This window comes from Netta rufina (assembly GCF_964035555.1).
Source record: "Netta rufina genome assembly, chromosome: 4".
Lineage (NCBI taxonomy): Eukaryota > Metazoa > Chordata > Aves > Anseriformes > Anatidae > Netta > Netta rufina.
Genome location: NC_140127.1, coordinates 21,234,998 through 21,307,086, shown reverse-complemented (window position 1 = coordinate 21,307,086; position 72,089 = coordinate 21,234,998). Strand labels below are relative to the sequence as shown.

General features: G+C 40.7%; 1 protein-coding gene across 1 annotated transcript; it reads right to left on the bottom strand.

Moving 5' to 3' along the window:
* Nucleotides 1–28,858: 28,858 nt before the first annotated feature.
* On the bottom strand, nt 28,859–47,829 carry DCTD (dCMP deaminase; the record flags this gene model as incomplete). The annotated part of the gene is made up of 6 exons (XM_084286053.1): nt 28,859–28,937; nt 31,380–31,476; nt 33,015–33,131; nt 42,509–42,644; nt 44,045–44,156; nt 47,756–47,829. The coding sequence occupies 6 exons, from the start codon at nt 47,827–47,829 to the stop codon at nt 28,859–28,861; spliced, it is 615 nt and encodes a 204-aa protein (XP_084142179.1).
* Between the last annotated feature and the right edge of the window lie 24,260 nt (nt 47,830–72,089).

Genomic DNA, 72,089 nt, shown 5'->3' with positions numbered 1-72,089 from the left:
GTTCCTCTCTAAATACAATAAAAGGGCACCAGCTTGGCTACTGGCACGTGCATTTAGTAAAATACTTTTTTTTTAACTGCACAAAAGATACTTACTGGCTTTCATCCACCGCCAGTGAAATGCAACAACACAGAGATCAACTACTTCAAACGCAGAGCAGTGCTCCCGCTGCCTCTCGTGGTGTTGCTGGAAGGGGCTGCTATGGACGGAGCCAGACCCATGGTGGCTGGCCCCCAGGCTGTCCCTGGCCATGGGCACCGCAGTGGCTAGCACCAACAGGCTAATAGCCCAGCCAGCTGCTGCAGAGCACCAGCAGCTCGGCAGGGAGGGAGGAAAGGAAGGGTTGAGTCTGATGTTGTGCAGCAAAGTGTGTGCCTGGCTGGTTAATTTGTGATTTCACTCCCCCATAAATCAAATCAGATGTCCCTATAAATCCTGCTCCTCAGGAAGAAAGCAGAAGGGCAGGAGCTGCATGGAGCAGGGAACAGGACCATTTTTCTTTTCAGTGGCAGCAGCACATCAGTGACACTCAGTGCTGTGCTGGGTCAGGCCTTCACCCTCTGCTAAGTTAATACCAACAACTCCTTCATCTAGAGGGCAGATAGTAACAGTGGAGGCCCCCCCTCCTTTGCACTTTTCTTCCTTTCTTTCCTCCGGTTACAATAGCAATAGCCTCTGAAGGAGCTGTGCTAATTAGTTGCTATTACACTTCTTGGGTGGCTGGAAGAACACACTGCCTCTGACCTCATGCTTTGCAAGGTACCTTAACAGCTTATTACTGCTATTGCACGGCAGCAATGGTTCATTTTATAGTTACTTTGAAAGAGCCATTCCTCCAGTGCTGAGATATAATCTAAGACTAATGCAGAGTCTCTCCAGAAGACTGCTGTTAAACTGTCTATAACCGAGTGTCCAAACACTGCACAAAGCTGTTTCATTTGCTTAACATCGACTCACTAGCAATTAATATGCCTGACATAACAGTGCACTACAAGGCCCATAAAATCTGTAGCAGTAGGGGAGTGAAATGATTATAACATTTTTTTTTCTTTTTTCAATAATACCAGACTACAGTTTGGGCACTGTAATCTTTTCAAAGCAAGAAGCTGAGCTGCATCTGAACAGCTGTTGTTTACTGAAGCAATAATTAGCAATGAACCAGTCAAAATACCTGCTACCTTCTGCAGCAGCTCAGCAGTTACCTGCACCCTGTGCCTGGAAGCAGAGGCTCACAGCTTCGCATGTAGACCATCCTTAACAACAACAAGAAGTCTCAACTAACTTTAAAAAAGGAAATATTTTAAGTGGCAGTGCTAACCAGCCTTATGCAATAGAAGCAATCCCACTGAACTCATTGTGAGCTGGGAGACACAGATTTCAGATTGTAGCAGATTTCCTTAGCACAACAGTTTTCAGCTGGCGGGGGACAGGACATGATGCAGATTAGGTGCTAGGCACAATCCTGCTGAATAGGCTCTGCTGCCCCTGGGCAAGGTCAGCTGCACCCCCCTGGGACTGAAACCTCTAGGGAACCACGTGTATAAAGCCATTTACTATGTCTGTGAGTCTCCTGGTCTTGCAGGGCTTTCTAGCTTAGTTTGAAAGAGCAGCAGAGAGAGAAGGGAGAGAGCTGCAGAAGACAAGGGAGAAAAGAGGCAGGCATGGGACATTTTGAGGATGGACCTTTTGATTCCACACCTGGATGAAACCTAGAGATCTCTCTGATCTTCCACTGGGGGAAATTACAAGCAGAGAGTGAGGCATCCCAAAGTAGCCATTTGTTTATTGATCAGGGCATGTAGCTGGGATGAATGGGTTTACAGCCATGAATCTGAGCCTCAGGGTTGTATGTTTCATTCTCCACAGACCTGAGCTCTCTGATATGCCTGCAGGTGGTGTGAGATGAGCATGGCTTTGGACTCAAGTGAGAAGACAGGAACATGCAGCCAGGTTTGGTGTGAAGGGGAAACGGGCAGGACCTCACTCACCAGAATCAGTTTAAATGGCTGTCCCATAACAATTCCAGTCACCTGCATCCTCTCTGGCCCAATAAATATTTAATCTCTTAGCTGAACATGAAATAGCTGTAAGTAGAGATTGAGAAAGCCTCATAACAGCAGTAGCAGCCTGGAGCCCTGCCCATCTGAGCTACTAGACATGGAAGTTCAGGTCTCCGGGTCGGCAGAGCACTGGAAGAAGTCTCCAAGGACCCAGGGAGGGCTGCCAGCCATGCCAGGGTGAGCGGGATGCTCCGCGGACAGGCAGCTGCGCCTCTCCAGAGATTCCTTCTCCTGCGTGAGAAGGCTTGCCTGCCAAAACTGATAGGTACATTTCCACTAACAGCTGTCAAATCAGTGATTCCTGATGAGAGAAAAAAAAAACATTTTGACAGAAAATTCCTGACCAGCACTGCACAATAAGCTAGAAACTGACTTATCTCATTACACCTGTAGTGCCTCAAAGCTCCCTTTTCTGACTAGTTAAGTTGTCCTTTTGAGATGAAGCTCTGATGTTAGAGACATAGGCATCCAACACAGTCAGTTATGAGCCTGAGGAGTTTCACTTAAATAAAAGAAAATATACTTCAAAATTTAATTTTTTGTTGGCATTACATATATTTTTTTTCATATTATCCAGAGCTCTGTTAGCTGTCATTCTGCCATTGGAAAGCCAACTAGAGTTACTGGGCTAGTCAAGAAAAAAACAGGAAATACAACAGACCAGTACAATTCCACTGGATGAACTCGGCACAGCGAGAAATGGCAAACAGTGTGATTTTAAGTGAAGTCTTCCAGATTGAGACGATAGGAACCTAACTGTCCTTTCAGTGACCTTTACCACCCCAGAGCTGCAACTGCAGAAGTTCAGTCATTTTAAAATAAACACGGTAATATTTACATAAATGTAAATAAAATCAAGTCACAGCATGCCATACCTTTCAGGTCTATTAAGACATACCCCATGTGGTGTCGTGAGGCACAAGGCCAAATGAATTCAACAACCCAAGAAACAGAATAGTGCCCTCAGAGTGGCTGGCCTGGGGTGTTATTAAACAGAAACCTGAAATATCTGTAAGCAGAAGGGATTTGCTTTTCCTCATTCCTGTTGACGTGTGCATAAATCACTGCAGCTCGGTAAAGCAGCACCATTTGTTTTCCAGAGTTCTATTTATTTCTCAGTCAGAGCAAACAAGAAACATTCAGCCAAAATGCTATGGATGTGACACTAGCTGACAAACACAGGGAGATGTGGAGCTGACAACCCATAGTTAAGGAATGCTGGTGAGCCCGGATCTTGCAGCCCACACATTACATCAGATCACACCATGCCTTAGCCCACCACAGCGTGCAGCCATGGGAGCTCAAATAAAAGTATAGCTACACATACAAGGTGGAAGTTTTAACTGTACCGTAGGAATTCAGGTGATACAAGGCCTAACAGAGGGTTCACACAGGTTCAGTTGCTGTCACTAATGGGATTTGTACAACCTTTGATCAGAACAGTTCCATTGCCAACATATTAATGCTGTACCAAAATTTGTAAGACCAATTAGAATACGACAAACCCTCCACTCAAATTTCTGGATTGTGTTTCAGGGTTAGGAGTTAAAATAAATAATAAATAAATCGTGCATCTTATAGTAAAATCCTTTGACTGCTTACCAGTTAACCTGAACAACCCAGTGGTTAATGTCTGAGTATGTCCCCCCACCACTAAGGTGTTTGAGCAATATGTAGTGAAAGCATTTTTTTATTATTATTATTATTTTAATAGGGATGAAAGCAGTGTAACGTAGGCTTTGTGCTGTCTTCCAAACCAGAAGCCTCTTGCACATAAGGGGGCCTGGAGGCTGCAGGGATGCAGGAAGCCATCCAGCTTTACTCCTTGCTCAGAGTGGCTGTTAACATCGCTTCCTGGGGAAGCAGTTTCTGTGCACCACACTGCAGGCTCAGGACCTCAAAAAACCATATGCTGCAAGATTTCCTTGGGGATTTGTCTGGGAAGAGCAAAAATCATTACGGAAGGTTATGCTGTAGCATCCAAAGCCTATGTCATGGCACAGGTGAGGTGCAAAAGCAGCCAGGATCACAGCAACAGTGACACAGGCAGCCTCAGCAGGTGGGGCAGGGTCCAGCCCTGAATAGCAGGGGGGAAGCCAGGTGGAAAGCAAATGAAAATAAAATACCAGCTAAAGAGAACATGGATTACATAAAATAAACCTGCCTTCAGTGCTAGCAAGGAAAAGGGTCAGGAAGAAAGCCTCGGCACCTCAGTGTAGCACAGAGGAGGCCGTGTCACAAGGTCGGAGCAGGGCAGAAGGCCCTGCCCATGCCAGCAGATGTCAGAAGACACGTCAGAAGAACAGGCATAGGCTGAACACCAGGGATCTCTGACGTAAGGGGCTGTCCCACCTTACAACTTCTGCTTGTCATTTCTAATCCACGCCAAGCCTCAGTGGTAGGCAGGCAGGATAGGGTGCTTTTTGCCATCCCCAAGCCACCAAGCTTTTCCCTCAAGTGCTTTGCAAATGGCTAAGAAGACTTGTACACCAGACGCTCACGAGACCAGCAAACAAATCTTGCTAATGGTTCCTTGATAATCTGTGTGCCCAGATGGAGCACTTACCACCTGTTTGGACTGAGAATTACCTGAGAGCTTTCTTCCCATTTATTTAAGGACAGATTCTCTCACTGTTCTGCTGGGGAAAGCCGAGATGAAACTGCTCACTCTGCCCCTTCCTAAACTTCTGATTCAGGCTGTAATAACTCCAGAACACTATTCGTCTGGGGTATTACCCTAGACAAAAGTGGAAAGTTTCCTAGGGTGAAATTATACAATTACTGGCCCGCTGCTCACAGCTCCTGCCAGGCAGGCTCGCCTCAGAGTCAGCAGCTATAGGCTCATGAGAGAGTCTACGCACTTTCCAAGGCCACGGGTCTTGCAATATTTCACACTGCAGGAGAGAGAAGGAGGTGAGAACAACCGAGGTTCTTAATAAAACTTGGTTCTTTTGAAACATCTGTCTTTGAAGCGCTCATAACATTTTACAAAAGAAGCCGAGCTTTATCCTCATTTTACAGAGAGATGATAAGAGTTGCAAGCAACAGCAGGCCAGAAGCAGAGTCGTGAAACCAGACCCCAGGCCTCCCAGTTTCTGTGGGTCTAATGGTGGGAACAGGCTGCCATCATGGGAATCTTCTCTTAATGATAGTTTCTCCACAAAGGCACTGACATTTTAGCACTAATTTTAAAAACGTTTCCACTAACAGCAGTGGAAGTTGTAAGTGCTGATGTAACTCTCGTGGAAATAAGATTTGAAACAGGATACAGAGTTCCCTGTAAGAGCCTCACATTTTAGCTTGTATTACAGGTGCCTTTCCATGAGTATTCAAGGCAGTTTCCAAACACTGGTTTAGACGCTTCCCGTACTCAGGCATATCTTAAGCCATTTGGCAGCTGCTCTTAGGAAGCTTTGCACTTGTGTGAGATCCTCTGGAGAAAAAAGAGATCTTCAAAGAGATAACTATCTACTTCTGATTAAAAGCGTAGCTTGGTATGCTGCTTGAACACCACTGGGTGCATCCTGCATAGCACGTCCTGATTAGCAGCGTGTTGAACATTCAGAAGAAATTTTTCTTGTCCTGTTAGTTTATATGAAAGCTGATGAAAGTTCAGGATTTTAAAATGGTGCTTGACTGAAACACAAGGACCCTGCAGCCAGCAGAGACAGCCCAGGACCGGCTCTTTTCAGAAACAATCACTCCTGCTCTATGCATCTTGTCCCAAGGGTACAAGAAGCCACAATAAATGTCCTCTAGTTTTCCACTAGTGCTGGTCATTGGAGTGACCTCGGCAATGGTTAGCTGTCAGGAGCTCTCAGACCTTAAAACAAGTACCTGGGGACGCCCATGTCAAATTTTATTGTCAGTGTTGAATGCACCGCCGCGTTTACAGCTCTTCCATCCTGAGCTCACCCAACGTTGTACTACTACAGCAGGAGCCCGGTCTCCTAACATTTATGAACTGTGTGTTGAAAGCTGGTTCAAGTATATTGTAAAAGAAGTGACTTATGCTTCAATATTTTAAGCATCAGATATGGTTTCCTTATGAGCTTGCTGCCAAAGTCTTCCTGTCCTCTAAGTAACATCCAGACTAGTCCTCTCTTCTGTGAAATATCTGTGCTGCAGTGTCCCTTGCAGAAGATGCCTGTCTCATGACTCCATCTGCCCCAAGGTTATCAGGAGTCCAGCTAGATCCCCACATCTCCTGGAAGTGCTGTTTTCCTGAGTGGTTTGGATGCCTATTAGTGGCCTGCCTGTGTGTTCATCTGGTCTGTTAGGAGAGCAAGCCTGTGGCAAACATAGATGTTTGCTTTGTTAGCACAGGCTTTCCTACCACTCTTCCGTGGAAAGAGGAAGGAGGTTTCTTCCCTGCAAGGGTAACTGTTCAGATCAAGTAGTAAGAGAACATAAAACTGCAGCCACTGCTTAAAAAAGAGTAACAATGCTGTGAACGTGAGAAGCCAGGAGAGACATTTTGTATGCTGTGAAACTCATATAAGCAACAGAGCCTGACACCTAATGGAGGAAGGGCCAATGAAGGTCAGAAAAATTACACTGGAAATCTCTGCATTACTTCTAAACTAGAAGTGTTGTCTGTTGCCAGTGGCCTTTGGTGTAGTTTTCACTATGTTCATATGGTAGCTATTCATTGTTGGGTAATTATCTTGTTTTATTTTTCTATTTATTTATCGAGTAAATCAAACTAATAAAAATCCAGCCCACGATTGCCATGGGAACACTCCAACAAGGACAGATGCAGCGTATAGCTGCGAGGAAAGAAAGCAGGCTTCAACTTTATTAAATTATACACGAAGCAATCAATACAACTTAACACAAACAGCCCTTGCAGGCTCTGCACTAACCATCCAGCAGGCTCAGCCAGTATCTGTAGAGCCTCGTACAACACCAAACAGTAACAACCCCTGTGCCAAGTTTCTGTAAGGATCCGTGCTGCAGGGTGTAGTCTTTCTTGTCCTTCCCTTGTATCCTTCTAAAGGGGATCCCAGAAACAGTGCAGTCTACTTTCCATCCCATAGACATTGCAAGTATTTTTTCCCCCTTCCCTAAATCTATTGAATTTTTGCTCTGGCTATCTCAGAAATTGCATTGAAAACCTAGTGCTACTTAAAATAATACATTTAGACTATTTCAGTTTCTGAAAGCAGAAATCAAATCCATGGCTAACAAATCCAAATTGTTGTTTAGCTTAACTTGGTCACTGTCTCTGCAAAGATGGATGACAAGAGACAGAAAAATAGAAAGCAGAGAGTAGAAGAGATTAAAGCGATAAAGGGCCTACAAAGCTCATAGCAATTTTTCTCCTTAATTTCCTCATATTCAAGGTAATGCCACTGAGAGAGAGCCAACAAAAAGAATTACACACGCTGCCCAGACTGTATTTGTAAAAGGCAGTCTCATCACTCCCGATCCTTTGTATTGCTGGCAGTGAGGGTCGTCTTTCTGGACACGGCAGGGAGAGAAGGTGCCAGGCATTTGATTAGGCCAGATCACAGTCTCCTTAAGTCCCCCAGCTGGGAGCCATCTGGCAGTAACTCACCCTGTGCGGGTCATCCGCCTAGTGCAATGCCTTCCCCCTGCCAGGGCTCTGCGATTGCCCTCCCTGCACACTTCCACCTGTCCCAGCAGCGCTGACAAGGCCCCCTCCACCCCTCACTGCTGAGCTGGGAATAGGCCCCGTCTCCTCTGGACCAGGCATCCGGAACCAATGCTAAGATCCCTTTTCTTTATTTCTAGCCCTCTTCTAGTGACAGTTTATCAGGAATCAGCTCTGCAATTAAACAATATTTATGCCAAGCACTTTTCAGAATGAGAAATAACGTTACATTGCTTTGCTCCCCCTAGCCATACTCTGGCTCCTTTGGGGATTATTCACTACCTCCTTTCCAGCATCATCTCCAGTCCCTAACCAGAAAGACACAGCAGCTCTGCCTGGCAGGAATGCAGCACTGAACACACATCTTCAGAACAGCCAGGCACTCCTCTTCCCTGTTCAAGTTATTTAAGCCACCAGCAGATGACACCTCTTGTTACACTGTTCGTTCAGGACAGCCATCCCGGTTTGTTGCAGCAGCTCCTGTACAGAGGGTGGCTGTGTCCCTAATGCCTTTGCCCTACCTACTCTCCTTACAAGAAGTCCCACACGGCTCCATTCCTCCCTTCTGCCGTCCCTCTACAGGTAGAGATATGCATAGGTCCATTTATATAAGCTTTCCTCAACTTCAACAATGCCTTCTTTTCTTAAATGCAAATTACTGCCATCTGTAGTGCATTGTTCCTATTGTATTTCTCAGCACTTTGTGCTAAAAACTCTTCTCAGCCATCACATTGCACACCAGAGTCAGGGTCTGGCAAATTACACAATTGCTGCAGTGCAAGAAAAGCTTGTGATTGTGATGCATTGAGATAATCTTTCATCTGATTAAAAACAAAACCATTAATAATAATAATAATAATAAAGTAATAAAATGCATCTCTGACCTGGGAAGGGTTTGTGTTCACTTCCAGGACTTCTGCTTTGAGCTTTCTGAATGGAAGTGTATGCAGAGTGAGGCATTCAGACTTACAACTGTTGCTTCCTAGTCCAACCTATTTAGGATGTTATTTGTCTCTCATTTCCTCCTCTGTGAAGTATTTAAGCAAAGACTTAAGAGTAATATCATTATTGCTAACAAGATTGTGTTCATTCTCCATTGCAATGCACAAGCACACAGTTACAGATAAATTGAGCTCTGGATGATTTACCTTCACCATACTATTAAGTTATTGCAACATCTTTGTTCTCATCTCTTCTGCTCTAATAGTTTTAATTAATTTAAAGTAACAAGTAAATTGTTTCCTTTCTGCTTAACCCTCTAAAGTATGTTTCATCCTTGAGGCTGAATTACCGATGAGTGACATTTGTTAGTGAAACAGAATTTTTCCCTTCCCTAAATCCAATAGATTCGTGTTGAATGCTACCAAAACTACCAAAACAGAGTTTTACAGAGTTTTGGTTCATTTTTCTTTTTGTTTAACCTATTTAGTAGAGCTGGCTGGCCATCCTGGAGACACTACAGTTCTGTAAATGAAAGATGTTGGTTATTTAAGCATTGGGCTGTGATAAACAGTTCCACATAAAGTTGTTGTTTTCTAAATATTGTACCAAGGTTGGTATCATTTAGGTTGCTAAAATATCTCATTAAAATAAAACATGAATATGCATTTTGACACAAAATCAAACTAATAAAATGCTTTCTAGCAGCAACCTCATGCATATGTAGTAAGGTATATGTTTTTAATATTGATTGAGCAAAATTCAGTCACTGGTATTGACCCATGAGGAAGACAGTGTGCATGGGGTACCTGATGAAGGCCCTTGTTCTCTTAATTGGAGCACTTGGTTCCAGTAAACACTGAGGACTGTCCTGGAGATCAGGATGCTCGCAATGCTGCACTTCCTAGCAGAGCCAGAAAAAAAAAAAAAAAAAAGTGTTAAGACAGGCTTGAATCTGAGGAAGTGCTGATCTGGAACCTAACTTTGTCATTACTCCCAGCCTCAGCCTGGAACCCAAACCCAGGCTCTGAGAGGGCTTGAATTCTGCAAGTTCACATCTGGGTCCAATCAGACAGCTCAAGCCCATTTCCAAGCAGAGGCAAGCTGAAAGGCATGTGGTGTGCTGGGGAGACAAACCGCAGATGTTTATTGTGCTCTTGCGCCCTTAGCAATTGTTTTAATGGGCTGGAGCTCCTGGGAGACCATTTGACTTTTGCTCATGTCTATACTGTTCCCTCATACTGCTGACTATGCAGAAGCCCGAAGCTGTCAACAATCTGCTTCCAGTGTTATTTCAAGGAAAGAAAAGTGAAGTGGCATCTGATCTGTTGAGAGAGAATGGGGAGGGAGGTTATTTTAAAAATATAAAGCAACAACAAAAATCTGTATGGAATCGATATTACAATCGATAGCTTTTGCCCCTTTGGAAAGCACAGCTTAGTCTGAAACACAGGTTTCCCCTTCTCTGTTGCAACAACCATCCATTAAAAAGACTAGTGCTTACTTTGCCAAGACCGCATTGTCAGTAAGTGTTTTGAAGCTGTGCAATAATGATTATTGTGCAGTATTGCATTTTAATAATTCAAATAAACCATGGAACATTATGATCTCTACGGCTAAGTAAATACTTTGTTGCAGCTCCAGCCTTGGAAAGCATCATCCATTTCGGAAGAAATGTCTCTTTGCAGAAAGAGCAGTTTAAAACCACAGCCTGCCCGAAAATATTTTTGTGAAGACCACCATAACGTGAGAAACGTAGTAAGCGATTAAATCTCTTGCTGTCTATTGCACCATAAAACTTGTGCAAGCAAGAAGATGCTTCCATATGTGTCAGGCGTTCAGTGCCTTTATTCTTTAGCCATTGAGGTTCCCTACTTCCTCCTTCGCCCAAGAGCCGAGCTGTGGCAGAGGGGGCACGCCTGTCCTTCCCCTTTAGGAAGAAGCCCAGGCGGCGAGTGAGCGGGGCCTTGTAAGGGCACTGGACAAGGATGAGTGGAGTGGGATGTACAACTGAAGGACAATGGAGGTGAAGAAATGCTACGATTTCATGGGAACGAGTAGAGCCCTCCAGAGAAGAAAAGAACCAGGCAAAATTAAAAGAGAAAATAGAGGGCAGGATCGCTAAAAGAAGTGTGATTACTCAAGGGCATTGCTTTCAGGGGGAGAAGAGTTAGAAAACGCAGAACAGGATGCATTGCTTAGACTAGAAATTTCACAAGGGAAGGCTGTCAAACCTAGTTGTCAACTATTTAAAAATGTACTGTTAGTATTGCTAAGCTGGACTAACATATGGCACACAAATTCCTGGATCTCCCCAGTCACTGGGAATGTTGCAACCTACTTAAAAGTCACAAAGATTTCACTCACTGCCTTGCCCTGAGAACAAAAGAGTCCTAAGTCTTCTCGTGGCCACTGAGATGTAGGCAGTAACTGAAGTGCAAATTCTCAAAAAATAAATGAAAAGATTTTCTCTCGCTGAGGAAACAAAGCACTTTATTTTTCTAATTCTTATCTGAATATAGCAACACAGCGTCTCATTTCCCCATTCCCTGCCTTAAAAGTTTGAGGTTACACATTTACGTTGCACAATTCTGCTGAGGCCGTCTGCTCTGCCTTGAGTGGAACCGTACAGACAAAGGACATTTTCTAATCTGCTAAATCACATAGCCCAAGGATCTTCTCCATTTTAATGTGCATGGTTTTCTACAGCCCTCGAAAGATGAGATTAGATTAGATGGAATATTATCAGGACTAAAATCACTAATGTATCACTAGAAAATGAAAGAAGAAGTTGCTGTCTATTAAAGTGCAACAAAACTACTAAACAGGAAATGGATGAATGGCTGCAATAAATCAAAGCTTAATAAGGCTTTCAATCCATGTGGTTTTTTATTTATAGCAGAGAACTGAATAGGCTAATATTTCTCATGCAAATTTACATAAATGTGTTCTTTACTGTCTGCTAGGTCAAACACAGCCCTGGTAGGTGCAGACACAATTCCCCTGGCTTCCGAGAAGACAGAGTAACCACACTTTTGAGGAATGTGTTGCTCTGACAAACAGCAGAGTCAAAAGTACTCTGTGACAGGTAGAAAATTTGCATTTCCATTAGTGAGGCCTTTGTCAAATGAAATCCCTGAAGGCAATGAAGAATGTGTGTGGAAGGAAAATGCAATGTATTAATTTACACCCCTTCACACACACCCCCCCCCAAAAAAAAAAAAAAAAAAAAAATCACTGTATAGTTCAATGAAATGTAAGTTAAGATAAAAGGCAGAGGGAAAAGATTTACATTCCAGAGGGCTATACAATAAAGGGATAGTGATTTGTGGATGCTTTTGCCACATGATAGCCTTAAAAAGAAATGCTTTTAGATAGTTTGGCTGTCTGTTAATTCATCAAGGACTCAACTCTTATATCCTGTTCAAAATTACCAGCTGCTCAAGTAGTGCCATTAAGGTGTACAGAGTCAGGGCACAAGGATCAAACTGAGTCTGTGTACGAGCCACTTTGCTCCTCTGAAAAATCTGTAATACATGCTCTACTACTTGAAAAAATAACCCTACTTTTTACCCCTTTTTTTAAAGTTTATGAAAATGTGGATACAATTTAAAGGATTGTGCTTAATCTTTTTGTCTATTGTCTTTTAGAAATCAATGATAAAATACTGTCAGGATTTTTAATGAGATTCCTATTATTCTATGCTCTGCAACACCTGCTTCTCATGGATGCAACTCTAACGAGAAATTAACAGGTCATAAGTGGAATTATGGCTAAAACAAGATACTATTTCATGTAAATAAAAATGTCAGAAATTGATCCAAGGTTTAATTTGACCAAGCTTTAAAACACATTCATATTATCACAACTAGCCCTGACCATTTTAGGATGTCTATATCCCGCATTAGTTCTTCATTTGTATTCCAGATATTTATCAAGAGTCACTTTATCTTGAGCCTGATGAATTTAAATTTGTAGTTTCCCCAGATATATTTGAGCATTTCAGGGGAATACACATCTTAAAGGATAACTTAAGACCGTACAGAATTAATGTTTTCAAACCAGTAAATTTAGCGGCGTGTCCTTCCCCACCACAGCCCATCCCAGAATCCCAGTGGGAGCTGGCACTTTCTATACTATCACCTTTCCATCTTGCACCCCTTCCTTTACTCTGGTGCATGTAGATGGACAGCTGGATAACGTGAACTTGTGGCAGGACGTACCAAAACTTACTTAAGCTTATCTACCCTGTTGTTTCCATGCAATGCCAACAGTTTGCCTGGACCTCTACATTCAGATGTGGAAACAAGATCCCAGCTCTGAGGAGCACAGGGAGAATACTTTTGCACTTGTGCACACTGATGGTGGCTTTAGGAGTGCGTGCATGCTCTTTACCAAGTCAGCTAATGAAAGTAAATTTGCCTCATCAAGAAGTCTTTTCAGGAACAGCTCAAATATTTACCTACTCATTTTCATACAAACCTCTCACAGGTTAACTATTGATCACGCCTCAGACTAGTCAGCTGTCAAGTAAAGTTAGAATAATTCTTGCATAGGCATTCTTCTAGTTTATTCCTCCTCCAGTATACAGTCTTGTTGTACTAGCCCCTATGGGATGCATGGTGCTTGTAAATTGCTCCATCAAAAGAAAATGCAAAAGCTTGACCCCAACCAAAATAGTCATATTGGATGAGTTATGAGGTACGGTTATGAGTTTACCAGGTCCAGAAGCCTAAGTCCTAATAACATCTTCCCCTTCAATTGGATTTCTGCTCTGACACCATCTATGACATTCAGAAGGTCTTTCCAGGAGTAAATTAATAGTTTTTTTGTGACATCCCCTGAAAATCAGAACGCTACTAGAGTGAAAGGGGATGTTCTGAGCTGCAAACATCATGTCCACAATGAAGCCTTTTTTTTTTTTTTTCAAACATTAAGAAATATCTCACTAGATAAATTAAAGAACAGACAGACAACGCACACTGGCTAGTATCCAATTTTCTATCTTCAGGAAATGGTGTAAATTGCTTTCATTATGCTTTTATAAAATGGTAAGTTCTATACAGGATCTAAGTATTGCTTTCTGGTTTGGGCTCTTTCTGCCTCTGTTCTTACTTATTGCTGCCTCACTAACTTTATTGCTAGCAAAGTTTTTCAGCATTTCTTTCTTTTTTTCTTTCCCCTTTTCATACAGCAATAAATATTATTCGATTCAACAAATGCATACAAATGGTTTCCATTAGAATTTTAATCTACTCTCAAAATGAAAGAAAAGCTTTGTATAAATCTTTTTAAATTACCAGAACATAAATTCAGACAGGGACATCTCCACCTAGGCTGAGCTAGGGAGTTCACAGCCTGCTGTCCTTGCTCATAAATTAATTGAGGTCTCTAGCTGCTGTAAATGAACAGTGCATCCTGCAAAAGATCATATCTGTCAAGATTGCAGATTGGTTTCTATCAGAGTTTGCAAAAGTCAGAGCTCACAATGCTTTCATTATGTCTATGAGTATGGCTTCCCAACTGGAAAGAAATGTGTGTTTTGTTCTGTTGGGCCAAGATTTACAGAAAGCAATTTTCCTCCATGCTCCAGCTATGACAAACCTACTGAAAAATGTCATTTCATGACTTCTTTCATTCAATCACCTTTTTACTGACAAATATATATATTCTTTCTGCTCGATGTATACGCACCAACTGTGACATTTAATGGGCAAGGAAAGTTAATCACAGGTGAGTACATATCCCTCTTGGATATTGCAAGCTATACTGCTTTCACTGCCACTACTCCATTATAAAGTAAGCATGGCTTCAGCTGGCTCCCACAACTACCTGCTTTATATCAGAAATTTATACATTTTTAAGGGGCTCCCTAAGATTCTAGGCACCAGCTAGCATATCCATGAAAACCTCTTAGACATCCTACATTATGGTAGGGTTATGACAGAGTGCGAATAGAGTCCGAGGCAAGGTGGATATTACTGAGTCCTCAGTATCATTTTGTTTCTTCCCCTTTGGCTCTCCACCGTGAATCTGCAGGCACATGAGGGATGGAGTAAGGAAAAGACAGAGATCATCAGATCACAGAGTTTGGGCTGTTTGGTTTGTTTGCTTGTTTGTTTCATCAGTGCCATATTGGATGATGGTGGCAGGGACCACAGACACATTAACACTTGTTTGCAAGAGTTCAGAAATCAAAAGGAGAGTAGGACTGATCAGAACAGCTCTTTGCACTAGTGAGTAGAATTAATGCTACTTCAGTTGTCGGGGATTAAAACCCAGACACTGTACATCCACGCATTTCCTTCCTTGCCTATGCCAGCTGTGCTGAGCCTTCCCTCTTCATGGCAGAAACTTCACAGGAGGCATCCCAAAATCACTTCAATGTCCACCTGTCACCCCTACCTCTCTAGTTTACAAAAAGAAAATTCTCTCTTGTTATCTGGAAGCAGCAGAAAGCCATCATACCAATTCTTAAAAACGATGAGGAGATTTGCCACAGCTACAAACACCAGTGACAGAATGGTCTTGATGATCTCACTACACAAAATGCTAGCAAGACAGGGCTAGAAGGGCATACCATGGCATTTTGTTCTGTAAATACACACACAACCTTTTAAAGAATGCAGATTATTTACATCCTAAAAGTTAATGTGCCTGTTAATCTCTATTTAAAAGCTTCTGCTTTAGCCTTTTAGTGTCAACCAGTTATGGTCCATGAAACAAAGGTGGCTGCCAGCCACAAGAGCCAAATATGTGCTGGAAATTAATTATTTACTTGGCAGGCTCAGCAGTCACTTTGCTATCAAAGCAATTGGGGCAATTTAGCTCCTTTATTAAATACTCAATAGTTCTGACCTGTATCACACAGGTGATATTCGGCATTCCCGTGTCATGATGCTGCCTCTTCCCACCACGGGTCACAAGCACCATGCTGTCAAACTCTTCTCCAGGAAAAATACTTGCAGGTGCAAACATCAGCAGTTGTCCTGGTAGTCTAGTTTAGAAAGCATTTAAAATAAGTATTTTAAATGTACAACTGCTCTGTGCTGGGCTCACACAACAGGAGGGAAATTTCAGGCTGGAAGTTTTCACTGTAGCAGATTACTGACTGCTGAAGATGTGGATTGCAGTGGCAACCCTGATAATATGCTCACCATAGCAGGGACAAGGCAATATGGTGCAAAACAAAATCCCTCATAAGCAAATATTCATAATATTTTGTGTTATTTCAACCAATGCCTGACACATACTAGCATACAGGTATGTACATCACTCCACTGAGCAGCAGAAGGAAAAGGTAAAGTAAAAGAAGAAAAGAGAGAGAGAGAGAGAGAGAGAGAAAGCCCTGCAGTATTTTTCACTTTGGAACACAAATCAAACTGCAGAGATTATTGATGAACAGCAGGTTGATCCCCAAAACTGTGTTGTTGCCATCACAGGTTGAAGTGACGCTAACAATTCCAGCAAATATTTAAGTTTCCTCCTTCATTTACTTCAACATACTGGTCACAGTCACAGCCTTTTGAACTGAGTAGTCCCTCCCTATAACTTCAAATATTTGAAAACACCTCAGAGTCATTTTATGAATAATTTAAAGAGGCCTTTTCAGGTTTTTCCCTAATAAGATCCCCAGGTTGTCACACTCTCTCTGTATCCCATTACAAACTGCAAACAACTGTATCTATCCCATTACAAACTCACTGTGTTGTACTACTGACTAACTCTCACTGCTTATTAATTTTTTCCAAAATTTCTCTCTCTTGGGGGCTTTCTGTGTTTCAGATTATTTTTCCCCAGATGCAGTAATTTTCTTTTCTCTCTTGTGTTCTCAGAGAAGACTGAGAGGAGTGGTTAAGGGATCTTGCAGTGGACCCAGACTTGAGAGCAATTACCCGTGCAAGCCAGGAGCAAGACTCAATTGGCCCGACCAACATCGTTCATGCTGGGCAGTCTGGCACTGTTGAAGGTGATACCTTGCTCGTAAACAACTGATAAGAGAAATGCTCAGACTTCAGCCACATTAGTTTGATGTACCATCTTGGTTAGGAAGTGTTTGACCTTGAGTTGTCCACAACTTAAGATAGGAAGGCAAAAAGTCAATGAGACTTAATGACCTTCCTTCCCTCCCCACAACTTTCTCCTACTAAGGATCAGCTGTGAATTTCTTTACTGTGTTACATACCTTCAAGGGATTGAGATACATCCTAAACAGACTACACCAAGCAGTAACCTAGAGACAACCATCCATGATTCAGGATAAAAACCCATCAGTAACTCCTTCACTTTACAGGAAAAGAACCCTCACAATATGCAGTTATGTACCTGTTCATCAAATCTGACTTTTTTTAGCATGGATTTGAAGTATACAATGTTGATCCCTGTTAGACTACCCTGCTAAATGGACCATATGTGTATTTGATTAGACTGTAGACAGTTCCAATGTTCCAGACAGCTCTCCTAATGAAGGTCCTGCCTACCAAATGGATCAAAATCCCATCAGCTCTAATGACTGGCATCAATCCCCCTGTGTTGATGCAGTACCTTTGCTTCTAGCAACATGTCACGGTGTTTTCTGTGTTAGAAACTGAGGATTTAATGATGACAATATAGAGGTAATTATAGATTTATGTATGCAGCAACAATTTTGTTCTATCCATTATTTTGATTTTTTTTTTTAATTTGGACACGGTGTATGTGACTATCACAACACTTTCATAAAGTTCTTGCTTAGCAGAGCGATGTGAGAGGAGAGGTGGTGCACAAGTGGTGCAAGTGGTACTGTCTTATAAGCACTATTAGAAAGTGGGACAGGGTCGGATTTGAGGATCTTGATTACCAAACCTGAAAAAAAAAATGAAGGAAGAATGCTCTATGTATGTGTCAAAAGAGTATTAGAGTGATTATTTGTCAGGAAACTGCATTTATTTATGGCAAGTTTCCCATTATTGCTGTATGATGTGTTATGATAACCTCTACTTCACTGCAACTTACATCAGTAGTTTTCAAGAGAAAGAAGAGTCAGGAAGCCCATTTTAGGTGATTAATCTACATCTCTGCCCATGAAGAAATACAGACTGAAGCACCATTCCACTTCAGAAGCTTGCATTAAAATGTGCTGGCAGCAGGACAGAAGGCAAGTGTTCATATCTGTGCAGGTAAATTCTAAAATCAGAAATACAAATACGACAGAAAAAGCAATCTGTTGAATACTACATTGCTCTCATTTAAGAGCAAAGAGAAAAGATTTTTGTGCATTACTGAGGTGCCACGGACAGACAGCTTGCAAACACACGTGAAAAGGTAGTCTACACCAATCACCAATGTCCAGCCCCTAGCAAGCAATTTATCTCTCTTTCAGTCTAGCTTTTAAATGAAAGGTGCCTGCTCTTTCTGAAGTTATTGGATTGTGTTCTGACAATAAAGTTAAATTACACAAGGAGTATCTAGAATATTTCATCACAAAATCAATGTGCCTTATTTTAAACTTTGCTTTCTTCATCATAACTTACATACACGCACACTGATCTATGAAAGTTTTCGTTCAGTAAGAACACAATTTCAAAAAAGCTACTGCTGCCTCAAGGAAAATACTGAAATATATTCTAAGACAGAAATAATTCTATTTATCAACCATTTTTCTTCCTCACCTCTTTGCTATTTAGAATATTTGCATGAAAATGGGATCTTTATTTCCCAAGAGTTCATCAGCTGCTACTGCTATGATATAATTTCCATGGATACCAATTGTATGTGATGTTGCAAGCATATGACAAAAGGATGAGGAATAAGGAAGAGAGAAATCAACTAGCTGCTCTATTCTTTGGCTATGCTTTTGGGTAACTCCATAAACAAAGCCTAAAGCCTTATCTAATCAATTCATCACTCCCACACAAATAATCTGCTTGGTCCTTCTCCCTTACAAGTCCTTTTGGCAAAAATGTCCCAACTTATTTAAATGTGTTCAGTCCTTCAAATATTATCTCTGACTCAATGAGAACAGGACTCAGGACTTCAGGGAGTGACAGAGACAAAAGCCATTATTTTTTAACCTAACTTTAAATCTTGCTAATTCAGAATTTTAAGTGGTAGATTTCTCAACTGAATATATGTGTGTGTGTGTGTGTGTGTGTATATATATATATATATATACACACCTTGGTAAGGTATCTGTTTCAGTAAAATTAACATCAAAGAATTATACATATAATGAAATTTATATGCTAAGGAGGGAAGAACTAATGAAGAAAACACCAAGTTTCAAAATATATCTGTTACATCAGTAGGTACAGCAATTTAATGCTATGTGCCTGCAGAACTGTGCAAGGCTGAGTTAGTTCACAGCCTGATGTGGATTTTGATATCTACATCTTGTTAAAAATCATTTGAAGAATATGTTACCTTCAGTTTAAAGCCCTTTCTAACAAGTGGTTTGGGATGAACACATTTTCTCACTTTGTAATTATATAAAAATATATTTTTGAATGTGTTTGACCAGAACATGACTCAAGGATTTTGCTTCTACTCAGGAGAGAAAAGTCCAGAAGCAAGCAGCAGCGTGAGCAGAAAGATCTGGAGCCTCACTTCATCCAGGGAACCCTGATGATGCTTGCAGGCAAGTCCTTGCCATGTTTTGATCATCACACGGTAATGTGTGACCTACAGAGACAGAGAAAGAAAGTCACAACTATAAAGCCCTCACTGGTATCTCTGATCCCTCACCCCAACACCTCAAAGGCAAATTCCTAATTCACAGGGAAAGAAACAGACAGCTGCAAACCAGTTAAGAAGCGTGGCAAGAGTAAAAGGTATGGCTAGGAGCAGAGCTACAGAGAGAGGTCCCATGGGAGAGCACTAACCACCGAGACACAGCCCTGGTCCAAGGGTGGTCAGAGCACAGCAGCCAGGAGCACCGAGAACATCTCATTCATCTCGTTCACTCCTCCAAGCCCTAACAGTGCATCTTACAAATCACCCCTTCATTACACTTTGCAACCATAGTTAAGCTTCTCTGCCAGGAGCTAGGAGTCACTGAGCCCCTCAGAGTCCTCCCTGCTTTTGCTTTTGTTTCCCGTTGCAGGCTCGAGCAGCACGCTGAGGGGCAACCGCAAAAAGCCTCTCTGTGGCTTGCAGGCTGCTGCCTCGTGAGCCCATTCACTAGCTGAGGAGAAATGGATGCTAACTCTCAGCACAGCCAGAGGAAGAGCAATAAAAGCTTTCTCATCCCTTCTCCTGGAACAGAAAGTTCAGTGCAAATATGAGACCCAGGCGATACAGCAGGCTGCTCCTCTCCCCCAGGGCAGGCCACGAGTGTCCTGCAATTTTGTAGTCTCCTCCCAGAAACTGAAATCCAAGGCGTGCATACCTTGCAACACATGGGGCCAAGGCTCCAACTATGCATTTTTCTGTTCCTTTCCTACCTCTCAGTAGCCTTAACATTATCTCTGGGGTAGATATGAACTTTTTTTTTTTTTTTTAAACTTTGCTCATCTGTCAAGTCTCATTCCCTGACATCAAGGAGATCAATCTGCCTTCCTTAAACACAACTCCTGGCTCTTTTGAGAGGCTTCCCTTTTTAGATATTGGTCTCCTAAGCTCCTCTCCACAGCCTGTCTCCCCTGCTGCATCCTTCAACAGATTTTTTCAAATGAGAACAGACAACCCATATAGGCTGACATGCTTTTTGCAGTGCTCGCTGCTCACATCTGAACGCTGCTAACCAATCTGCCTGCACTGCCAGGCAGTACAGTGGTGGGAGTGGGGACGAGAGGTGTCTGCGACATGTGTACAGGCATGCAGTTGGAAGGGACTGCCTTCCTGTAGTCAGTGAAAATAATGTGGGTGAGGAAGCTCATAAACGTTACTAGCATAGTTGTAAGCAGAGACAAAAAGGGTTTTATGGAAGAAAAAAATAAAAAGAAACTATTAAAAAAAAAAAAAGCACACACACACATACAAAAAAAAAAAAAAAAGAAAACAAACAAACAAACTATCAGAATCTACCCTCCTTGTTGGAGTTTTTTCCTCAGAAAGAAAGCATGTTCAGGCATTCAGGTATTCTCTCTTGAATGCAAAATTCTCAGAAACATCATTCATAGGTAGTCTTTCTTCACCTGAGGTAAAGTTGGTCAGTTTTGTTTGCTCAATGCTTGTAGTTATGCCTTAACCTTAGAAAGCAGCTGAAATAAAACAAAGATGGTGAAGTTCCAATGCTACACAGCTATTTTGACTTTCACAGGGAGTTACCCATAGGGAGAAACCCACAGGGAGTTTCAGATGACAAGATGGTGACCTGAAACAGCTCTTCTTTGCTCTCCTTCAGTCCATTTCCCTCCCACATGGGATATGTAAAAGAATATCTTAGTTACATCAGCCTGAGCTAAAAGTGCATTTAAAATCAATCCAGGTACTGCATAGCCCCCACTTGAGGGCAGAATTCAAAATCAGAATATTTATTACCAAGCTGTAAAGCTGTGTTTTTGCAGACTTTGTCAGGAAGGCGTTGTTCGAATGCCAATAGGGACATCAGGCTCCTCATAATAGACCTCAGGTCAGGAAAGGATGTGAACACATCGTCAGCTTTAGCCCCACTGACTTAAAAGATAGTTAAGCACATATTTTACATCCTGTCATGAACAGGAAATATGTAGTACCGTACAGCCACCTTAGCTGCGAGGGGAATATGCATGCTTATACAGGAATCTAGCTCACTGCAAAGCTTGGATGGTTACAGCTTTTCTTGCACTCTAAGCTGCAATCAATAGAAAGTGGCCAGTAGTGAACAATGAGATCTAATCCAAAACAGCCTATTAAGGTGCTTCTTGTTTGTTTTTTTTTGTTTGTTTGTTTTCCTCCCAAACCAAATGTGTGAAGGTACCATCATACCTTGTAGCAAGAACCATCCCAGACACCAGCGACCCTACTGCAGGCTTAAGTCAGTACTAGTGGGTGTGGGACTCCAAAGACCCATGCTCAGAGACACATCCTGCTGGGTGCCACATAGCCCTCTTGCTTGTATCTCAGAACCCCTGGAGAAAAAGAGACCTTGGAGGAGATGGGGGGAAGAACGGGTGCAGGAAGAGACGATGAGGATCCAAGAGTAGGGAGAGGCGGAGCAGGAAGCAGCCAAAGCACACACCTGGAAATCTCCTGGAGCCACTGCTCTGAATTCAGCTGCTATGATTTATTTCTGGATGAGAGATGCTGAATGTCAGGGAGAAGCAGTCAGCCCCCCTCACATACCTCCAGGCTACCCTCCTGCCTGTACAATGTCCTAGAGCAGAGGGTGTAGTCCAGCTGCACAGAGGACAAGAGGAAATGGCCTCAAGTTGTGTCAGGGGAAGTTCAGGTTGGAAATTAGGAGATGTTTCTTCTCAGAAAGAGTAGTTAGGCATTGGAATAGTTTGCCCAGGGAGGCGGTGGAGTCACTGTCCCTGGGGGTGTTTAAGGAAAGGTAGGACGTGGAGCTTAGGGACATGGTTTAGGGGGTGATAGTGGTGGTAGTAGGATGGTTGGACCAGATGATTTTGGAAGTCTTTTACAACCTTAATGATTCTGTGATTCTAAGCCTACACAGTGCTTTCACTGTGCTTCCATCTACCTTCCAACTAACCATGACGGTACTCCGCAATGATTGCTTAGTGGCCTGGCACACTGGAAGCACGAACATAGCCTATGACTTTCAAAAGACAATAACTCTATTTGATGAAAATCTGTGTTTCTTTCATGCTAACTAAAGAATATATATTCCCTAATCACTTTGAAAAAGTTCCTTCAGTTTAGGACAGGTTTGTTTGAGGTGCTCAGCTTCTCCACCCTTCCTCTTACTCAACTTATTTTTTTCCCTCCAAATTATGGGGAGGTTCCTTCTCTTGTTTCTAGACAGCTTCATTTGGCCTTGAAGAGTCCAATAGATAACACAGCTCTTATACAAACACACATCCTTTTCTCTCATCATTTAATCTTCAGACTTCAACACCCTACCACAGAAAGTCCCTGTTCTGGTCTCCTCTGTCCCCTCCCTCAGGCCAAGCCTCCAAGCACCAGCCAATACTCACCTCAGGTGTTTCCACACCTAACTAGTTTTTGTTTTTGTTTTTTGTTTTGTGTGTGTGTGTGTGTGTTAGTTTTCTTGTAGTTGTTACTGTTGTTTGTTTTATTGCTTTGTGTTTTTTTTTTTGTTGTTGTTGTTTTTCCCTCTGGAAGACAGATAAGCAATGTTAACAGCAAAGTCCCATTTCTTACAAAGCCATTTCCCCAGTTGTCACAGAAATATACCTTCCCCATAAGATTTAAAACCAGAAAGAATAAATATGATACACGTATCCAATATAATTAAGTACAGTCATTCCTGAAAAAGGAAATCTGCAATTCAAAATCCTGGCATCTGAATTTGAAGCTCTCTAGCAAAACTTGTCAGCTCCTCAAGAAATAAATATGAAAACCACACCACAAAACACTAGATGCATTATTATTAGTATCTTAATAACAGTACAAATATTAAAGTGCCATATTGTTTACAACACAGAATTAAAATTTTAATTTTAATCAGTCCTGTTTACCCAGCAACATTCTGATTAGCAGAGTTGATTGAACAGTGAAGAAAAAAAAAAAAAAAAAAAAAAAAACACAACAAGATACGCCACATAAAAGACTTGAGCACAAGTCAACAAGCAGGAAGAGCGGAGTTACACAGCCAACTGAAGAATGCACCCAAGTCTCTGGCAAAACAAGACACAACTTATGCCACTGAAGTGGTGATTTGAATACATTTCATTTCCTCTCCTTTGGTGCAGGGAGCCCGTCTGCATATTTGCACGACAGAATTGAAATACACATTAGCTTAAAACAATGAAGGAATAGGGAGGCAGAGAACATGGAGTAGGAAATCCCATGAAACCATAGGCAATTGCTTCTTTATTATGCATATTTTGCTGCTGAAGCACATTATTCTCGTTCTCCTTAGGGCACCGTTTGTTAAGAGCACAGTAAATAATGTCAACAACAGCAAACCCAGCACACCGAGCCTGATTTTTTTGTCTCAGATGTGGGTGAGAGAGAGCACTGACAGAAGCCGTATTTTCCAGCACAAACCTGAAAGCATGCAAGAGGGAAGCGGCAGTTCCTCATTCCAACCCCTGCTCTTTAACACCTCCTAAAAATAAAAAAGTCAGGTTCACAGGATGATGGTGCCCTTCTTAGAACCACAGAAGACCAGGCTGGAAGGGACCCGCAACGATCATCATGCCCAACTTTTGTTCCTCATGTGGAGCCATGGACGGCTGCTGCTCAGGCGCCGCCATTTTGTGCCACAACTATGGAGGTGGCGCCTGACGGGCAGGAAGCTGAAGGCGCCTTGCTCCTGGAAGGCCTCTGCCACAGGGACTCACTTCAAAGCCGTGGTCATGGCACATTGGAAGGGTTTGGACAACACCACCCCACTGCTCCTGGAGATGAGAGCGTTGGGCAGCCAGCTGCTGCGCTCCTGCTCCAGCAGAAATCAAATGCTGCACTCCCTTCCACAGTTTGATTAACCACATGCTTCATTAATGCTTTCACTGTTGTTTAACAATGCTGTAAATGCCAGGAAGACACTGGTTGTTTATTTGTTTGGTTTTTGAATGAGGCAGAGACAATTCACAAATGCTTTTTTTCCTTTTTTTTTTTTTTTTTTTTGTTTCCCCCTCATGATTTCCTTTAAGACAGAGAAAATAAACAGGTGAGTTAAGTGTAAAAGGAAAGGAATGTGGACTTAAAGGTTTCATACAGGGTTTCTTAAACAGTCTGTTAAATGCTTTTCCATTATGCACCTTTCAGTCGTTTCTGAGGCCGAGAACACGGAGGAGATGCAGACTATGCACTTGAAACAAGTTTTACCCCTCTGTTCTCAAGTCACAGAGAGTTTTGCATTAGATTTTAAAGGAAAGGGAGAGAGAAATCTACTAAAAATGACTTCAGTGGAGCAAACCCTTTGAGCCAGCCCCACTGAAGAGAGAAAGAGTTGGTTCCTCACACTTTCAGACACGTATTACATAGGCCCTTTTTTTACCTACAACTGAGAAGAAACAGCTGCAAATAAGCGGCCCTTCAGCTGTGGTCACTTCTGAACTTCATTCTTAAGTGCTCCCACTGTAGCAAAACCTGAAGCCAACCCCTTTGGATTACTAGAGTACTGCTCTCTGCTTCTTCATGAGTTTCTCACCACTCCATAGCAGCTTCGAGACTCCCTGCGGTACAGCTGCTCCCCACAGCCTCACCTCGTAAACTTCGCCCAGACACCCAGGTGAGACCAAGCCCTGCGTAATTGCTGCTTCAGGGCAATCAAGTGGAGCCTCTGTGCTTTGTCCCACTTCACTTGCATCAAGTCTCCCATCACCCAACTTCAGAGAGAAAAGTGGAGAGCAGTAAGTTGGAATTCTTGTTTACTTTGCTTGCTCTCAACAGGATAAAATCCCTCCAAGATTCATTTCAGTAGCTGATTAATTGCTGCAGCAATTGTATGCACAGAGCTTTCAGTCTGAGTGATACACCAGAAGAGCTTTTATTGCCAATGTAATAGCAGGCTATTTTAGAAATCAGAACGATTATACTGGTTACAGCATACTTTTTGTTGTGTTTGTGAAAATATTCCTCATATACAAAGCAGTAAAGTGTTCAGTCAGTGATCAAAGTTTCAGAGATGAAGATTATACTCTCACACAAAATGAGAGCGTATGAAACCACCCTTTCTTAAATGAAATTTATGTAAATAAGATTGCTGGTTCCTTGGGTTCTCTGATGGTGGAATAGAATAATATTTAGAAGGAAAATCTAGAAGGCAGGATTTTGATTCAACATTTATGGTGGTGTTATATTGAACTCAATAGGATCTCAGCATTTATTTGAATGGGATTTCTTCCTCCAATTAATGCTGCTGAAGTAACTATCAAAATGTTCCCCAGTCCCCTTCCAGCTTCCTGCAGTTTTTTAAGCAGTCACCTGCCTGTCACCTCGCAGGCCATAGAGGTGGTTTACCATGGGAGGTGGTGTCGGTACCCACGATGGGCTCTGTGAAGCTTCATGCTGGTGAGACATGGGGCTCAAAGAATAGTGCAGCTGGTAGTTCAAAGCCCAACTGTGCCAACGGTAATGACTGGAGGAAAGGGCTGATGGAAACACAATGAATTACAACAAGGCAAATGCAAAGTCCTGCACCAGGAACACAACTTCACATTACAGGACTGGCTGGACGCACACACTGGACAGAGGGCTCCTTGGTAGAGAAGGACTGAGGTGGACAAGAAGATGAAGTGCCCTCTCAGCAGAGAAGGCTAACTGCATACCAGGCTCTACTCAGAAGCATGCAGCCAGAGGGTTAACAGGGTGATTATTTGTACTCCTCTGTTCAGCGTTTTTAAAACCACATCTGGAGTATGTAGTCTGGGCTCCCCAGACAGTCAGTAGAGGGACACTAAGATGGTGAGGGAGTTGCACATGTAATGCATGAGAAAGAATTAAAGCAGCATTTGTTCGGCCTGGAGAAGAAAAGGTTAAAGATGAGGGGAACCCAGCTGCTAACTTGAGATACCTAATAAGCAGTAACAAAGATGACAGCCAGATTTTTTTTTTTTTCAGACACCTACAGGGAACAGATGAGAGGCAATAGACATAAACTGTAGCAGTGGAAATTCTGGCTGAAGTAAAACGAAACCTAGTGAAGGTGGAGCAAGTACTGGAATGGCTGACCAGAAGGGCTGCAGAATCTCCATTCTTGGAGATTATCAAAACTCAACTGGACAAGGCCTGAACAACTGGATCTAACTTCCCAGCCAACGATGATTTCAACAGTAGGACTAAATGATTAATTGCTGAATTAGTAGGACTAAATGTCTTACCAGCCTGAATGGTTCTATGCATCCTCAACCTGAGCTTCAGAAGCTGACACACAGTTTATTATGTTGAACAATTTTCATTGTTTTCTCTGGTAATTGACATATTTATTCTTTATTTGGAAGGCAAAGCACTATCTCCTAAACGATTAAAAAATGATAATAAAAGCCAGAAACATAGATTTCTAGGCATGCGCAGAAACAGTAAGGGTCAAAGCATCTTCAAGATTTTTCTAAGACATTAAGCTCAGGCTAAGCATATATAATCTCAAGAGTGTATGTACTTTTTTCCATTTCTATCAAGTTGCTCTAGAAATCAGAGTACCTACTTGCTAGCCTGTATCAACAGAAAATTACTCTGAAAGGTTATAAACATGGCTTTTAACAGATCAAAAACACCGATTGGAAGAAATCTATAATCCTATCATACTCTCCAGTGCTGCTGTTTTCTTACACAAACAGAAGTCTTGGGGGGGGGGTTATAAAAATTAGCGCATTGCATTCCTAAAAAACACTTGAACTTTGGTTCAAAAACCTTTTGACTTATGTACACTATACATTCTTGTTATCCAAGGCCTTATAGAAAAAAAAAAAAGCTTAAATTAACCTGAATTACAATGCATACATCTTATAAGTATAAAAGATTAGCAATTACCTATGAGGAAAACAGCAGTTTTGCTGCCAAATACAAAATTTTGCTTCTTTTCTCCCCTCTGTCCCATTGTCAGAACACTGCAACTTAAAATGCTTCTACTTATTAATTTAGGCCAAAGAAAAAGATGTGCATAAGCTGTTTTAGTGACATTTTATTAAAGTAATTTTTCAGGTTTCACCCTCCCCCTCCACATATGTGCAAATTTCTTCTTCTGGCAGTAAGCCACAGACCAATTCTGAGGTGGAAAACAGTTGTAAGAAAAAAAAAAGTCAGAAATTACTTTATAAACGGACACATTTTATAATACATTACAATGCTCCCTTTAGTAGCCAAATGGTTCGTGAACATTACCCTTTATGTAATATCACAAATGCACAAAATATGCTTTGCATATGATTGCAAAACCAGCAGCACTCTGGAGCCAAGCACATGGTTTAATATTATAATAATGAGTCTACTTCAACGTAGTGGATTTTAATAAGACTTTAATAATACTGGTATGAAGCCAAATTACATAATGTCCCAAAATATGAAACAAAGCTTTTACCGAGAAAATAAAAGCTCACTGAAGTATAACCACATTTAAAAAAAAAAAAAAAGGCAAAACAAAAAAACAACCCACCACCAACAATGTTATCTAAACAAAGCCATTAGGCATATTTAATTTAAAAAAATCAAATTAGAGAAAAGGAACTCAAATCTATTCCCAGATCTCAAGATAAAATTAAAAAGGACATTATTTTAGGCAACATTTATGAAAATGAAGGTACTACGCCAGCACTGGGAAACAAGCTAACACCATAATTACCTCTTTTGGCACAGATGTGGATACGGGTTGAATATCTCCAATTTCTCTCAGAGGACAAAAAATGATTCAGTTACCTTACAGGTTAATTTTAAGATTGAACTATGCTGGATTGTCTAGAAACAACTTAGACCAATAAACTAATTTCCTTCTATACATGAAAACCAACTCCAAATAAGAGTCCCAAAGGTAAGAGACAAATGATTTACTCCCTCTAACCCTCTCAGTTCTAGAGTCTAGGGAAAAGTAAGGGAATTGAAAGGGTTCTGAAGCTTGCTCCAGCATGGACCACTCTCAGAACAACTTCCTCTCTCAGCTCTCCTCAAATATAACATTGTTAGATAGCAATTAAAAGAAAAATCAATATTCCAATTGTTGGATAATGCATGTAGAAGATCACACATTCTTTAATCTGTATAGCCTTTTAAAATACTAGTGTTATGCTAGTTGGATGATTAGTATTTGCATGGGTAACATTTTTTGTTATTTATTAGAATCAACTATTTAGACCCACATAGAGAGATCAACATATATTAGCATATTCTGATGTACCTCTAGTTACAGTAAGAACTACTGTTAAACTGAGTCTAAATGAATGCTGACAGCCTATCAGAGCATGTGGTGATGAATACAGCAAGAATCAGAACAGTTTTCTTTACATACATTATATTGTCTCAACTACACGTCTCTAGACTTTTAAAGCAGATTTGATAAAGGCATTACATTTTTTTAAGTAGATTTAGATTCCACATGACAAGATGAAGTGAGGGGAACATTTTATGCCTTACATTTCTTAGAAGTCTACTTTGGATATAGAAACCATTAAAAAGTTGCAAGTAACTTCAAGATGAAAGGCATTAGCAGCTTTTTAGAAAAGGATAATCACAGTCTTCTAGAGATTTAATGAGACTTAATTCACAGAAGCTTTTGACTTGGTCTGCTGTTAATTGAATCAAAGTCGATGATGATCTTGTTACATTTTGGCTTGAATTCCCTAAAATAAAGAAAAATACAGATATTAGTTAGTGAGTAGTTAAAACATTTTGCTTGCTTTAGCTCCAGCTAAATTTTTGAAAGAAAAAGTCCTCCTTGGATTCACATAGTTTTCATCTCTGTGGGAGCCAATTACAGTGCAACAGACTGCGAGAAACCTGGACAAGAAAGACTAAGACAAAGACACATGGAGTGGGTTAGCCTGTACATTCTTCGGCTATTGGAGTTCATAAATTACCCAGGAGTCAAAGGACTTCTAACAACTTAGCTGCAGGTGGTGGCATCATGTTACCAGGGCTGGGATTTTTGTTCATATATATTTATATTTCAAATACTTCACACATAAAGATGTATACGTAAATGTGTATGTAAATATTTCCATACACTGTGCATGTTTATATATATATATATATATATATGCGTGTGTGTATATAAAATATTTGAAATATATTTTGATAAATATTTTGATCTTTTTTTTCCCTCACCAAGTTTTCAAAGAACTTTGGTATTTTGCCTCAGTGTATTTTAATATTTTTTTGTGCTAGGGGAATAGATCATGTTACATATTGTACTGGGGTAAAAACAAACTAGTTAAGAGGAAATCATTTAAAAATTGTAACTTTAGAACTATAAAATTAATACAGACACAAAATGTTTCCTTTTATTATCATTAGAGCATCTGCTACAGCAATTAGTAAGTAAGGTATTTGGGGACTGAGCATATATTTTACAGTCTACCAGTAAACAAAGGATTATGCAAATAGTGTGGATTTAGTGCCTAATTAAGCTCTGCAATTCAGTTCAAGAGATTCATTAAGTACCACCTACATCCTTAATAATCAATACAAGAATGAAGAACAATCAACATAGAAAAGCTCATGCTGCTGACCACAAAATCTCTGAAGGACTGCAACACACTTTGTCCAGAATAGCAGTCCGAAATACAAGAAACACTTCTCACCCTGTAGAATTTACAAGATTTGACTTGCAAGAGAATGATTTATGCTTCTTAGTCAAACAGTCTTAGTAGACACAAAATACACTGAAGGCCTAAAACTGAATTTCAAGTACTGCTATATTTTTTCATGGTTGTTTCTTAGCCCAGTAGGTACCTTTCATCCTAAAATTTTATCTGTCAGAATTGTTATGTTTGCAAATTTTTCAAAGCCTTTGTATTAATATTGTAAAAACTTTTTAGAGCTGCAAAGCCTTCCTGACTGCATAATTACCCTCACCCACAGCATGCTATTGCTATCAAACTGGCTGTTGAACAGATCATAGAATGGTTTAGATTGGAAAGGACCTTAAAGCCCATCCAGTCCTAACTCCCTGCCATGGGCAGGGACACCTCCCACCAGAACAGGTTGCCCAAAGCCCCATCCAGCCTGGCCTTGAGCACCTCCAGGGTCAACTTCATCTGGCAGTTCCCTCAGAGACATCTCATCGGGTCCCACAGACTTGTGCACCTTCTGGTTCTTTAGGTGGTCTTGAACCTAATCTTCTCCTGCAGCGGGCTGTTCTTCATTATCCCAGTCCCTGCCTTTGCCTTCTGTGACTTGGGCGGTGTGGCTAGAGCTCTTGCCAGTGAAGACTAAGGCAAAATAGCTTTGTTGTCCCTCCAACAAGGTATCAGGGCGGCTGAAGTCTCCCATGAGGACCAGAGCTTGTGAACATAAGGCTGCTCCTATCTACAGAAGGCCTCCTCCACTTGGTCTTCCTGGTCTGGTGGCCTGTAGCAGACCCCCACTATAATGTCACCTATCCCTGCCCTCCCTTTAATCCTGACCCTGATTGTCTTTAGGTATCTCTGCCAGCATCTTTAAAAATCCTAGTCGTCAAACATTTTTCAAATTCTCTTTAAGGCAAATATTCCATGCTTTACACTCTTATCACAAGAAAAGCTGACCAAAGAAGACTGGACAGCTATAGGCACCAATAATTATATACGTTTGGCTGGTTTGATACCCGCCTAAATTGACTGCAATGTGAAGATACTAAGCTTTCAATACGTATCAGGTAATCCGTAGAAAATAAATTGGTCATTTCAGTCCATTCATAGGATAATTCATGTTGTAAGGGAATTGAGGAGGTCATCTTACCGAACCTCCTGTTCAAAGCAGGGTCAGTGATGACTCTGAGCACAATGTAACAAATGAACCATCACATCCACAATTTCACTGGCAGTCTCTAAAGAAAAGTCCAGGAATGGTCCAAGTGGACCATTTTCTCATACAAACATTATGAAACTGAACTTCAACCATACTCTAGGGAAAAACAATGGTGCAACAGTCCATCAACCCAGTATCTTTTGCAGGCATACAGATCAGAGAAGAAAACGTTGCACAATGCAAAGAAAAAAACAATTGCCCTGAAGTTGGTCTCTGTCACACATCATTTTCTTCCTTTCCAAAATAAAAATAAAGTTAATTGAAAGCTCTCTTGCCTGTATACAATACCAGCTAAATCAAACATCCGCCGTGCTGCTGTCATTTCAGTAGTGTCGTGGTACTTGTCAGACATAAAAATAATTTCCTTTATGCCTAGAAAGGTCATACAGAAAAAAAATATTAGGATTATATTAAAAGGAGAAAAAAAAAAAAAGTAATGACATTAGAACTGGTGCACAAAATCAGAGAAGACGGCACTCATCCACATACTTTAGAACTCTCTGATCCGTCTCTGCTTCCCAAATATTACAGGTTGCACTTGAATAGAGGGGTGTGTAAGGAAAACAGTTCTCTTAAAAATGTTAGAGAATATTTTCTCCACTTTCACCTAAGTTTACCACAGAAAACCAGAACCAAAAACTTGCCAGCAAACCCATAAGATAAATGGACTAGAAAATAAGTACTTTTGCAAAAAGTTATTGAAAACTTGCCTTTTTACTTCTCTAATGTGGATGAAATTCCTCACAAAGAACTTAACCCCAAATGTCATTCCCCTTCCAAATGCATAGTTTTTTCTTTTTCTTTTGTTTTCCATTTTATAAATAACTTTAAATCCCAGGTTTAAATCCTTATAAACACGTATTCTCTCAAATGGTTGAATGATCTATGCTTAAATTAACGATTTGTGCTGTACTTAGAGGAGAAGCGTAAAGGCTGACCCAAGAGAAGTTACAAATGTTTCAGAGCCTATCAATATCTTACTGTATTAGCGGATACCATAAATATCAATACACTGCTATTTTTCTGCTGACCGAGCTGCATAAGGAAAAGGATGAGTGAGTGACTACACTGAGTACAAGCAACAAATCTATTTTGAAAACCATTTGATTTTTATTCCGTAAATAAGAGAATTAAGCATACAGAATATGATTGTCTTCCACCTTCATTCCTCTTCACTTCAAGCCTTACTGACCAAAATAAAGAAGTATTCTTTTTGCTGCTTTCTTTCTTCCTAGATTCCAATGGCCGTTAGTGGCAAGAGGAAATCCCCAGAATGGCAATCCATGCTAAGGCTGCAAAATATATGCTGCCTTAAGCAGAGATTTTTATGGAACTGAAGCCTATTGCAGATATGCCTAATCTGGAAAAGGCGACACATTTAGGCCAGCACACTTGCTGCTGTGGTACAGATTTATAACAATTGTAATGAAAGACATAATTAAATAGGATCATAGAAGTCTTATGACATTTATGCGCAAAGATATTTTAAAATCTTCAAATATCTACTATGCATCACATTCAAATTAAAATTTCATGTATATACTCCCAACAGACCTTTTGTCATGCAGAAGTTTATTTCTTTCTGCCCTACTCTATTCAATGTGTCAGAGCACAGTAAAATTGACAGTAATTATATGCAAAGCCTGTGTTGTTCTTTGGCAGCTCCTGGTCTAAGAAGTTACAAACCTAAATTAGAAGCACGCTTAGAATCACAGAAGATGCAATTAGCACTGGAAAAATTTGGCACCATTCAGATGCAAAAAAACCCCACAAGTAGCATCTTATGAAGTTGACAGTGCAATTAATTTAGATCTAACAGCAGCAATTTAACATCAAATACATCCGTGATAAGATACCAACAAGACGGCAGCTCTGCAACCCTGACAAATCAAGCTGGCACTACTCCTTACCTGCCTGGATGATGAGCTTTGCACATTCATTACATGGAAATAAGGCAACATACATGCTGCAGCCTTTCACGTCAGCTGAGTTTTTGTTCATGATGGCGTTCAATTCAGCATGGCATACTGATTAAAAAAAAAAAAAACCACAATTCATAATACTGTTCATTAAAATAAATCAGTCAAACTAAAATTAAAGTGTTACAATATAACTGCTTACATCCTTTCAAAGGCAAATAGCTTGCACAGCTTGTCATAAAGGGCAAAGGAAGAAATAAAAGCAGAAATACCAAGATCAATGAAGGTCAATTGTTCTGACCAGGCTGCCGATTAGTAATGATATCATTAAGCACATTAGCATTGCCATTTGCTAACACCTATAGCAGGCAACAAAGCCTTAGGCTGTGGGCCAAGTAGTTGCAACCACCCTAAGTGAAGCAATATCTCACAGCTTCACAACTCTCTAGAGTATCTAATTGCCAGTATAAAACAGCTCATTTATGTGTTTACATGCACAGATAGGAACATTCTTATGGTTATAAGAGCGCACTGTGTGCTCTTAAAGGCAGGAGGATCATGAAGTAAAACTGAGCGGCTCTGTCCTCTGGGTCCCAGAACTGCTCAGCGCTGCTGCATGATTCTCTCACCCCAAGAATACACAAGACACACTCAACCATAAAAACGTCCCAGCTTTAATATTAAAGCGAGTTTACTGCTCATTAAAAGGTGTCAGACTTCCCAAGCAAGAAAACAAAGTCCTCTATTTCGCCATGGATTTCAGATAGCCCAGGTAGCAACAGACAACCCTGCCTTATTCCACCATAACACAATAGCTCTTTCTGGACAGGTGGCAACTTAGGGTTCAAGTTTTTATGCTGTACACATCAGTACGTTACCTAGCGTGCCTCAAACAAAGGTGAAAAAAGCTCAGTTTATGTCATCCACCGTGAACCTCTGAAAAAAACATTAGGAAAGAGCATCTCTGCTAGAACCTCCTGTTTACACCTAGGAATGACAGCGAGTTGCATAATTCATACACCTATCTACTAAGAAACTGTCTGGTACCCTGACTTACTTCGTAAACAGGTGCTGAAGTGAAGCGTGGGTTTGAGCTCATCTAGAGACCTGCATGTGCAGACATTAAGCGTTTTTCTTCCCCTGCTCATCTTGAAGAATGAATTAAAAAAATCTTCTTCTCCCTTGCATATATGGGAAAATTAAAATGGGCAAAGTTAAGAGCCCAAGTTCACAGTAGAGTTGCTACTATGCACTGACCTCACGTGTGAATGATCTCACTGCACAGAGTAACTGAGTGTTGCACTTTCAACATGCAAGAACCGAATGGAAATGCTTTCCGTATGTGCTAAGGGTCTACATGGAATTTTCTATGTAGCAGCTAATGCACTAGAAATTTACAGCCTAACTTACAGCACACAAACTTTTCCATGTTGGCAAGTCACAAAGGACCAAACACTTGCTAAAGAAAGCGGAGCATCAACTTCTACAAGCAGTCCCCAGAACTGCCATGATTATGCTGCCCACATACCTTCTCATAAACAGTACAGCCAGAAACTAACATAAAAAGTAGGAAATTAACAACGAAAAAGAGGTTTCTATTACTATTATTTCTATTACTACTGTAATCAAATCACACAATTTTAAACATGTTCCATTAAGTATATAAGATATACTATTTTACGAACTTAGAAGACTCAGTAAATAATTTTAACTCCAAACATTGCTGAGTTGCAGTAATCTTACCTTCACATGAAACAGCCACAGAATTATTTATCTGGGGCTACAGAAGGTTGAGGGAAAAACAAAGCATCATAATTTCAGCAGCTGGAACCAGGTTGTGTTGACAGGTCAGAACATCACTTTTAAGTTTCTTTGAACAACATACTTACGTCCCAGGCACCAGTCTCGAAGGCCTCCAGAAAGAAGGATGAGGGAATGTTTTCAAAGGCTCACAGAAGTAAAAAAAAAAACAACAAAAAAAAACCCACAACCCTAATTCCTTCAGTAAATATTTTTCTTTAACTAAAACTCAGAAATCTTCAGCCATAAAATCAGACACATTTCATTATTAGTACTACAACAAGCTTCCTTCCTGCACTGATGAGAAAGAGCCTTTAAGAAACTGCGGAATTCTGCAAATTTTCAACAACAAATCTCCCAAACAAAAACAATTTCGGGCCAAAAATAACTTGTAAAAGATAATCAGCTGGACTAAGGGAGGGAAACTATTTACCTCCTGATCATGCTAATACAATCTGAAGTCAAGAACAAGGACAACTCTCTAGAGTGGTGAGACAAGGACAGACCAATGATAACAAGGGAGAAGTAGAAACTAATCATTCCAAGACAAGAAGTAGCGAGGTCTCTAACAAAACTGGCAGAATTTAATTTCAAAAACAAAAGGAGGTGGGCTTTGCATGCACACTGTTGATCAACTAAATACCCCTTACTGCACAAAGGAGTAGGGAACTAAAGACTTACATTGATTCAAGAAGTCATCTTTTTTCTCCAGTATTTTTTTTTCCAGTTTAGTGGGCTATTAAATACAAAACGATCCTGTCTCAGTAGTTGGAACTTGGAAGACTATTATTCTGGGGTACTGCCATTTTATGTGTCTTTGTTGCATACGTTTCCCTAGACATCTGCTACTGGCCCCTGTCTGAGGTGTTATGTTAGATGGTCCATAAGAAGGTACAAGCATCAGACAAATATTTTCAGGTTTTCTGCCATCGCTCTTGATCCCCTCTTCCTCGTTTTCCCTCTCTCTGGCAGACAGGCATTGACTACTGACCCATTTATAAATAAGAAATTTCGATGGGTAACAGATTATCTCATAGACCTGCCAAACTTTCTATAGAGCATTACTGAAGGAAACAGAAATCAAATCCAGGAGTCCAAAATCTCTAGGTATAATAAGTACCACATTTAGAGTATTACAAAGTTTTCTAGCCTGTTAAGAGCTCCAACTAGGATTAGTAACATATTGTTCTCTCTCAGACAGTAAGAGGCTAACTTAGAGTAACCTTTCACAGGTGCACAGCATTCAGAACCCTGAAAGCTGTTTATTTAAACAGACTGGTAGAACTAAGAGTTTTTACAATACCTGTGGGGGCCCCCAGTGTCAGTAGTGGTTTGGGCTATTTTTTTCTTTTTTCCTTTTTTAAATATTATTCACATATAGTTAATATTATAGTAGGTCTGCAACATTGGTTTCTATGTTGGAAAAGTGACTTGAAAAGTATTCTCTAAAGACTTCATTAGCCGAAGAAATAACCATGCAACGAGAAGTTAGTGTGTCCTGTGACATTCCCACCACCTGCTACAGTGTTTGTGAGAGGAAGAAAAAAAAGCAGAGGGATGACTGCTTTGTTACTGCTAGTATTAATTAATACTGTGTTTCCATCTTTTCTAATTGCATATTGCTTCGTGTTGTATATGTAAGATAGCACTCATCCTTAAGCCTACCTGTAAAAAGGTGACCCCTAATAACCCTACTAATGGTCATTTTTCAGTAATTAAACGCTTACCATGAACACGTTCTTGCAGTGTCAGAACTATTCTTCCCACCTTCTAAAAGTGTTCTGATAAATGATTTTATGGGAACCATATGATTATTCAAAATGCTTATTAATTCTGTTAAAAGACTCATATGCCTGATGAAGACCTGAAGGGACCACCATAACATGTCACCTTTTAAAAAGAAATCAAAAGGAAGGCCTCCAGGGAGTGACCTGATGTGATTAGTTACTAACAGAAACAGACTAGGAATTTAGAGAAATTGTGTACTAAATATGGTGTTATGCTTAAAGGGAACACAATTAAATGAATACAGACTGTTGTGCAACAAGTTTTGACCTACTTATTAACATAAGATTTTATACTGCCACGATAACTAACTTGACAAATACTACAGGTTCTTGATACAGATAAATGGTCCTAGCAAGGTGTTCTGAAACATAAAGCTGGCACAGAAATAAATACAGGGAGTTCTGTAATTTGGCCCACTTGTTCTCAGTCCTTTGGTAAAATTTGCACCTTTTCATGTTCTTGCCCCTCATCCATTCAGTCTTTGTCCAAGCTCCACCTCTACTGTTACCCTCTACTCGCTGGACCTGATAAAGCAAGGATCACAGAAGGGACTAAGGTGTTACTGAAATGCACGGGGTCTGAAGTGCCATCCCTTGGGGACAGTGGTCAGTGGATCCGGAATTTGTAGAATTATGCCAATTATTTTTTTTAACCCTTTGTGAAAGCGCGGGGATGGGTGCAGGTGACTACATTAGCAGAAGGCAGGACACTGACGTAGGGCTGATGCTGCCCTCAGCCCTTCTTCCTCCGTGTGTTGGAGGAAGGGCTGTTGCTGTGCTCAGGGCAGGAAGGCAAGAATAACATGACCAGATTTCATTGGAGTCAGCCTGTTCAGACTGCAGTCAGGAGAAGGGAATGGCCCCACCTCACTAATTTGTACTCAGCCCATCTATGAGCATGACATAAAATCTGCCAGGGCAGGCCAGGAAAGCCCCTCTCAGAACCTCAGAAGCACTAAGCCAATGCAACCCATTTTCCAGTTCCTCCCACGCTGCTCCAAGTCTATTCAAATCTCAGCAAGAACACAGGGCTGTTTCTTAAGGGACAGTTAGAACAGGAGAAATTTCGGTGTTTCCAAATCTCCAAGCTTTCTAGAGATTTGGTGTGTGACACTAAAGTTGGAAAGAAATCCATGCAGGACAAGTGAGTGAGTGGCTGTAGGTAGAGACTGTCTCCTATAGATCCTCCTTCCAGTTGAAGCCTCAGCTTTGCACTGCCAGTTGGAGAGAGAGCATCACACTTCTTCATAGTGCCTTATCAAGTTTTGTGCTGTCAAAATAACAGCTTCTACAGAAGTAACATTTGCCTGAATATCTTCAAGTGTTCATCTCTTTAAAAAGATGACGAAAAGCTCATAATCCTAACACGACAAAATGTTGCTAACAGTTTGTTTCATTTTACACAGCAGGTACTCTTCAATTAGAGTATACTTTTTGCCACAGCACATATTTTATCATATCTGAACCTGTATAAATATTTGTAAGCATATTTACTGAATATTTTCCCTATTGCTTAGGAGGTTTCTATATTTGCCAGTCATTTTAATTTAAAACTCTCTTAATTAGAGACTGGTTGTCAAATAGATGTTCTTAGATTACAGTGGAGACAGAGGGCATAACAGGAGCGCAGCAACTAGCATTAGTGGGAAGACTTACGATAATAGGAGAAAAACATAGTACTTTAAATGATCAGTGAGAGGAAACTGTGCATCATCAAATCCTTGCATTCATCTAACAGTAATAGAGGGCACTTACTTTGACACTGAAAGCCAGAATTTCGTCTAATTATTAAGAAGGTTCTACACACTGTATTGAACACAAAGCTTTAGGAAGAGCTTTTAATAACATCTTAGTGAAGTAGGTATCCAAAACTAGCCTTCAGTTTTTTCTCTCGTGTGCACAGAAACATCCCCGTTCCTGTCACTGACTGGCAGCCTGGAAAGAACCAGTTCCCACAAAGCAACAAAAGCCTGATTTTCTGCTGTGAAAGATGGCACTCTGCAAAACACTAACTACTTTCTGACACAACAAGGCCATACTACTTAACTGTTCAAATATATTCTGCAGCTCAAAAGAAAAGTTGTAATCAGTTTCAAAACTCTCACAAGGAATGTGCAGTACCGGTACAGGCGATCCACATTAGGATTCCAGGATTGTACAAATGCAAACATCTACACTCTCTAAGGTAAAGTGAGCACTACCTCCCACATTTTCATGCTTTCTTTCAGTAGCAGCTCAGATTACACTTAGGTATGCGTAAATTCCTTTTAATTTTTTTTTTTTTCTTAAATCAAGCACAGCCTGTTTCTTAACACTGAGCTGAACAGAAGCCGTACTTCAGGGTGCAGGTTAGACGTGTACAACGTACCATATATTGCAGCAGACACAGATAACTGAGACACTAGGGAATTTCAAGCCAACAGGTTTCAAGATGCAGTAAAATTTAAGAGTGATGGGACTTGGTTAGCCTTAAAAAAAAATAAAAGTTCAAAAGATTACTGTTATCACTAAGTGCACAGGGAGAGGGAGAAAGGAAGAAGAAACATTGATGGCACAGAGTAAGGAAAGCTAAAAGAACAACGTTGGCATACACAATAATGTATAAACTAACAATAAATAAATCTAGCATGGAAACAGGAAGTTTTCTAGCCATGAAACAATGAAAATGATCAGAGCTGTGGGGTCAATGTACCCATCTGTTCTGCTGGAGCTCAATAAATTTATTATAGGATCATCTAACAGACTTCTGCACAGATAGCCTCTGGGCCCAATCCCCTGCTATGACTGTGCTACTAAACACGGACAGGGCCAGGGACTGACCCCTGGCCCCGAGGCCAACTGGCACAGACTGGCTCCTGCTCCTCTTTCTCAGGGCTCCAGCAGCACTACACAGCACTTGGCCCCGGGTTTCCTCGCGGCTCCACATCTCCAGAGTCCCATGGCAACACACACATATTTTGTATGTTCAAAGTGCATAAAGAAATGAGATGGCTTTTTTGCAGCCCACCAGTGGTATTTTCACAGCATGAAACAGAGTATGCCTTGCATATCCCCCAGTACGGCCTGAGGGAGAGAGGAAGGTTAAGCATACCATCTCAGCAGGCTTTGCATGATAGGCTCATACAGAATGAGAGCTTTCTTACAGCCTTTCTTCCACCCTGGCTTCTGGAGCAGTCTCTGAGTAAGCCATTTGCAGAGAAACACCCAGGCTTTGTTCTGGAGAAAACCAGTCAGGGTGGTCCAAAACACCCTGTGAAAAAGTTAGTTGATGTTTATACCTAAACTAATACAGTACATAAAACCAGGAAGGAGGTCAGCACTCAAATTCAACCCCAGTCCTATCCTGTAGCGGTGCAGATGCATAAAATAGCTCTAGAAGACATCTTCCAGGTTAGTCTGGTGGTACATGCACAACTGTCGTCAGCTTTACCCTATAAGTTACATTGCAGCTGTAGTGAATACAGTGCCAGCATTCCCATGATAAGCTAATGGAGCACACAGTAAGACTGTATCATCTGCGAACAAGCTAGTCAGGAAAAGTCAAGGATAGAAAGTTCAATTTACACAAATGCTGTGATGATTAGTAAAAGCAGAAAGGAAAACATGACAGTTTAATGAGATTTTAGCAGTGATTCTATGTGTCTCTTTGCATCTACCAGAATTTTTTTAAGCAGAAGATTTTTTTTTATATATACTTGTCTGGTCTGTCAACTGTGCTATCAAGATTAATAAGAAACTGCTAGAGTTTAAATGATCTGTGAATTACAAAATAGGTCGTTTATTCATCACAGCAGACATTTTACGTTACAAAGTTGTGATTTTTTTTAATGAGGTGAAGACTAAGATTCTTTGGGGGGAAGGGTGCTAGTTAGACCAATTCCTAGAAAGGAAATCAGCTCTCCAGGCTGTTAGATTGGTTAGTGCGGTTTTTAAACATCATGTGTTACGAGGTTTTTACTCACTAAAACATTCTGCATCTTTTGGAGTCAGTGTTAACTAAAAAAAAAAAAAAAAAAATCTTACAATATCTCCTGCTAAAATTCCCCACAAATCCATACAGTTTTTTTAGTTTAAGTTGATCAACTTTATATTAGACCGCCCTGTTTCTGCATCTCTCCTGGAACGTGCTTACATGCCAAAGACCACCCACACTGATCTTAGTTCCGAACTGAGACCTAACAGCAAGCATTACGACTCAACCAAAATCAATATTCTGTTTTCAGTACTTTGTATTTAATCAATGGGCTAATGCTTGTTTCCACACCCTATAAATAAAGAGCAGTCATACCACGCGGTACCGTTATGGGACCTTCATTGTACGTAAAACCACTGCTGCTGTGCCTTAGAGCAGATGTTAAAACTTGGCAGGAGCTGGCCCTACTATCAGCAACGCATCTCTTAAGAAAAATAATAATAAACTGCATCAAGTTTAAGAGTTAATGTTAGAGGTTTTATAGCAAACTGGTAAACTGAATCAGGACAAGTACCAGAGTTGTAAGAACTCAGATACAAAACTGATTGAGCTGAACCACTGCATATAATCTTTCACTTCAGTGCTATAATAATGTCAGTTTTCAGAGAGAACTTTGGGTGAAACAGGGAATTTCAAAACTAATGCAAGTCTAATTTCTGTATCAGATCAATTTTTGTAAGCTGTAAGAAAATAAAAAACAGGAATTAGTAGATACTGTATACTGAAGGAGTCAGTATCTTTCCAAAAGCCAGATTCTGGTGCTCATTTCCCCACACCTATGTAGGAGGAAAGGGAGAGTTCCTCAGGGCTCTTGTTCAGCTTTGTGACTCTTCCCCCTTCCACTCCTGAGCCCAGGACAGACTAAGATGTGGCACAGCACGAAGGAGCTCCTAATACCCATTTTTCCTGCTCCACTGGTCTCATCCCACAGAGGTTCAGCACGAGCTGGTGTGAAAGCAGAAAGATGAAGGGGGATGGAAGAGAGAGTGCACTCTCTCCTTCTTTATCAGTCCTAACCACAGTTCCTGCCCAACATAGGCTACTGAGGGCCACAAGGCAGCTCCCAATACCATTTCCATGCCCAAGAGGCAGTCCTCATGGAGTGAAGCCTGAGGCAGTCCACTGGGTTATCTTCACTGGTTCCTTCAAGCCTGTGGCCCAGAGGGGCAACAGTACAGCCTTGTGCCACCAATATTCACAGAGAACCCTTCAAAGCAGGCTTGCAGAAGGCCAAACTAAGCCTGCTGCAAAGGCAAAGACAGGATCCGAAGCAGCACTCACCTATATTTACCATGAAACTGTCGTTGCTCTTCACTCATCCTCTCAATTTAGTAAATGTGAACCAAATCATAGGTTGAAATGAACAGTGCAAGTCACTTTACCTGTAGCAGGGCAGATCTACTGCATACCACATAAGATAGAGGCACGGAATGACAGAATGTGATGATATACTTCAAGACAAACAAAATTCAACTCTTTCATAATATGCACTGTCTATGCCATGAACATCTGAACACTGGAATTTCCAACAGCCACTAGAGTTTACAATTTTAATACCGCTACTTTAGACACAATTATTTGTTTTGCATATACATGCTCTCAGTAATTTCCGTGGAGACAAACACACCGAAACAGCAATCATTTGCATACGCTGTGACTGTGTGCTGATGAGCTGCATTCTATTTACAAGTTTTCATTACATAATCCAAACCAGCTAACCATTCATGAATATATTTCACGAGGAATTCAGTCCTTCATGAAGACTTTTCATTTACTTTCACAGCTGTGATTTTTATCCTGACATATCACACGTGCACATTAACAAAGTTGGCTGAGTGGAAGAAAAACTGACTGACGTTTTACCAAATGAACTTTCACATATACAGACATCAAAAGCTTGATTTGTCAACCACAAGATGCCTTACCATAAGGATATTTTGTGTCTAGTCTATGTGCTGCTGTTCTTGTCCAAGGCAGTACATCATCGCTGCAGCCATTTGGCATCCCATTGTATCCAATTCCAACAATCTTGTTTTCTGAATTTACAATGCAGGCACCAACCTAGATAAAATAAGACTTATATAGTATCAGCAGCATGAAAAATAATGTATCAACAAGCACAATAAAATCTGAACTTGAAAAGCCAATCCTACAAATGTAATTTAAGAGATACAAGCGTTACCCTGTATTAAGTCGCACTGTCTTGAGCACAACAAGGATACGATAACCAAGGCCACAACTGTACCTAACTGGCAGAGCTTTAAAATAAATCAGGGCAGATGCAAGCCCGCTACCCTCTGGTTATGCAGTCCCAAACTAGTCTGCCAGCACCATTCCTTGTCTGGCTATAAAGTGAACCAAGTTCAGGGAGTAGGACCAGCACAGAACTAACTGTACTAAGTGTAAGTTTTCTTCCAGTTTAGCTCCCCAAACTATCAGCAGGAGCTAAAGAAAATGGATGGAAGATAAATTAAAATGTGGTAGTGTTGACCTAGTGATAAGCTCACAAACCTCTGTGGCTTGTTTACGCAAACATGCACCAAAATACCAGACCATTTAACCGCCACCCTTTATTACTTTAATAAAAGTCTGCACAGGAGCCCTACTTTTAGGGTGACGAACTGCCCCATTTTTACATTTTCTGTCCATATTTTATATGTATTGAAACAGCAACAGACTTAATTTTACTTTGCACGATGTGTTTTTAACCAGCACTTGGGTAACAGGAATTTAGTCCTAAATAAGTATGATTCAGAGAAGTGAGAGCCATAATGTACAGAAGCCTGCAAGTAATTGAGCAAGCTGTTAATACACATTTTAATCCATTGCTTTGTTGGGATTTTCTTCCAAAAATTTGTCACACAAAAGAAGACTAACAGGATGCTGGGCGCTGCAGAACAGCATGTTTCAGGAGAGGTTATCTATCAACTCCAACCGATGTTCAAGTGCAAGAGAGGCACGTGAAAGAAGTAAAGAATGGAGAGAAAGGCAATGAATTGGAGGGACAAGGAGAACTGGAAGGAGAAACCAAACTAGATGACAACTGAAATCAATCCAAGAACAAAAAACAGGGAATTTTTATACTCTTACAGGTGAGGAAAAGGAACTTGCTAAAATGCTACGTCTTAAAAAATTACAGCCTAAAACTTTCAGTAGTTACATCCTCCTCTAACAGTAACCATATTTATTAGAAAAAGAAGAAAACGTCTATGTCATCTTAACTTTCAGATGAAGAGAAGATTTACAAAACTCCAAGCTGCAAACGTACACACAGAATTATACACATGAGGTCAGACCCAATAAGAGAATTTCTGTAACAAAAAGTGCTGACCATGTTAAAAATTCAATAGCTATATACTGAAATAACTTTTAATAACAAAACCCTGAAAGTGCTACATGTGCATCTGATGTGATGTGCAACACAGATTAGGTTATGTTACTCTTATGCACTGCCTCCTTACCTGAGAACTTGGATCTTTGCTTCTTTGTGCTGACAAAAATGCTACGGCCATAAAATATTCAGGCCATTCCAAATAATCCTCTCGTTTTCTGCAGGATGCTTCATTGCCAAAACTATATTTTATGGGAAAATAAATAAATAAATAAATAAATCAGTAAACAACACATATGTACAGTTATTACAGACTGTATTCTTTAAATGTGTACAAGGTTAATTTAACCAGGATCAGACTGTGGCTAAGACCACCATGTATTCACCAATATTTTAGCAGTAAAATAGTCAGTGTTATGTGCTTTCCAAGAACTTATATATGCAACATTTCCATTCAGGGGAAAGGCACCCAAGTGAGGTTGCAAATTTCAGTTTTAGATAAGAAGGCTGAGCTATTCAGAGCACTGAGCTATTCAAAGACAGAGCAATTTATCCTTGATAGATAACGCCTTGTATATTTCTAAGATTCAGGTATATCATGTACTGGCATTCTTTTCGGTCAAACAACATAATCTTTTTTTTATGATGACTGCGCTAACTGCAAGCCTCTAATCTAAGCTATTTTGTACTTCTGCCTACAGCAAGTGTTCGTTAGATTTCTATTTGGAAGCTTCCTGTGCAGGCTTTCGTTTCTGTCTGTACAATTATAGCCGTGAGTTTGCCTCTCAATGCAACACTTACTGGCAACAATCTGACCTTGTAAACTATTCTGATAGGCCCCTGCTAAGTTGCTCTTGAGATTAGCCTCCTAAAAGAAGATACGAGATAGATTGAAGAATTCTTCCCTTACAATATGTAAGTGTGGCATGAAAAGTAGTTTCTTTCCCTACATTGGGGGGTTTGTTTGGGGGAACAGGCAGGGGGGATGTGATTCATCACTTTCTTTTGCCTCCTTATGGTTGAGAGGCTGCTTGGACAGCATAAGAAAAAATTCTGTGCTTTCCAGTTCGAAGAGGGAAAAGACATCTCTCTCTCCCCTCTGATATATTAAAGCTTAGCAAATTTCAAGGAAAATATTGAATCCAAATAAGCTTCCCCCAGATCCCACTTACCATTGCTACACTTGAAAAACAAACTGATGTCATGATTCTAGCAGCTCTCCAGTGATTCATGGAACATCTCAAATACCAGACAGTAAATAGCCTATAAAAATACAAGCAGTGCAGTACTTTTCTTCTTGGGCCCCTCTTACCAAGGACTACAGCTTAAGGTATTTTAGGAAAAAGAGGAAGGAGACTGAGACACCCTTCTAGCAATGTTGAGCCATGCAGAAAAATACTTCATAGGTAACTGCAAGTAGCAAGACATCTTGTAGCCACTCTAGTACCAGCGCCTTCCAAGCACAAACATTAGAAGATAAATATTTTGTTAGTTGTTATTTTTATAACAAAAAAATATAATAGCATATATTTGAGGCTTGCAGTTAGCTTGTCACACTGAGGTTACACTATTTATTGAAGAGAATGCTGGTACACAAATGATAAAACTACAAAGGTGCTATCTACTAAAACCAAATTGCTACTTTTGAGTTGTTTGTATATGGCATCTTACAACTAAGCAGTTTTGGCTTTTCCGTGGAATGAATGAGAATTATCATTGAGGCCATCATCTCAGTGTAAGGTGGGAGAAACGTATATTCTCTGTGCAACCAGCACACCTCTCACACTGACAACACTGTAAATAGCATGAAAAACTGTCAATTGTGAAAGCAAACACAAAAATGTGAGTGTCCAAACTACCCTCGATCACTTCAGCTAAAGGGTTGGAATGGTATCCTACTAAGAAAGAATAGGGTGCAGAGAACAAGTTCACAGCAGAAAGATTTAAGGCTTGCCTTACTATTCTTGCCATTTTTCCACACCAAACTGAACTGTGACAGGTTAATTAAAATACAAAAAAAGTACTTAAACTGATTTGAGTGATTATTTAAAAAATGTCACAAAAGCAGGTTTACACAATCCAAAACACCATCAGACTTCAAATGATTACTCTAATACATTCCAAACTAAGTGACATTCACAGGGATGTCTTCAGAGAGCCCTCAGCAGAGACACAGAAGACTCAATGCACAACTACACCAAATGAAATATTCTGAGAAAAGCTCTCCAGAAAAACAATAGCACTCTGAAATAAGAGATCCTGAGATCTCCTTTTGTTAAATTATTCCCTAGCAACCCTAGTTATTCAAAAAACAACAAAAGCCCCTATTTACTTTGCTTATAAGTACAGAACGCTATGTAAGTGGAAGTCCCTCAGAGTACCAACTTAACAGGGAGAGGAGCATATCTGAAAAATGAGCAGAAGGCTTACATCAAAGGGAACACAAAAACAAAACAAAAAACCCCTTACTCAATTACTTCTACTTAACATCACAATGTTTGGCTAGATAATTCCCTCAGCTCAATGCACAGGAACACAGGAGTGTGAAATGGATATAAAACACTTCATTTCTGATTGAGCAGAAGCCAAGGACTTGGCTAGCACTCAAGCACACAGAGGAAAATTAAGTTTATAGATTTTGGGCAGCTGGTCATCCTCCTCACACTCATTTATAAGTTCTAGAATTGCACGAATAAAGGCTATTCTAGAAAATATGATAGCTGGCTGTAAAACGCGCAAATAAGGTTTATCCTTGTGATAATTCCTAAGAACTTATGAATAAAAGTGATGGGAAGTAAAAGCCATGAAGATAACACCACTCAAGGAAGACGGAAAAAAAAATCTTCAAATTCTACAGTGATTTGCAGTCTGAAGGGAAGTCTGTATAAACTGTATTTCAAAGGCAAACAGAGAAAGATTCTGTAACTAAAGGACAATGCCTCTCTTCTCAGCTCTTTTGCATCCATCCAGGTTTCAAGTAAGCTAACAGGCTGTCTCAGAAAGGAAGTAGCTTCATTCAGCCACTAAAAAATAAAAAAAGTCTTCCTTAATGAAAGATGTAGCTGAGGATCCTAGAACAGAATACATCACTTCAAGATTTATGGTGGTCAGTTACACAACAAGGTAGCACAACTCAGGAACAACAGGGTATCGGGCTTTTTTTTTTTTTTTTTTTTTCCTGCAGCTTTCAGGTTTGTGATACCACGTGCGCTATACTCCAACTATAATGTATTAAAGAGTTGTTTGTTTTTTTCTTTTTCTGCAGGATGGATTATGCTCCTGAAGATCACCTATCAGTGTTCTGACACTCAACTTGCAGCAGTTAGGGCAAGAAGGAGGGAGGGAATTTTTTTAAAAAGTATATAAATAAAAAAAGGCCAGCCGGCTCCCCACACCGGCCCCGTGAGGGCTCCCCGTGTTGCCTGTGACCGGCGTTGTACCAAGCGGGCCCGCCAGCCCTGAGGCTCGGCACCTTTCCCCGCAGGTCGCTACACCTTCCTCACCGGGGGGCAGCTTTTTGAGAGAAAGCAGAAAACAAACCTCCCCCACCGAGAAGCGACACTGAATACCAGCACCCCGCTTCTCCCCTGCTCAACCCCCAAGCCCCTAATCGCAGGCGCTTTCTAGAAACACCCAGCCCCCCGCAGCGCCCCGCGGCCTGCCCCCGCGGCTCCCCGGCCGAGAACCGGGCGCAGCTTCCTCGAAAGCGGCCGGCCCGGCCCGGGAGCCCCCCGCTTCCACCCTCTCCGGGCCGCCAGCCCCGGGGCCGTGCCGGGCAGGAGGCGCCGGAGCCGTACCCGTTAACGTGGCCGGGCCGCTGGGCGCTCATCCCGCCGCTCGCCTTCGCCCCTTGGCGCCAAAGCGGGAGCGGGCGGGGAAAGGGGCGGGCGGGAAGGCGGGCGGCCCCGCCGCCATGTCGCGGAGAGCCGCCGGGGGGCCGCCGAGTTGCCTGAGGGGTTGAGGCAGCTGGGCGAGCGCGTAGGCCGCGCATAAGTTGTAAGAGCGAAATAAATGTGCGTGCTGGCGTGATGTGTGTGTGTGATTTCGGCTGGGGGCTACCCAGGCTGGGTGTTTGGTCGCCTTATTGGAGGCACGCGAATGGGAGCAAGTTACTGAGGTTTGCTTTTACAGGGCTGTGAGATATCACCAGGAGCCTCCCCAAATCCATCCGTGTCTATCCAACTCATTTCCCACTGGAAACAGCGACAGGTGTGACAAACTCACTGATGGACAAAAGAAAAATGACTTTGAGGGCAGCCCTGACACAAGTTTGTGCACATGAGCTGTGCAGCACGCACTGTACCATTGTCCTGAATAATGGTCACCAGACATGGCCGAAATAATCATTGCATCAAAACCCATCCTCTTAAGCTAAGATGGCATTTCTGGGCAACTGGGCACACAGTAGTCCTACCCCAGAAACTGTCCATAGAGTCCCCACATGCTAACCAAATGCACAGCAAACTGCAGAGGTGAGTATACCAGGTGATGTAAAGTACACCAACATGGGCTGTGAGAAGGTGGCCAAGTCAAGGATCCCACCACGGTCATAGCTATTCTTGAAACCATCCCAAAAAAGAGAGCCAAGGTGATTGAAACGGAGATATGCATTGCTAATATGTTCATATTTAGATGGCTGCATCAGCTAGCTGTCTTTTTTTTTGTTGTTGTTGTTAACAACTGACAAACCATCAAGGATGAAAACGTTACCTAATTTTACAGATAGTCCTATTTAGTTGTAATGAGAAAACTCAGCATAAGCAGCCTGTTTTCTAAGTTTTTCAGCTGTCAGAGTGGAAAGCATACAGTTATTTTGGTTTGTAACAGTTCCGTATTCACAATTTCATATAGACAACTAATGTTCATGAAAAGGAACAATTTAAATGCAAGAAAAAGAAAAGAAATTTAATAAAGGTAGCATCAGTCAGGAAAACATGAGCCTGAAGGTGAAATGAAAGGCCTGATTATGGCTGATCACGAAGAGAGTTAAAGAGCACTCATTTAATTAATCTGGAGAAAAATTTAGCATAATGCAGTTCAAAAAGTTTGCTACTATCTGTGTATGTGTTTCTGCACTCTTGAAGTATGAATTAAAATTAATAGTGCTACGATTGCCTATGCCATATTTATTATTTTTCATAATTAAGATTCTGAGGGCAAACCATAACAACTACTAACCTTTCAAAAACAGCGCTTATATGCTGATCATATGCACTGAATGATGGATTTTCTGTTCTGTGAACACAGATTAAGAGTTCTTACAAACTATTCCCTGCCTTGAATTTATCATGTTTTCCAGCTTCCAGGACACTGTGGTATAAACATAGGGTTGCACTGAGGGCAGTTAGCTCCTCTTTCTACAGGTATGGGGCAAAGTCCTGCAGCCTGGTCTGTTCACTAAGACTTTTCTGGTGTCTGCCTACTTTGCAGCTCCTCTGCAGCTAATTGTCTGAATCCTCATCTCTACTACCTTTGTTTTACACTGTGATCTAGAAGTCTATTTGCATCCTTCATCTGTCTCAGGACCATTCAGATCTTTGTGATAGAACTGGAACGCTCTACCTCAAAGCCCCTGTTAAGAAAGGCATGCACTCAAATAGGCTGGATTTCATCTAATTTTGTATCTGACATTTTAGCCCTTCCTTACACATTCCTTGTTTGTTCCACAGAAGCAGGATGTATATGAAGAAGAATGGAGTACCTCAGGTACTCTTTTATAGTTTGTTGGTTTTTTTTTGGTTGTCTCTGATTTCATAGATGAAAGCCCTGAGCATTAAGTATCGTGAACTTGCTGTATAGATGTCAATAAACAATCTGAGCTGATTACAAATATTTTAGATGCTCTTCTTAATGAGAAGTGATGCAACTTTGAAAGACATGCTAAATGTATAACCATCTGTCAGGATGTTTATATTTTTAGCTTAATGCTTAGGAAATGTTCATCTTCTACCTTTTGTCGGTTTTGATAAAAGCAAATTAAGTTGAGTTTGGGGTTTCAGACCCTCTCCAGGCTTCAGACCCTCTCCCCATATTCTTTCTGCTTGCAAACACACACTTTTAACTTTGTTAATGTAGCATATACAGAAGTTTACTCAGAGAGTAATGTTTGCTATTGGCCAGGTTATGGAGTATACAGTTTGCTAGATGACCCTAAAATCAATCCCAAAACTTAAGGCAAAAGTAAAAAGAAATTGCTGAGTTGTCACTTTTTTTCTCTAATAGAATAATGTTTTCAGAAACTAATAACTAAATTTAGAAAAAAAAAAAAAAAAAATTAAAAAAAAAAAAAGTCAAATAAATATGACAATATGTCTATATCTGCCTATTTGTTTACATCTGGTTCTTACCTGTCTTTCAGAGAAATACAGCTAGCTGACAGGATAATTTTCGTAGTTAGAGAAGGGGTCATTTTTAGGCAAGTCTCATCATCCAAATATTTTTCCAAATAGGAATTTCTACTTGGGTTAAACTTTTTCTTCCGTACTTGCTTAGGCACTGAGAACACACTCAATGCAAATGCAGCTGCTCATATATGCTGAACTTCTCAATTTCTATAGCCAATTTAATCATGAATTTATGACTTCCTCACTGGTCAAATGACATTTGTAGCAATGTAAGGCTTTGTTCTGTGAACAAACTCCTATTGATGGAACCCTCTTGCTGGAAGACCTAAACAGGGTTAGCTGCAACAGCTTGTTAGTAAAGCAGCCCATTAATAGGCTGCAAAAACCTGTTGGATTTGTATAACATATCATTTTGTATAGGGAGCATAAGCATTTCAGAATCGCAACAGGAGTTTTAAATTATTACCATCCTTTGATCAAAACTAAGTAGGATGATATTGTGATACATTTGGTGCAGGTAAAAGCCTGTTGCAAACCCACTGTTTACAAACTCAAGTGCCAAAATTCAGGATGTCAAGTCTGTGTTTAGATGCCTACAGTTATACAGGTTTGTGAACACAGAATGCCAAAAACACTTGATGCTTTCAGTAAAACTGTGCATGATGAGCATCTCTGACAGAATCCATGCAATACTAAGGTATTTCTCTGATTTTCAAGGCCAACTGGAAATCTGTTCTCTTTATCATTTTTAGATTTGCTGATTTGCATATTACCTTACCTACGATTGAGAGCTAGATTTAAGTTTTCTTCCTTCCTGTCCAAGTCTAACACTATCTATTTTGAATACCACATTTTCTGTCCTCCAGACTCAACATTTCCACAGTTTATCAACTCCCTAAATCCGGCTTCTCACATTGCTGATAGCAGCTAAGTGTCTTCTCTGAGATCTGCCTTTTATTTGCGCTTTATTCTCACTGGGGTAACAAACAGTTTTCTGTTCGATTTTTAGCATCACAGCTATTTTTCATCTCACCTAAAATTTTTAAGAATGTATGGTGTTTTTCCTAATTCTGACTGTTTACTTGTTTTATTCGTACTGACCATTTCAATATCAGCAAATACTCTCTTCCCAGTGTCCTGATCGCCTCATCATTACTTTGATATCAGTATATTCTCCAGCTAGATTTGTTCTTTCTATATCTTATTTGCTGCTGCTTTCTCTATTTTTTTAATGTTTTTACTTATGACTCCGATCAGTCCTCTACTTTTTAAATTCCTTGTTCCATTCATACCTGCCCTTGCAAGCCAAATTCCCTGTTTTATGCAAGGTAGCATAATTGACAGGACTGAGACAAGTGCTAGAAAAACTGGTGATACCGCATGTGATCTCTTCATACTTCTATCAAGAATAAATCCCAGATAACGTTGCTAGGTCATCCTTTGGAAAGTAAACCGAGATACAAAGTCTCAGACTGTAAATCTTTTGGCAACCCTCATGTTTTTTTCCAAAAGATGAATGACCTTCTTTGCCCACCCATACTAGTCATAATCACAGTTATTCCCTCATTAGAAGTGAGAAATTAATTTTCTGCTTTCAATATAATATTTCACTTTCTTGGCATGCTGCTTCTGTATTCAGCACCTGCCTACGTACTTCACAGCTTTCTATTTCTCCTGTTATCTTCCCCTTATTTTTCAAGGCTATTTTTGATAACTAAGAAGATTATTTTCAACTTCTGTACCTTCCACTTTACCATGGTTTCCTATCATGATGCCGTGGCTTTTTATGTTACTTCCATGAACTTTGCCTAAGTCCCCAAATCTCTTACAATGCATCAACTTGTAGTAACTCTATCTGGACTATAAGATGACCTGTACTCACTGCATCAGACACATTCTGAAGAAAGAAGTCTTTACTCTGCCATCACATATAAATAATCTTGAACACATGTACCCCTTCATATCTGGGGGACTGGTTTGCTTTATATAGTCTTTTTTTTTTTTTTTTTTTTTTTTTTTTTTAACTCCTTGATAAAAGTTCCTTTTATGCTTCTCTTCTTTTACCTCAGTAGGTAGGCTTTCTCTCTGCCTTTCTTCTTGTTCCTTTCAATTTTTTCTTTGTTTATGGTAAGCTTTAGCTTTCTTCTATAGAGAGTTCTTCAATTTCAATGTATCATTTCCTCTCATTTATCTTAGCTGTACCTTTAGATTTCATTGTTACAGGGTGATAATACTTAAATCTTCATATAAGAGCTGCTCTACAGAATCGTTTTCTTACATCTTTATATGGGCTTTAGCATGGACAGTTTTAAGTAAGCATGCTAAACCCATCCTGTGGAAAGATACAAATTACTTTTTCAGGTACCCTCTGGATCATGGTTAAAAAAAAAATAGACAAGTATTTCAGGATTCTTAGACACACCACTTTATTTAGCAAAATTAAACTAAGTTACAAGAAACAAAAAGAACTGCTGTTATCACCCTGTTTTTGTCCCATTCCTCACCTCAGCATGATGAGATCTTTGACCTATTTGCCTTCCAAGTTTGCCAGTATTCCCATTTCCCCAAATACTCATTAGCACCAGAGGTATTTCCTGTCTTCAGTAATAACTGCTCAATTCCTAGGACAGAGCAGCAAGCGAACTGTGCAGCAGAAGGCAGAGAGCCTTCATTTTATGACGTCCCAGCATTAGTTGGCAGCAGGGCAGAGGGAGCTCAGGTGCTACTATCATATTATATGTGAGTTCTTTTCATCTATTCCTACTCAAGCTCTGGCTGTTTCCTAAACTCATTGAACTAATTACCGAAGAGCAGCTAACAGCCACGATGCTTTAACTTATCAATAATGAAAAGTGAGCTGGAGCTGTCAGGAAATACATTTGACATCCCAGCTTTGAAGAACAGGAACTCTGCGCTCCGTCTATAGATATGAGGGGAAATATAATCATTAGTAAACCTAATTTATTTTATAAGCAGAGTTGGCAGTGTGATTCGTTCTCAAGATTTCCTGGCACTTTCCCATTATGAGATTCTGCTTTTAGTTGTCTACATCAGACAAACATGATTTGTTCAGGCTGAAATAACCCAACCTGGGTATTTGTCTCTACTAATGTGATTTTTTATCTTTCAGGTTGTATTCATATTAAAAGTATATATATAATGTACCTTTGAAACCATTATAAATGAAAGCATATTCACATTAGAAAGGTATTGACTCGGACAGCAAAAACAGTGTATGCTAAATGAGAAATTATAGCATGGAGCCACAGCAGCTTTGGGCTATAGAAAACATATGATTAGGTAAAGGATGCAAAAAGGAGGATGTGACCTTATAAGAAGGAATAGTTACCAAATTCCAAGGTGGATGGACTATACATTATGGAAAGGAAGGACAGGCATTAGTTACATATTTTCAATTTTTTATTTTTCAGAATACAAGAGAATATTGATAGGGTTCAAAGTACTGAATAAAAATTGTCTTTTGAGGCCAGCCTTCACAGCAGCCTAGGGAGATAAAGAAATTAAAATAACACTTGCACTTTATTTTTTCAAAACTGAGGAAGCAAAGGGAATTGAAATGTGATATTCTTCAATTACAGGGAAGCAAACTAAGAGGCTCCCTATTACTTCTACAAAAAATCCTATATACCCCTATAATAGGTTCTGTAGGGAGAATAGCAAGGAGAACTCTAAATCTCTCCACTGGTGTATCTGTCCTCAGGGGTCAGCATTTTTCCACAGAAGATGAATGTCTTACACAAGCAAAATAAAATATAGGTGAAAAAATATAAGAATTCTATGGGTTTTTTTGAGAACTCTTTACCCATGTTAGTGTAACTTTTTATGGTTAAAATGCAAAGAGCCTTTTAATTTGACCTTAGGTTTTTTAAAGGATTAGAAAATGGAGGCTTTTCTTTTTGGGTGATATTATGTGAGTTATTTTATTTGGATTTTGCATTAGAAAATTCTTTTAGGTTTTGAATGATGCTTCAGATGAAGTACAAGAACCTGAAATTAGCTAGCACAATGGAATCAATATTGAGCAATATTTTCTTTCTGAAAGAAATTCAGTCTGACAGAAAAAAGTAAAAATGGTGTAAGGAAACTGAGACTCTGGCTAAAAAGCTGGATACAGAAATTCCTTGTAAAGCAGTACAAATTAGTTGATGTCACCAGAGCAAGAAAACCATACTGACAGAATAAAATGTTATCCAGGTTCCTGAATACTTTATTATCACCACCTTAGGTCACTAAGCTTCACAAGCTATATCCATCAAGTATGATAGCAGTATATATACTCACAGCTGAAGCTAGAAGGTGCAGTGCTTTCAAGTACTAACGATTTACATTAAGACACCTGGGTTCAAAGTCAGTTTATGACAAGAACAAAATGGGTTTGTTGGTCTCAGCCTGCTCTCTAGTGGACAATCACACATTAACCCAGTCTGGGAAGAATCTCAAGAATTAGATTTGTTGGCCAAGACATAAGGTTAAATTCATATTCTCTGAATAACATTACTAGGAATAAAAATAAACTCTGTATCTGTGTTTGTTGTGCTATTCCAAAATACTGCAAGGTGAGATATTGCCATCAGCATTTCATAAATACTGTATTCAGTATTCTTGTTACCAAAATTTGAAAGGATACAAGAAAATGGGAAAAGATACAATGGAAGGAAACAAAGACAATTAGATGCTTCCATATTCAAGGAGAATGAAGATACGATGAAATACTAGCAAAGAAGATGTAATACGTAATGTTTATGACTAAGTAAAATATTTTTCGTTATTTACTCTTTTTTTGTAATACAAGACACATAGAAAAAATAGACAATAATGATTTTTTAAAAATCTGATACATAGTTAACCTATAAACTTGTGTCTGAAAGACATCTTAGAGACGAGAGCTAAATAGCACTTTTAAAAGACTTTGGTTTCTATATGAATAAAAATAATAGTAAGAGTTACATTAGATAGCATTAAAATGTATGAGGGATATAAACTCTCATGATTCAACATATAAAACACACATAAATTGCCTAGAGCTTGGGAAGAAACTACACCCACAGATGTTTTATTTCATTAGTATATCCCATAGAGTGGTTAGGTTCACTTCATTGGGCAGGCAGTAGAATGATGGAGCCTTACAGTTGTATAGTCTGTGGCATTTCCTACCTTTCCAAGACAAATTCCTGAGTGACTCATCTGCAGAAATCAGCTGCAAAAAAATTGTCAGGAACTCTGACCTCATTTCAGGTTACTCCCCTTTACATTGCTTAACTTTTCATTAGTCAGGAAGATAACATTCATTGATATCCAAGCACTTCCAATTACAATCACATTCCAATTACAATCACATGCCAATTACAGAGGCAAAGCAAAATTTTATTGAGTCTCTTTTCAAAACTTTTTACAAAATATAAAAAAATAGTCTTAGCTATCACTAACTTACAATTGACAATTACATATTATTCATATTACATATTATACATTAACATATATATACACACTATATGTCAGCACCCACATTTTCTTACAAAGTCTTGTACTTTTACATAGTCTAAGATGACCATTCCATAATTTTTCATCAGATTATCTACTCACCTTTTTGCAGGAATGCTAGAATACCTCTACATTTTACAAGCCTACATTTCAAATTCAAGATTCATTTAAAATTCAGTTCTTATCCAAATGGGTCTCATGGACTGGCTGTTGTTTACTGTATTTAGAAAGCTACATTTCTGGATTTTACAATACTACTTCTACTACTACTACTACTACTAAAAGCTGCCATTTGAATTAATGATATTGTTCTGGTTCCAAATTTAGATATTTTTTTTTCCACAAGAAAACAGATTTACTTTCAGTTTTGCAAAGAAATGCAACTCCAGGTATACTTTAAAGGACAATTTGTCAACATTAATTTCCATTGCTTTCTCAGTTGCTAATTATACTGTTATCAAAGTTCTTCTTTCTATGGTGCTTTCATAATTACCATTTCTGATTATTTATTTCCAACCTTGTGATATTTGACATTTTACTTAGAGGTTGAGCAAGTAAATAGTTGTGTTAAAATGTGAGCTGTCATTTACAGAAAAAAACATTATTTCTAGACTTTGTAGTTAAAAAGTGGATTTTAACTACTTTTAAAAAGTAAACCAAGTGAGTCTGAAAGTCCCTTAAATCACAAGGCAAACGAAGAAATAATTTATTGGGGAAAGGAGCTGACTCATAATTTCTGCCTATGTGAAGATGACAATATGTTTCCTTGAGTAAATTCTTACTGCAAAATTATGTATTTATGGAATAGCTTGACAAGTGTAATTTCCTTGAATATAAAAATATATATATATATAATTAGAAATGTTAAATAGGACCTAAATTTGCCAAGCATAATATAGAGGAATGGAATGGCTAAAATCTCATAACTTCAAAAGAATTTGAATTATGCATTTAAATTCAGACTTGTGGCATGAACTAAGATAATTAGCAGGAAAATAGCAGCTTTTGCAGTCAATAACAGACATTACATTGAGTTTGTCAATTTTTCTGAGCTGACAAATGAAAGATGATGGCTGCAGAAATGAGTTGCAGATTATATGAGAACTACTACGGTCCATAAGAGCTAATGCTTTTATTCTCAAAGCCTGAAGCTTTAAGGAATATTAATAAAGCTATTTATATTTAGCTAGTTGTAGTGCATCAGGTACCTAGTAAAGAAAGGTTTCTTCATAGAAGTAGTCTTTTGTTTCTACTTGGCATCCAACACAGCTTTCTAAAAATGTTTTTCCTCTCTATTCTCCTGATAATTCAACAGCAAGAGGACCAAGGAAACCCTGCCAGTAGTACCGACTGCTTGCAAAGAAATTCTGTTGTACTCATGACCACCTGCTGGCAAACACTAATGCAGAGAACAAAAATAAGTAAGATGTGCTATAGCTCAAAACAGATGTGCTGGAAATGGGATATAGTAAGTGATAAAGGAGAAATCCACCATAATAGTGTTGCCTCACTGCTAGAGAGCAAATAAGTAATAATAATAAACAGTATTTAAACTATTCAATAACTTACTCTTGATTTGGTATCTTATAAAAGAGGTTCAACTATTTTATTTTCTGAAGAGCAGAGATCCATGCATATTAGAGGAGGAACATACTGTAACCATGACTATATATATATATATATATATATATATATATATATATATATATATATATTCCAGGGATATAAACCACTGAATGACAGCTCAGGATCAGCCAAAACTGATCAAAGTCTCAAGAATCTTATCTCCTGAAGTTCTGTGGGAGCACACTGTGACAAGCTTATCTCTTTCATCCCAAATTTAGAATATGTCAGAATGGCTTAATCCTACATGTTTATTCTCACATTTGACTTTTTTTTTTTTTTTAATTAATATGGTAAGTGGGAACCAAACTTTCAATTTTCTTACCAGTTGCCATCATTTGGAAAGTGCCATAGCATGGAAAAAAGTTCTTGCTTCTGAATTTCGTCTTTCAGCTGACATCTTTTCAGATTTTCCTCAGCAATTCTTCAAAAGGCTTCTGAGCTGGGTTGCAGAGAAACCTGAGTAGTAAGGATCCTTAGAAAAGAAGTCTAAAGATCTAGGCTAGAAAGAAAATGAGACGAAACCCCATCTATTGCTATTTTTACACCTCATAATTTTTCAAAGTATCAGAATTCTTAGCAATGATAGAGATTCCCCAGACCGGATGGCAGTTCTCTCACACCATACGGCATGGTACACTTGAGAGCAGCAGGCCGTCACCCCGAGCAGGAGACCCTCCGCCAGCCTGACTGGAGGCTGAGTTACCTGCAGTGTGTACAGTCCCTCCACTGATATGAGGAGAGCCCTACACCTTCCTTCTGCACAATCTCGTTAGTGTTCATTGTAATTGTCACAACTGTCTCTGTATGTGAAAGGCTTGTGAAGGAGCTGGGTCACTGAGCAGGCACCATGAGGAGCTCTCCCTGGTGCCTTAGCAGGGAAGCCCAAGGCACGGGCTCCTATCTGCTACAGCCCTACTGAGCAAAGCATCACCCCGATTACCATTGTCATTCCAGACATGGCAGCAGACAAAGTCTAGTTACTCCCCACTGCCACAGTCCCAAAATGGCAGTAAAGGTGCCAAAAAAAATGCAAACAGGGTCAACCATTCAAAAAAAACTTATAGTGTTTTGAGAGAGAGAAATACGAGGCGGCTAGGTGGATTATCCACAGCAGTAAGGGGACAAAGCAAAGGCAGATAAAAGCCTGGAAAGCCTGGCAGCACATGCACCTACCTCCCCACGTTTTCATTTTTTGGTTCTCTACAGACACAGCTCTGAGGAAGGGATCCCTGCCAGCAATCTCCTAGACTAGAGCATGGTCAAGGAACAGCTAGGAGCTTACTCTTGGGCACTTCTTCCCTACGGTTTTATTTTAATTCAAAAAACAGTAACAAAGTAAGACAGAGGACGTTTGTTAAAAGTCAGTCTCAACTCTGTACAGGCACCAAGGAACCTACTTAAGGATTTGTACTAGAAATACATGCTTTCTCTTGAGAAGGACTTCAGAAAGGGTAAAAGAAAGCTCGTGTAACTAATCGGCAGGGTAAGAGAGGTTGTTAGAAGCAAAAATACATCTTTGAAAATGCTGAAGTCATGTTCAAATGACACAAGAAGAAATAGTTACAAACTCTGGCAGGTTAAATGTGAAAACGTACCACGGCAGACCAAAAAGCACCAGAAGAATAAGTAACAAAGGAATAAAAATTACTAATCCTTTCCTCTACAAAATACATCAGGGGCAGGAATTTTGCTAGAATCTGTCAGACCAGTTGGTTTGCAGGGCATAAAAGAGTACTCAGAGAAGACAAGGTCGTTGCAGAGACACTATGTGAACTCTGCATTGGTGTTCACTGTGGAAGGAACTGGGAAGATTCTGAAACCAGAACCCTTCTTGGCAGGGGACCCATCAGAAGATCAGTCTGAAATTGAAATTATTGTAGAAGAGATTATGGAGTAAATAGATAAAGTGAAAATCACCAGGATTGTCTAGTATTCACTCCAAATTTCTAAAGAAACTCAAGGACGAAAGAGCTGAATTACTCACAGCAGGGTGTAACCTATTTCTTTAAATTGCCTTGCTTCTGGAAGGCAGCAGATGTGACATCAATTCCTTAAAAAGGTTCCAGAGAAAATCTGGGGAATGGTAGCAATGTAAGTCTGACATGTATTGGGCAAATAACTAGAAACAATGATAAGGAACAGAATTAGGGGACACCTGGACAGATCTGATTTATCTGGGAAGAGTTAGCATCCTGCTTAGGAAAGCACCACCTTACAACTCTGATGAAAGCTTTTCAGTGCATTCAGATGTAGCTCAGTAAATATGATTTTGCCAATACTAGTCAAAGGCCAGAAACTGTGTAGTGACCTGGCAGTGCAGGAATTAACAGGAGTTACCTGGGCTTGTCTTGACTTGAGCTGATTTGGGATTTTTTTCAGGATATTACAATTGTCTTTTAGTGATCACATGCCTAATTGGGTTGAGTTTGGCTCTGTGGATACTTTACACTGTAAAAGCCTGATAACCATACTCTCACAATAGCTATTTATTTATTTTACTTTAAAAGAGGTTGTGAGAATCTGTGGGGCAGATTTCAATGAGAAGGATGCAGACTGTAGTAAGAAAACACAAGCAGACCCCAAAACAGAGGGGAATGACCTTCTCTCCCCCACGAACATCAAACTCCTACCAGCAAAGATGTGGGAGGCCAGGGATTCGTAACACCCCCACTTCTGCTGCAATTTGTTCAGGAAGGTGGGGAAGATGGAAGTTGTTGACCTTAGGACCCAGTGGTACATACAGAAGGTGAGCACAGCACCAGAGAAATTGAGTAGATACAAACAAGTTTATATACAATGATTTTAACTGTATTGTTAATGTATTCTTTCTGCATTAATGGGATGATTTCTACCATTAGGTTGTTAAAACGTTAAAGGGACTAACAGTGCATTCTTACCTCCTTCTATAAGGCACGATCCCTTCTGCCCATAACAGGATTTAAATGTAACATGCATCCAGCCTCAGGCTTGGGCTAGTCCTGAGGGCTGGGGTTAAGGTGTGATAAGGCAGAAATCTTACAGGGTGTGATGAGACTGATGGTAGAAAAGGGAATCCAAGAAAGGACAGGGCAGGTGTCCAGGGGTTTCCCACAGAGAACACTACTTGATGGGCCTTAAGCACATTATGAGGCTTCAGCCTAAGCTTCATGTTGGCCTTTGACAAAGTTCAGAAAAGGTAGTTGAAAAGGGTGTGCTTCTTGATTCAATGTGGAAGATGTCTAGAAAACAGAAAAGACCTGTCACAAGTAAATTCCACAACAATATCTGCTTTATTATTCTTTTTGGAGCATTTGAACCTGAGCTTTGGCTAGGCCATGATTATGATTTGTTTAAATAAAATGCTGACAGGCATGGTGGGACTCCATGGATGTGGAGGGCAGGCCTTAAAAAGCTTTCCAAAGACAGCATTAGGCTAGGGGATTCTGAGCATAAACAGTGAAGGCATCAAATGGAAGCTACTTGCACGGATAAATAGTTGGTTAAAAGACAAAAAAGAAAGCATCAAAGTAAATGGTGAGTTTTCATAGTGGAGGACATTGCAAGCGAAGATTCAGTGTTTTGAGACATGTTCTTCAGCATAAATGATTTGGAAATGGGAGTCAGTAATGGGACGACAGTGTGTGCGTTGGTAATAACATCAAATTAATGGTTAGAGGGACAGAGGTTTCTTGTGAAGAATGGCTTAAATCCCAGAGACTGGCAAAGTCCCTAGAACATACAATACAAACTAGGTCTTGTCTTTGAAAGGAGATAAAGTGTGACAGGAAAGTTACCCACTGGTTTAATACTATGTATGAGACATCAACTTTGTCAGTATTTGGCTCCCCAGTAACAGATACATTTAGTGTGGTTCAGGAAGCTTTGGGCTTGAATGGTGCGAGAGACCACTTGTCATTGTCATTCAGGGTCCAGAAAACCTCAAGCAGCAATGGTAGGACATGTCAGCCAGCGTAGTAAAAGCATTAAGTCACACAAAGGGCTAGAGAACCTGTCCTCTAAGCTAAAGTCTGACTACTGATTTGTGAAGTTGGCCATAGTGGTCAAGTTTATGGGACCATGCTTTGCACACAGAGCAGTAATGCTCTGGCTGGGAACAGGCCTCGTTCTGATTTCAAGCAGTCAAAAAGAAGAGAACTCCTATTTTTCTGTTTCTTGTTAAACTCTGTATCAATAAAAGAAGAAGAAAAAAGTATGAAGTATCTAAGGAAAAAAAAGTGTTGCTCTGAAATCTATGTTGCCCTTAACATGCCCGCAGAACTTCCAGCGAGATGCAAAGAGCAGCGTGCAGCAAATATCTCCAGTCAGGCTTCTTTTCACTGTGAATCCCTGTTGAATTCATAGGGCTTTCAATGGCAACGAGTTTTAAAGGAATTCCAGTTCTAAATATATAACAGCCTAATAATTTGGAACAGTAATTCTTCCCCCATCAAATTTAATGGGTGCTTTTTGGATTTTATGTGTTTGTGACATTTTTGCAGACTCGTATTTCGTTTGTTGTCTTCGCATTGCTACAGAGTCACACCCCAGGGTACTTTACGAAACTGTAACTGATGTAAAAACTTGATTGGCAGATTTTTGTGTGTAAAATGTATGTTTCATGACATTTCAAAGTATTTCTTGATGGAATATGCTTTGTTCTCTATGAGGCTGTATTTCCTTTTCTATTTTGTGAAATTGTATTTTTTGCATTGGGTACTGTACCAAATACATTGCTTTATTTAATGTCTCAGTAAAATATTAAATGATGCTTATGGGATTATGAAAGGTATCTAAAAATACAAGAAAAATGTTTCTGCTTTGTTAAACTGCCCAGACCCTCCATGTAAATAGAATTTTTAATATTTCAGTGTGAAGATCACCAAAATGAAAATAACGCATAACAAATTTGCTTAGTTTCTTTGAGGAAGTGACAACAAAACCAGGCAAGAATAAACAAGTATACATTATTCACTTGGATTCCAAGGAAGCTTTTAATACAGTACCAAATACATTATTAATGAATAGGGTAAGAAGGTAAGGAAGTAATACTCATCTGGCTAACAAAATTGCTTGCTTACAAAGTCAGAGAATGATTGTAAATGTTAAAGGAAGATGACAAATGCAGCAGCACCGAGCTTAGCATTAGGTCCTCATCTTTGTCATATAAATGAACTGGAAAACTGAGAAAGCTTTGAGATGTGCAATTTGATGTGTCAGGAATGCAGGGAACAGCTGGTCAGGAACAGGAAGGCATAAAATACACTCCTTTGGATGGGAAATGAATGGGAAAAAATGGTATGTATATGTCTTAGAAGTGATAAATGTAAAATGTCTAAAAGTAAGAACAAGGAAGTTAAAAAAAATAACAGAGGTTATGCCCTAAATTATGGGTGGTATTGAGCAGGTCAAAGATCTGGAAATGTTAAATGCAAAGCTTAGAACAACAGGTAATTAATATTAAATTCTGTCCAGATCATTCGGTAAGAATAAAACACTGCATAAATACAATTAACTGTTCAATATCTAGCAGCTACTAGAAAGGACAAAAATCCCATGCAGAAGAGGGAGAATGCTAGATCCAGACCCACTACAAATGAACGTGGGAAGAATTGAAAACCAGAATATTAATTTGAATCTGTCCCAGGAAGACAAAGATTAACAGCTCAAGTTTACTCGTTTGGCTGTCTTTGTGCAATGAACTGATAATTAAGCCAGCAGACACATTAGTGACTGACAGAATAGCAAAATGAAATTTTCTCTTATCTGCCTGTTGTTCTCAGTAAATTAGGAGGTATACAAGGAGAGGACAGTACTGGCTGGAAGACTACTGTGATACTTCTGGGAACAAAGAGGGATTTTGCACTGTATTTCAAAAGTGCATATATTAGAACACGAAGAGATGTTTTTCACTGCTATATTCTCTACTCAGAGTACATGCTAAATTTATCACCGCTATATTTGTCCTTGTACTTTGAGTGTTTAGGTTTCAGTCGCCCCATAAGGTGAAAACTCAAGAAGAGTGGTTAGAAGCACTCCTACTGCTACCAAATCCTTGATTTACATTGAGTCATGTGGAAGTTTTGTCTCCCACCTGCCTTTTCAGTTTCCAGATGCAGCCTTTAGGAGAACCATTTAGGCAATATTAAGACAAGTGTGAGCTACACTTCACTGCATCTGACCATACTCAGTAGCATCAAGATGGTTTATTCTTTTGACAGCAGCAACTCACAAATAAACACCGGCTGAAGCTGATGCAAACAAGTAGGTGATGCTACTTGAAGAGTTCATGGAGGCAGTAAGTCTACCCTGAATGAAAACACAACTCTAAAGTGGCCAACTCAGTCTATAACTGAGGACTGTTTGTGGATTCTCACTGATGCTCTTGCATCTTTGCATCTGGGACAAATGCTTGCTGTCAGGCAGTTGTCTTTCTTGGATTGCAGTAGATGATAACATTCCATTTTATCTAGCTTACAGCAAAGCACTATGAAACCTGCAGTTCTCCAGAAGCTCTAGCCAGTTACTCACCTTTGGGGAATCAGAATCAGTTCCAGGCACAGAAAACTCACTATCCACTTCCCCATATTGCTTTTTCATAGATTCAAAGTTAAATCTAAGATCTCAGTATTCTGTGACCTCATGTCAAACTACCTGAAAACTAGGAGACAAAGAATATGAGGATATGGTATAACAGAGTTGTGTCTTTGCCATACTCTACCAGGATAACATATACGGAGATAAACAAAATTCTGTAAGGGCTGAGCATAGGTCAAAGTAGAAAATACAAAATCATTTGTTGCAGAAAGGGTCACACAAGGTCACCACCTTATATTTTGTGTGTAAGACAGGCTAGAACATAAAAAGGACTCATTAACAATATTTCCCCAATATTGTTAAGGCAGCGGTTAAATGATGATAGTCACACTTCTGTTTTTTGGAAGAGATTAAAATATCAATATAGTGAGTGCAGTATAAAGAATGGAAAAGAACAAGAGAGGTCCTTCCTTTACAGTGAGTTATAACCTTCACTATACAAAGCAACACAGTTGCCTTCCTATTGATGTCAGATGTATATGGAGAAAATAGGCCTGAAAGCAGTGATTGCTTGGGATTGTCTCTCATGGGTTTGTGCACAGGGGTCAGGGTACTGAGAACAAAATGAACCTTCTCCCTGCCCTATTGAATCCTTCTTACAACAAGGGAATGAACAGATCTGGTCCCCAGCCCACCCTAAGGACTGCCCTGTGTCATTTGGAGCAGCACCTTTCTCACACAACCTCTTTTCCCGCCCCTTTTGTTTTTATTCACAACTCATGTAACAATGCCTTTAAGTGTCCACCTCAGTTTTCCGTCCTTTTCTCTCCCGTCCTCTGCACCACCACGTTGGCAAAACCACAGGGTGGCACGGGCCGTCTTCCCGCTCTGTCATCTTCCTTTCACAGAAGGACGCTTTTTCGATACCTCAGACACTGGTTTCTACACGTGGGGAGGAAAATCGATTCTCTCAGTTGGTGGACCTCTTCTACCAACTTCTTCCTCAACCTCTTCCAAAGCTTTCTCTGCAGCCAAGACACACAGGCCTGTAGGGAAGAGGAGAGGCTTTCTCCATACTGCTTTTGACTCATGTGCTGTGGAAACCACATTTCTTTTATGAACAGCAGTCTTGTGACTTCCACTTAGTGAAAGTTATGAGAATGCCACCAGTATCTCTCCCAGTCTGTTTCTACTTACCACAAGGCATAATTTGAGTTCACATTAAGGCACCTTTTTCACACTGCCTGATGTTCAACCCTAACAAATAGTTGAGAACATTCCTGGAAGGCAGGCTTATCTGTAAGCACTGGAGCTTCTGAGTCGGTGGGGTTTTAGTTTTATTTACTATTATAATGTTTTTAAGGGCTGGAAAGGGAGCTTAGAATCCACATAACTAGTTTCACCGAGAACAGACAAGGTGAAGGAAGTACTTCAACTCCTCAACATTAAAGAACTGTAGAACCCAGGAACACTTACCTGCCAGCTTCTGAACCTGAGTCGCTTCCACACTGCTTCACAGGGAAGTCGCACCAGCAGGGTTCTGCTGCACTGAGAAGGCACCGCCAACATAGCTAGCTCATAGAGTCACTAAAACCATTTCACATAGATGGCAGAAAACTTGAAGAAAAAGCAGCCCACAGGGGAACACTGAGCCCACTTCACCACGACAGCAGAAAAACACCCTAGACAACCTGAGCCTCAAACTCCCCCTGGGAAGGCAATTCCCCACAGCTCCTCAAGCTTCCTTTATAGCAAAGGACAAATGACCCACACCTGCCAGGTTTCACTTCACAAGGGTGGAGCCAAGAGACCTTGTGGAATAGGCTCCTCTACCTGGCTTCAGTCTTTTAAGGTCAATTGCTCCTTATCACTAATAGAAATAGCCTGACAAGGGGCTTAGTGGTTAGAGTTGACCTAATGAATTAACTACAAAAGCTGCACAAGGGTCATATTTCTGTTAGTCATTCTGTCAGGAAAATTAGTACAGAGCCTGTTAAAGTAAATAAATAAATAGATAGACAGATAGAGAAATCAAAGAAATCAAAGAAAATGACCTTAAAGGCAAAATTGCAATCATAGATTTTCATCTGTCTAGTCACGACAGATAAAGAATATAGCAATCAGAATTACTTTTCTTGGCATTAATGTTATTTAAGTCTGCTTTTCTGAGATGTCTTCCTTATGCAGGACTTTTCAAAATCTAGCCCCGTGACCTCTGACTACACTATTTACTTCTGCTGTGTATAAGCTATCACGTATAAATGCCAGGATCCAGATCCTCACTAACTGTTCAGGTCAAGGACTGGGCTGAAGGTCTGGGCTTTGATTTGGTTACATGCCCACATTGCTGTTTCCTGGCAGGTCATGGGAAGAAGACTGGCTGGCTTGGGGGAGCTTATGTACACGTGGCTTTTAGGCTGCAGCCAACGTGTTCCTCTAGAAGTGTACATAAGCTCCCCCAAGCCAGACAATTTCAGACTCTGGAAGTCTGAAGAGGGTTGCAGTCTCCAAGCTCAGATACAACCCCATGTTAGTCTGGTGCAACTGATTTTTGTGTTCCTTGCACTGGCTTTTCCTTCACCTCCTCTTCAGAGGCAAGGACACGCGTCTCTTTTGTGCTCCTTTGTTAGTAAACAAACCAGGATAGATTAAAGCCTCTTTCTTCAAGTCAGTAAGATACTGGGCTACAGAGATGGCGAAGGGCCTAGAGGGGAAGACATATGAGGAGCGGCTGAGGTCACTGGGCCTGTTCAGCCTGGAAACGAGGTGGCTGAGGGGAGACCTCACTGCAGTCTACAGCTTCCTCGCGAGGGGGAGTGGACGGGCAGGTACCGATCTATTCTCTTCAGTCCCCAGTGATAGGACCCACGGGAATGGTGTCAACCTGAGGCAGGGGAGGCTTAGGCTAGACATCAGGAAGAGGCTCCTCACTGAGAGGGTTGTCGCACACTGGAACAGGCTCCCCGGGCAAGCAGTCACTGCACCAAGCCTGTCGGCGTTTAAGAAGCATTTGGACTGTGCACTTAGTCCCGTGGTCTGAACTTTTGGGTAGACCTGTGTGGTGCCAGGAGTTGGACTCAATGATCCTTAGGGGACCATTCCAACTCGGGATAATCTATGATTCTATACCCACCTTTGGTTTCAGTGAGAATTCAGGCCCTGAAAACAACCAAAGTTTCTTCTGGATGGTGTTTTTTCTGAATAGGATAACTTCATTTCCCTTTTGAAGACTTACAAGGATGTAGTAACAAAAGCAAAGGCAGAAAACAGCACCTGAGGCACAGGCTACTTTTCAGCCTGCGGCAGACTATAGGTATTGTTATAAATGACTGAGTCCCAAATAGGGTTACAATCAAGGTTTACAATTTATTAAAGGAACAGAGGTAAGCAAACAGCGCTGGGTGCACCGCGAGTCTCTGCTCCACCAAGACGCACACCAGTTACATCAGGCGGCTGGTTTTTATGCTTCTAGGCTAATACATATTCATCACCACTTTTGGAAAAGGCAGGGTTCTTATCATTATTTTCCCGGCACCCGAACCATCGCACGGATGCATACGTATCAGTCTCCGGCAGTCCCTCTGGGGGTCGCTCGAACTGAAGGCTCGTAGTCTTCCTCCCAGGCTTCGTCCTTTGGTTGTTCTTCAGCTTCCCCCTCACCCCGTCCCCCTCCTTATTTAGTGGTCTCTGGGCCACTTGTCAGAAAGTTGTGTCTCATGCAATAGTCAGCAGTTAGCTCAAAAAACTCCCCCCTATTCTCTTATCTCCCAGACCCAAGTCTCAAGGTTTACCCTTCAAACCCTCTATCGACATGAACTGCTAGACCATTCTTTTGCAAGATACAAGAACTATATACACTAACTACTCTGTTTCTCTTGGACTTGTGGTTATTTATGCAAGAGGATGTAAGACAGAAGGTCACATTTCATTATGAGGCCCTAGCATTGTTCCATATTGACTTGAATCAGATGAACATATTTCACAGGATGATATTATCATTTCAGACAAATATGATCTATGTAGCGTGAAGTGTTCCGGCATGCTTACACTCTGCCAAGGGCCCGAAAATGGGACCTTAATTTTAAGACTGCATGGAAAAGAAAACAAAAACAACAACACAGAAGGAACTTTTCCTTCACCTACATTTTATTATTATTTTGCAACTCCTGCAGGTGTCCACAAGAAATTTTGCCCCACCCATTCCCCCCAAAAAACAAAGAAACAAAAAAATACATTGTGGCACAGAGGCATAATTTCAGTTCACACCAGTAGACGGTCTTCTCACTGAAGTGCAGTTAAGCCCCACAAAGTGCCAAAAATCTGCCAAAACGTAATGTACTTACAGGTTACTTTTCTATGTTCGCATTATTTACTTGTCTGGTCTTGCCTTCAGGGCTTGACCTGTCTGGGGCGGGGGGACGGGGTGGGAACATGTAATGCCGTGCAAGGTTGTTTGGGTGTATGACTGACAACATGACTTTAAAATTTTGAACTGTTTGTAGACTATCTAGAAGAGTACACTATCCCCAAGGGAAACGTGGAAACTACCCGTTGCTTCTCAGGTTTAAAGTAAAAGGTGTAAGCATCTGTTAACGGGTGAGAAAAAGTGTAATCAGCTGTTTGAGTACAATTCTTATGTATACAGGAACATTTTCCTCTCCAATTTCCAACTTTTTTCATCGTGCAACGTTTTTCATCATGCTTCTAGAACAGGATTCTGATTCTAACAATGGTTCCTAGTGCAAATTTCCAGAGAAGAGAGAAGCAAACCAGTCCTGACTGCTTTGAATGGGATGGAGAGAGCAAACAAATGTAAATGAAGAAAATAAACCTGAAGGAATGTTTTCACATAATTGTCATTGTCCAAAAGCTTTATATTGGTTGAATCCTTGAAAGTTTATTAATGGACACTCAGGTAGCATCACTGAATTTGAGGTAGTAAGATAGACTTGCATCGTTGCAGAGCCTCAGTCGCAGTTTAAATTGGCACTGCCTCTAACTTCACGAGAACGAAAGAGAAAAGCACATCTTTCTACCGTGTCAGCTACTGGCAGACTTGGGGGAGGGGATGGGGTGGAGGGGAAAAAGACGGTTATTCAAATTAAAAAGTAATGTTTTCTTAGGACATTTCACCCAATACGTAATATTTAGGAGTAACCAGACTACAAATGAAAGGGAAGATGAAACACTACAAGGTACTTGCGTGACCTTAATTTACATGGCAATTGATTACAACCACAGTCTGCAGTGATTACACCATTCCCCCTTGAGACAGAAAAACGGGATTCCCATATTACTTAAGGGGAGTGTAATCCCTCTCAAAATATGAGGGTCTGAGGTACACACACCACTGAGTACTGAAAATCTTAAGACTAGGCAGCACCAAACTCAGCTGAGAAGGGAGGAGGAGTCTCTTTGGACCTTCATGTAACGGAAAGGAAACTCAGATTTTGGCCCTAAGTAATTGTTATTAGAGACAGGCTGGGAGCTGGTTCCTTTTAACCCAGCGCCCATTTCCGCATCTTCAGAGCTAAAGAAATGGTTGATTGCTCTGTTGAATCGTGTTCCAGGCGGAAAAACTCATGCTCCTATTAGAAGAAAGAGCTTAATGTCTTGCTTGGGTCCTAAAGATGAGTTTTGCATTCAGACGTACCCCCTCCAAGACAAACAGCTACCTTTACTTTGTGGGGCTCACATTCTGCATAAGAGATGCGTAGCTTCAAGCTTCATGATGCCTCCTCTCGATGAAGGGAGGAGGTTGCAGACGCATAAGAGGGCAAGACAACTTCCCAAACTACATCGCATTGCCACAAAACTACCTCAGCGTATTCCCGCCAGGGCACAAAACCCCTTCGCAAACCACCACAGGTTAGACATAACAGCAAAAAAGGGCAGAGCGAATTGTTGATTTTTTTCTGCATACTCCCAACATCAGGAGCCGGTCAAGCTGAGATGAGAGCTTGAGATCCCAACTGCGGCTTAGGATAGGCTGTGCACCACAGAACTTGGTCCCCATAAGACGTGTTGCTTCAGAATGACATCCAGGGTGGCGACGTCACTTGGAAAGTTCCTCCAAAGTATTCCCTGAGTTGCATGCTAAGTGGCACTGCCTTTACAGAGCCGTTTTCCTGGGGACCAGATCTAGGGACCAGGGGTACTGATAGGACACAAAAAGCCCACCTGATAAACATATGGCTCAGAGGCTGGTGCCATCACAGAAATCTTGTTTTTTTTGACCATGGGACGTTTTACTCGGCACCCAGCCTTATGGCCACAGACGGGTCCCTATCTCTAAGGGGAAAACGGATCCTGGGCCACGAGCTGGTGGGGCTCATTCAGAGGGCTTTAAACTAGGTAAGATGGGGGATGGGGCTGAAACAAGGCTTTTTGGAGCTGTGCCAAGGGGAACAATGGCAAGGCCGGGGGATATGGCAATGGCCCAGCTGAAGTGCATCTACACCAATGCACGCAGCGTGGGTAACAAACAGGAGGAGCTGGAAGCCATCGTGCGGCAGGCAGGCTACGACTTGGTTGCCATCACGGAGATGTGGTGGGACCACTCTCATGACTGGAGTGCTGCAATGTCTGGCTATAGGCTCTTCAGAAGGGACAGGCAGCACAGAAGGGGTGGTCATGTGGCTCTCTATATTAGAGAATCTTTCGATGTTGTGGAACTCGAGGCTGGGAATGACAAGGTTGAGTCCCTTTGGGTTAGGATCGGCGGGAAGGCCAACAACGCAAGCATCCTAGTGGGGATCTGTTATAGACCGCCAAACCAGGATGAGAAGATGGATGAGGAGTTCTACAGGCAGCTGATAGAAGCTGCAAAATCATCAGCGCTTGTTCTTGTGGGGGACTTCAACTTCCCAGATATATCCTGGAAGCACAACACAGCCCAGAGAAACCAGTCTAGGAAGTTTCTGGAGAGCATGGAAGATAGCTTCCTGACGCAGCTGGTTAGTGAGCCTACCAGGGGAGGTGCCCCACTAGACCTTCTCTTCACAAACAGAGAAGGACTGGTGGCAGATGCGGTGGTCGGAAGCTGTCTTGGGCAGAGTGACCACAAAATGGTGGAGTTCTCTATTCTTGGTGAGGCCAGGAAGGGGACCAGTAACACCGCTGTATTGGACTTCCGGAGGGCTGACTTTGAGCTGCTCAGGACACTGGTTGGTAGAGTCCCTTGGGAGGCGGTTCTGAAGGGCAGAGGAGTCCTGGAAGACTGGGTGCTCTTCAAGAAGGAAATCGTAATGGCGCAGGAACGGTCTGTCCCCATGTGCCCAAAGATGAGCTGGCAGGGAAGAAGACCAGCCTGGCTCAACGGAGAGTTGCAGCTTGAGCTTAAGAGAAAAAAAGAGGGTTTATAATCTTTGGAAAAAAGGGCAGGCCACTGAGGAGGACTATAAGGATGTTATGAGGCTGTGCAGGGACAAAATTAGAAAGGCCAAAGCTCATCTGGAGCTCAATCTGGCTACTGCCGTTAAAGACTACAAAAAATGTTTTTACAAATACAGCAACGCAAAACGGAGGACTAAGGAGAATCTCCATCCTTTACTGGATGCGAGGGGAAACCTTGTTACAAAAGATGAGGAAAAGGCGGAGGTGCTTAATGCCTTCTTTGCCTCAGTCTTTAGCGGCAATACCAGTTGTTCTCTGGATACCCAGTACCCTGAGCTGGCGGAAGGGGATGGGGAGCAGAATGTGGCCTTCACTACCCATGAAGAAATGGTTGGTGACCTGCTACGGCACTTGGATGTGTGCAAGTCGATGGGGCCGGATGGGATTCACCCAAGGGTACTGAGAGAACTGGCAGAAGAGCTGGCCAAGCCGCTTACCATCATTTATCAGCAGTCCTGGCTATCGGGGGAGGTCCCAGCTGACTGGCGGCTAGCAAACGTGACGCCCATCTACAAGAAGGGCCGGAGGGCAGACCCAGGGAACTACAGGCCTGTCAGTTTGACCTCAGTACCAGGGAAGCTCATGGAGCAGATTATCTTGAGAGTCATCACGCGGCACTTGCAGGGCAAGCAGGCGATCAGGCCCAGTCAGCATGGGTTTAGGAAAGGCAGGTCCTGCTTGACAAACCTGATCTCCTTCTATGACAAAGTGACACGCTGGGTGGATGAGGGAAAGGCTGTGGATGTGGTCTACCTTGACTTCAGCAAGGCTTTTGACACCGTTTCCCACAGCATT